The sequence below is a fragment of the Panthera leo genome, chromosome C1 (genome assembly GCF_018350215.1).
Source record: "Panthera leo isolate Ple1 chromosome C1, P.leo_Ple1_pat1.1, whole genome shotgun sequence".
In the NCBI taxonomy this organism is placed as follows: Eukaryota; Metazoa; Chordata; class Mammalia; order Carnivora; family Felidae; genus Panthera; species Panthera leo.
This window is the reverse complement of record NC_056686.1, coordinates 141,754,029-141,826,117: the sequence shown is the minus strand read 5'-3', so window position 1 is coordinate 141,826,117 and position 72,089 is coordinate 141,754,029. Positions and strand designations below refer to the sequence as shown.

General features: G+C 37.7%; 1 protein-coding gene and 1 pseudogene across 2 annotated transcripts; both read left to right on the top strand.

Moving 5' to 3' along the window:
* Nucleotides 1–6,064: 6,064 nt before the first annotated feature.
* Nucleotides 6,065–7,541, top strand: LOC122227773 (annotated as a pseudogene).
* A 14,822-nt stretch (nucleotides 7,542–22,363) lies between these two features.
* Nucleotides 22,364–70,278, top strand: STAM2 (signal transducing adaptor molecule 2). 2 transcript variants are annotated; one of them, XM_042948773.1, is made up of 14 exons: nucleotides 22,364–22,877; nucleotides 43,995–44,079; nucleotides 45,430–45,505; nucleotides 45,624–45,722; nucleotides 46,649–46,795; nucleotides 48,949–49,018; nucleotides 49,611–49,797; nucleotides 57,842–57,936; nucleotides 60,484–60,563; nucleotides 60,704–60,791; nucleotides 61,799–61,853; nucleotides 65,532–65,685; nucleotides 68,324–68,493; nucleotides 69,913–70,278. In XM_042948773.1, exons 1-14 carry the CDS (start codon nucleotides 22,838–22,840, stop codon nucleotides 70,139–70,141), a joined length of 1,575 nt encoding a protein of 524 aa, XP_042804707.1. In that variant the 5' UTR covers nucleotides 22,364–22,837; the 3' UTR covers nucleotides 70,142–70,278. The 2 variants fall into 2 exon arrangements, with proteins under 2 accessions (XP_042804707.1, XP_042804706.1); XM_042948772.1 differs by having other exon boundaries at nucleotides 60,481–60,563.
* Nucleotides 70,279–72,089: the final 1,811 nt, after the last annotated feature.

The following is a 72,089-nucleotide window of genomic DNA, read 5'->3' as shown; positions in this document are numbered from 1 at the left end:
GTCACGTTTTTGGTACATTAGAGAGGTATTATTTGATATTATATATACCTTTTTTTTGGTGCAAAGAAAACTTAAAGCTTTTTTAGGACATCTTGTCTCTACACTTAACTTGAGACCCATAAAATGTCTTATTAAAAATGTGAATATATGGGGCGCCTGGGTGGCTCAGTCGGTTGAGCGCCGACTTCGGCTCAGGTCACGATCTCGCGGTCTGTGAGTTCGAGCCCCGCATCGGGCCCCTGTGCTGACAGCTCAGAGCCCGGAGCCTGTTTCAGATTCTGTGTCTCCCTCTCTCTGACCCTCCCCCGTTCATGCTCTGTCTCTCTCTGTCTCAAAAATAAATAAACGTTAAAAAAAAAAATTAAAAAAAAATGTGAATATACTTGTAGAAAATACGGTGAATTCTTGCAACAAATGCAATTTCTTGTTCCTTATGTAAATCTTTGGAATGTTTCTTCAACTGACAATTGCCCTTGATGAAAAAGAATAGATAAACTTCAACTAAAGTGAGAACATGACAAGATATTGGGGAAAATCCACTTAAGATGCATGTATGCTGGGTTAGAAGGAGTGTATTAATTATGCCCCAAAAGAGGATCTTAGCATTTTGAAGTTGGTTTCCTAAAGCTATTAGTTCACATTTAGTGTTTTAGAAATTACTGGAAGCAAAAATAGGAATATAATTCTACCTGTTATAAAACCATGTTATGTCTCTACTTAGAATGTTTCACTTCAAATAAGGCTACAGTGATCATGGAAAGGATCAAAAAAAAGGAACCCAAACTGGACAGAGATAAAGACAGACTTAAAAAAAAATAATTCTTATGTATTTTAGAGAAAGACTTAAAAAATAGGATCTTAGGAAGATATAACTGAGTACAAATATTGAATAAATTCTGAATACTAAAATTAGGCTGTATCTTTTAAAGTAAAAAGTGGTAAATTTTAGGATAATTGTCTATTCCATAGACTCTGTAAATGTGGCTATCTATTGCCTTAAAGTGACATTTTAAATCTCAATTGTGTGTTGATATTTTACCTGTCTTTAGCGCCCTGCCCAGGTGTTTGTTCTTCTGACTGTACCTCTACAGAGATTCATGGAGTTCAATCATCATAGCCTAATAAACATCATTAAATGACGAATACAAAATGAAATCAAGTATAAATAAATAATTTCTTTACATTAAAACTAAAAAAAAGACAGTTCATTACATTCGCATGATGAAGATTAAGTGAATATTATTTTTAAAAATAGCAAACTAGTTTATTGACATTCACCGGCAAAATGAATTAGTCAGTAAATACTTATTAAACTCTATGTAAAATATATAAAAATTTGATGTGTTATAATGAGGTATTATCCATATGACCTTAAGGTAAATAGAAAGGGCTGTGTATGTATGTATGTATTTATTATTGCTATTTTTTAAAGTAATCTCTACGCCCATGGGGCTTAAACTCACAACCCTGAGATCAAGAGTCTCATGGTCCACTGACTGAGCTAGCCAGGCTCACCAAAAGGGCAATGTTTTTAATTTTGGCCAATTTAGGTCCCTGAAACTTGTTTCAAAGTTTGCATCTGTGTATTGTAGTTAAGGCCATCCTGGTTGATTCCAGGAGTGAGGCAATGTCGCCACCTACTGTGCAGACCATGGTAATGATGATGATAAAGGGAAAAATGAATAATTTTCCAGTTTTAAATAAATTATGAGGTAAATATTAAGCTAATTTTGGGTGTGATTACATTATACCACTCCTCAGTTGTATCATCAGTGTACTGGATTACTGAGAACCAAACAATTGATCCTAGTTTTGTCAAGCTAGGCCTTGGTAGCCGTGTGCTTTTAAGGTAAACCTCCTCTCTATTTTTTTTTTTTTTTTTTTTTTTTTAATTTGAGTGTAATTGACATACAACGTTACATTAGTTTCAGGTATTCAACTTAGCGATTTGACAGGTTTATACATTACGCTATGTTCATGTGTAGCTACCATCTGACCTGTTACATCACCGTTATAATACCATTGACTCCGTCCCTTTTATTCTCATGACTTCTCCTACCATTATTTTACTACTATCAATCTCTCTCTTTATGTCTGTTAATATTTGCTTTATGTATTTAGGCGTTCCAGTGTCAGGTGCATAGATATTTGCAATTGTTATATTCTCTTGTTGGATTGACCCCCTTATCATTATGTAAGGACTTTGTCTCTTGTTAGTTTTTGTTTTAAAGTCTGTTTTGTCTGATACACGTATTGCTATCCCAGCTTTTTTTTTCTTCCATTTGCCTGGTGAGTGTTTTCCATCCTTTTGCTTTCAGTCTGTCTGCACCCTTAGGTCTGAGGGGAGTCTCTGCAGGCAGCATATAGATAGGTCTTGCTTTTTTATCCATTCCCCACCCTATGTCTTTTGATTGGAGTATTTAGGCATACTGATAGGTATGTATTTATTGCCATTTTAAATTTATTTTCTAGTTACTTGTGTAGTTCCTTGTTCGATTCTTCTTGCTCTCTTTGTGACTGATGAGTTTCTATAGTGTTACATTTGGCTTTCTTTCTCTTTATTTTTTGTATATCTACCAAAGGTTTGGGTTTGTGGTTACTGTGAAGTTGATATATAACATCTGAAGTAAATAGCAGTCTATATAGATACAACGGTCATTTAAGTTCAAACACGTGCCAAACACAAACACACAGAAAAAGGGGGGGGGAGGCTTCTTTTTCTTTACCCTCTTCCCTTCCCTTTTAACTCCGTTCTCTACATTTTACATATATGTTGTCATATTTTACATCTTTTTATTCATAACTTTCTCATGTTTAATTAGAACTATTTCTTTTCCATTTAAAGAATTTCCTTTAACATTTCTTGGAAGGCTGGTGTAGTGGTGATAAACTCCTTTAACTTTTGCTTGTCTAGGAACCTCTTTACCTCACTTTCCAATCTGAATAAACTTTCCTGGTAAAGTATTCTTGGTTGCAGGTTTTTTTCCTTTCAGCACTTTGAATATACCATGCCATTACATTCTGGCCTGCCAAGTTTCTGCCAAAAACTCAGCTGACAGCCTTTTAAGTTTTTCCTTGTAGATAACTTTTGTTTCTCTCTTGCTGTCTTTAAGATTTTTCTCTTAATTTTTAAACTTTGACATTTTAATTATTATGTGCTGTGATGTGGAACTCCTTGGCTTCATCTTATTCTCTGTGCTTCTTGGACTTGGATGTCTATTTCCTTCCCTAGCTTAGGGAAGTTTTCAGTTATTATTTCTTCAAACATGCTTTCTACAGCTTTCTCTCTTTCTTCTTCTTCTGGGACCTCTATAAGTGTGAATCTGTGTTTCCTTGATGTTGTTTAAGAGATCTCTTAATCTAAGTTTATTTTTTAATTAATTTATTTATTTATTTTGAGAGAGAGAAAAAAATGAGAAGGGGAGGAACAGAGAGAGAGAGAGAGAGAGAGAGAGAGAGAGAGAGAGAATCCCAAGCATGCTCCCTGCTGTCAGCATGTAGCCTGATGCAGGGCTCGAATCCATGAACTGTGAGATCATGACCTGAGCCGAGATCAAGAGTCGAATGCTTTAACCAACTGAGACACCCAGGTGCCCCAATCTATCCTTATTAAAAAAAATTTTTTTTAGGGGCGCCTGGGTGGCGCAGTCGGTTAAGCGTCCGACTTCAGCCAGGTCACGATCTCGCGGTCCGTGAGTTCGAGCCCCGCGTCAGGCTCTGGGCTGATGGCTCGGAGCCTGGAGCCTGTTTCCGATTCTGTGTCTCCCTCTCTCTCTGACCCGCCCCCGTTCATGCTCTGTCTCTCTCTGTCCCAAAAATAAATAAAAAAAAAAAAAAAAAAATTTTAATTATTTTATATTTAAAATTATTTTAATTATTTAACACTATTCAACTTGTGTGCTTTCCACTGCCCTATCTTCTAGATCATTGATATGTTCTTGTGTATCCTGTAATCTACTGTTGATTCCCTCTAGTGTGCTTTTTATTTCAGTTATTGTATTATTCAGCTCTGATTAGTTCTTGTTATTTTTTTAAATTCAAAAAAAATTTTTAATGTTTATTTATTTTTGAGAGAGAGAGAGAGCATGAGGAGGAGAGGGGCAGAGAGGGAGGGAGATATAGAATCTGAAGCAAGCTGCAGCCTCGGAGCTGTCAGCACAAAGCCTGACTCGGGGCTGGAACTCTGAGATCATGACTGAGCGGAAGTCCTACGCTCAACCAACTGAGCCACCCAGACACCCCAACTGAGGTTTTTTTCTTGTTCTTTCTTTTGTAGCATATTCTTCTGTGTCCCCATTTTGCTTGACTTTCTCTATTTATTTCTATGGATTAGGCAGAATCGCTACTTGTCCAAAATTGAAGGAGCGATCTTGTGTATGGTGTCCCTATGTGTGCCTGGTGAGTTTTGCTAGCTGGCTGGAGCTGTGGCTGTGTATGCTAGTTACCTCTTTTGAACTGTGACTTTTTACAGAAAGAAGAAAATGAAGAAGAGAGAAAGAAGAAAGAAAAGTACGAAAATACGAAAAAAAGAGAAAGAAAACAAAATTAAAAAGAACAAAAATTAAAACAAGACAAATTAGAATTATAAAAGTAAAATATAGGGGCGCCTGGGTGGCTCAGTCGGTTGAGCGTATGACTTCAGCTCAGGTCATGACCTCACAGTCTGTGAGTTCAAGCCCTGCGTCAGGCTCTGTGCTGACAGCTCAGAGCCTGCAGCCTGCTTCAGATTCTGTGTCTCCCTCTCTCTCTGACCTTCCCCCGTTCATGCTCTGTCTCTCTCTGTCTCAAAAATATTTTTAAAAATTTTAAAAATAAATAAATAAATAATAAAAGTAAAACATATTTAAAACTTTTTTTAATTAAAAAAAACATTAAAAAACACAGTTTATTTTCTGTGCTCCAGCACCACAGAGGCTGGTGTGGGCTTATGGAGCCTGGGTGCTGAAGTTTCAAGGTCACTGTGAGCCAGACCCTGTCCCAGTCTGAGCTTTTAAGGTGAAGTGGGAGAGAGTATCCCTGCAGCTCCTCAGCCCTTTAAAACTGAGACTTCTATTTCTATATCCCAGTGCTTACCAGGGCTGGTGTGGGCTTGTGGACCCTGGGCTTGCTGAGGTTACAAGCTCCTTGTGATAACCAGACCTGGCAGTTATGGCATTCAGCCTGCCTGTCAGGGCATCAGACCCGCCCATTATGGTGTCCAGACCCTGCTCTGGTCTGGGCTTTTAAGGTGGGGTGGGAACATAAACTCTGTCATTCTCTAGTCCCTCTGACCTGGAGAGCTTTCCTGTAGTTCCTTCATTCTTGGTGAAGCTCTACTGTTGTCTTCTATATACTAGTTGCCCTTTTAAACCACCGCTTTTTTTTCTGTGCACAAGCAGAGGGATCTGTTCCCATCCCCCAGTACTATCCCTCCCCACTGCTGTTCACAGTTTAGAGGGTTGGAAGTTTCCTTTGTTACCTTGTTTGCATTTCTCTTGCTGTTCTCTTGTCATTCTATCATTGGTTGTTTAGTAACTATTCAGTTAGCCCTCAGTTCTTCCTCAGCAGGAATTGTTCTATTAATTGGTTCTATTAATTTGGTATGTTCCATGGAGAAGGTGAGTTCAACGTCTTCCTATGTTGCCATCTTGGACTGTAATTCCTCAGGATCTTTCTTTAAAACATATACACACATATGCACACACACAATTTTCTGAATTTGTGTCTTTTTCTCTTCTCCAACCCTTTCATCAGGACCTTTTAATGTTAGTATTGGTCCATTCATCCTTTACTTTTCCATAAGCTGATTTCCAAAGTGGTCTTTTTCTTTTCTTTCTAGACTTCCCATACAGTTTCTTTTTATTTTGCTAAAGATCCAATCTATCCAATTTGTGAGAGTTTGTGTGTGTGTGTGTGTGTGTGTGTGTGTGTGTGTTTAGTTTTTTTGAGAGAGAGAGAGAATGAGTAGGGTTGAAGCAGAGAGAGAGAGAGAGAGGGAGAGACAATTCCACGCAGTCTCAGGACGGTGGAGGCCGTGTAGCATTGCCGTTACTCTGAGGAGAACAGTCGGTAGAGGGGTGCAAAAATGCAGAGCAATAAAACCTTTAACTTGGAGAAACAAAACCGTACTCCAAGGAAGCATGATCAGCATCATCACCAGCAGCACCACCAACAGCAACAGCAACAGCCACCACCGCCACCAATACCTCCAAATGGACAGGAAGCCAGCAGCCAGAATGAAGGCTTGACTATTGACCTGAAGAATTTTGGGAAACCAGGAGAGAACACCTTCACCCAACGTCAACGTTTCTTTGTGAATATCTTCCTGCTGACATCACTGAGGAGGAGATGAGGAAACTACTTGAGAAATACGGGAAGGCAGGTGAAATCTTCATTTATAAGGATAAGGGCTTTGGCTTTATCCACTCGGAAATGTGAACCCTAGCGGAGACTGCCAAAGTAGAGCTGGACAACATGCCACTTCGTGGAAAGCAGCTGCGTGTGCGCTTTGCCCGCCATAGTGCATCATTCATGTCCGGAACCTTCCTCGGTATGTTTCCAACGAACTGCTGGAGGAAGCTTTTTCTGTGTTTGGCCAAATGGAAAGGGCTGTAGTCTTCGTGGATGATTGAGGAAGGCCCTCAGGAAAAGGCATTGTTGAATTCTCAGGGAAGCCAGCTGCTCGAAAGCTCTGGACAGGTGCAGTGAAGGCTCCTTCTTGTTAACCACATTTCCTCAGCCTGTGGCTGTGGAGCCCATGGACCAGTTGGATGATGAAGAGGGATTCCAGAGAAGCTGGTTATAAAGAACCAGCAATTTCATAAGGAGCGAGAAAAGGCACCCAGATTTGCACAGCCTGGCTCCTTTGAGTATGAGGATGCCATACGCTGGAAGGCACTCATTGAGAGGAGAAGCAGCAGCAGGACCAAGTGGATCGCAATATCAAGAAAGCTCGTGAGAAGCTGGAGATGGAGATGGAGGCTGCTCGCCATGAACACCAAGTCATGTTAATGAGACAGGATTTGATGAGGCGTCCAGAAGAACTCCGGAGGAGGGAAGAGCTGCACAACCAAGAAGTGCAAAAACGAAAGCAACTGGAACTCAGGCAGGAGGAGGAGCGCAGGCGCCATGAAGAAGAGATGCGGCGGCAACGGGAAGAAATGATGCAGCGACAGCAGGAAGGATTCAAGGGAACATTCCCTGACGCAGAGAACAGGAGATACGGATGGGCCAGATGGCTATGGGAGGTGCTTTGGGCATAAACAACAGAGGCGCCATGCCCCCTGCTCCGGTGCCAGCTGGTACCCCAGCTCCTCCAGGACCTGCCACTATGATGCCAGATGGAACCTTGGGATTGACCCCACCAACAACTGAACTCTTTGGCCAAGCTACTACCATGGAAGGAATTGGGGCCATTGATGGAACCCCTCCTGCGTTCAACCGTGCAGCTCCCGGAGCTGAATTTGCTCCAAACAAACGTCGCCGATACTAATAAAAATTTCAGTGTCTCGTTTCCCAAAAACTCTTAAAAGAAGGACCCTTTCTGGACTAGCCAGAATTCTGCCCTGCAAGAGTGTTAGGGATTTCTCCCAATAGTTAGGTCTTCCTTGCCTGTACTACTCTAAGGGAGTATGCTGGAGGCCGAGGGCGGGGGTGGGGGGGGGGCGATAAAATTTAACAAATCAGTTCTGTGTGGTATATCGTCTAGCTAATTGATTCTGTGTAGTGCATTCCTGAAGTCTCCTGTGATTGTTGAGGGCCTGGGGTGAGGGTGGGGGAACCATGACAAAATGGAGCCAGTTAGACCCCCTGTTAATCTTGCTCACTCCATTCTTTGTCCATCCTGTTCTATTTGCTTTCTCATTCTTACACCCTCCAAACCCAGAGACACCGCCACCTACACCACAAAAACAAACATCCCCCAATGACCTTAGCCCCATTGCTCCACTTGCAGGTGGGAATTCAGGCAAATGTCCCACAGACGTCACAGACAACATACGTACGGTTCTGTTATATCCCATATATTACCCCTTCGTGTCCTAAGGAAGACATTTTCTCTTAGAGACTTTCATTTTAGTGTATCTTTAAAAAAAATCTTGTGTTAAGTTGCCTCCATCTTTTTTCTTGGGTAAGGGTAACCCAGGAATGGCCCTTTTCTGACTATGATGTTGCTGTTCACAGCTTTTCTTGATAGGCCTAGTACAATCTTGGGAACAGGGTTGTTGTATGCTGAAGGTTGGACAGTAGCTCTTAGTCTTGCCTATCTTAGGTAGTTACGCTGTGCATTTTTTTATTGGTGTACCACACTTGATTTGTTCCTGATATCTTTGGAGCTTTTCTGAGAAATGGAGCAGTAATGCAGCATCAACTTATTAAAATATATTTTAAGCCTTTAAAAAAAAGAAAAAAAAAAAAGAATTCCAAGCAGGCTCTATGCTGTCAGTGCAGAGCCCCACATGGGGCTTGATCCCACGAACTCTGAGATCATGACTTGAGCCAAGTTTAAGAGTAGGATGCTCAACCGACTGAGCCACCCAGATGCCCCCAATTTGTGAGAGTTTAGTTTGAGATACATCTTTTCAATTACAATCAGAACTATTCCCAACACCATATTTGTTGGGCTAACTACCCTCAACTAGGCAACTAAAATATTTTAAATGTGTACATACCATTGTTCACTTGAACCAACACTTAGTATTTCTCTGTCTTTTGCCTATGTATTCTCTTCCATTAATCGGTCATTTGCATAAATCACTCCTCCTATCTGAATATAACTCATTTGAGGGCAGTTATTATATCATTTTCATGCTTCCTCAGCATCAACCCTTATCCCACCACTAGTATTTTGCAAATAGTAGGCACCCAATATTTACTATATGAAATGTGAGACATATAATACACTTGAAAAATGCTTTTATTCATTGTGATGGAGTGGGGAAAATAAAGTAATACAAAGATAGAAAAGAAAAAAGTAATAAGAATTTTATTGAATATTTGGGCACTTCTTTGTTCTTTTCAGCCAACTTCAGGAGAACAATAGTGAGGACTGGAAGGTGAGAGGAAGGAATTAGAGAAATAAAGGACAAGTAATCAATCAAACATAGGCCTATTCAGTGTGTCTTCGGTTGGCCTGCTATAACACAATAGCATAGACTGGGTGGTTTATAAACAACAGAAATTTATTTCTCACAGTTCTGGAGGCTGGAAGTCTGAGATTGGCGTGCCAGCATGGTCAGGTTCTGGTGAGGGTCCTCTCTGGGTTACAGAGTGCAAAGTTCTTGTTATATCCTCACATGGTGAAAAGAGAGGGAGCTAGCTCCCTGGCCTCTTCTTATAAGGGTATTCATCTCATTCACAAGGACTCCACTCTCATGACCTAATTATCTCCCAAAGGTCCCACCTCCAAGTATCATTCTACTAAGGGTTATATTTCAAAGTATGAATTGGGGGTGGGGCACAAACCTTCAATCTATAATTCAGTATTTACAGTATTCTAAGAAATGGGTTAATTTCTTGGGAGGGGCATAGAATTTAAAAACCACACCGATCCTGAGATGCCTGGGTGGCTCAGTCGGTTGAGCATCTGACTTGTTTTCAGCTTGGGTTGTGACCCTAGGGTCATGGGATCAAACCCTGCACTGGGCTCCATGCTGAGTATAGTGCCTGCTTGGGGTTCTCTCTTTCTCTCCCTCTGCTCCTCTCCCCTGCTCACTCTCTCTTTAAAATAAAATAAAATAAAATAAAATTTAATTTAAAAAGCCCACACATATCCTTATATTGTTCTCTTGGGGAGTTACAACTATCACATGCAATAGGTTAAAGGAACATTGATTGCCAAGTAGTGCAATGGTGTTCATGTGTTCAATAAAGTTTCAGAGACGTGGAAGACATGTGAATTGGGAGCAACTGAGCAATGCGGGTATTGAATCAGCTCTTACATTCCCAGGTGTGAAACAAAAAGAGGTAAATGATGAAGATACGGGAAAGAAGAAAGCATGCGTTTTTGGAAATGAAATATCACAAAGCACAAGTGATACAGACAAAAAAAAAAACACTTCTATTTCTCCTTCAAATGATGTTAATGATATTGTCTAGTGCTGTTCTAATATGCCAGCCTCTGGCAAATGTGGCTATTTAAGTTTAAATTAATTTAAATGAAATAAAATTAAAAATTCAGTTCTTTAACTGCACTAGCCACATTTCAAGAGATCAATAGCTACAGGCTGCTAATGGTTACTGTATAGAAAAGTGCAAATATAAGACACATCCACCATTGTCATCCACCATTGTTCTTTTTTAAGTGCTACAGTAAGTGCTTCTGAGCACTTACTATATGAAAAGCTCTCCTGATCCCATTTAATCTTTGTAGCAAACTGATGAAGTATACACTTATAGATAAGAAAACTGAGGTTCCTAGAACTTAAGTATTTTCCCAAAATCACATAGTAAGTGGGAGGGCTGTAACTTGAAGTTTCATCTGACTTTAAAAACAGATGCACTGGGCACCTGGGTGGCTCAGTTGGTTAAGCGTCCGACTTTGGCTCAGATCATGATCTTTCAGTTTGTGAGTTTAAGCCCCGCGTCAGGCTCTGTCCTGACAGCTCAGAGCCTGGAGCCTGCTTCGGCCTCTGTGTCTCCCTCTCTCCCCCTCCCCCACTCATGCGCGGTCTTTCTCTCTCAAAAATAAAATAAACATTTAAAAATTTTTAATAAAATAAAAAAATAAAAATATGGCACAAAAACAGACACATAGACCAATGGAATAGAATAGAAACCCCAGAATTAGACCCACAAAAGTATGGCCAACTAATCTTTGACAAAGCAGGAAAGAATATCCAATGGAAAAAAGATAGTCTCTTTAACAAATGGTGCTGGGACAACTGGACAGCAACATGCAGAAGGATGAAACTAGACCACTTTCTTACACCATTCACAAAAATAAACTCAAAATGGATAAAGGACCTGACTATGAGACAGGAAACCATCAAAACCCTAGAGGAGAAAGCAGGAAAAAAACCTCTCTGACCTCAGCCGCAGCAATTTCTTGCTAGACACATCTCCAAAGGCAAGGGAATTAAAAGCAAAAATGAACTATTGGGACCTCATGAAGATAAAAAGCTTCTGCATTGCAAAGGAAACAATCAACAAAACTAAAAGGCAACCAACGGAATGGGAAAAGATATTTGCAAATGTCATATCAGACAAAGGGTTAGTATCCAAAATCTATAAAGAGCTCACCAAACTCCACGCCCGAAAAACAAATAATCCAGTGAATAAATGGGCAGAAAACATGAATAGACATTTCTGTAAAGAAGACATCCAGATGGCCAACAGGCACATGAAAAGATGCTCAATGTCACTCCTCATCAGGGAAATACAAATCAAAACCACACTGAGATACCACCTCATGCCAGTCAGAGTGGCTAAAATGAACAAATCAGGAGATTTGTTATAGTTGCTGGTGAGGATGTGGACAAACGGGAACCCTCTTGCACTGTTGGTGGGAATGCAAACTGGTGCAGCCGCTCTGGAAAACAGTGTGGAGGTTCCTCAAAAAATAAAAATAGACCTACCCTATGACCCAGCAATAGCACTGCTAGGAATTTACCCAAGGGATACAGGAGTGCTGATGCATAGGGGCACTTGTACCCCAATGTTTATAGCAGCACTTTCAACAATAGCCAAATTATGGAAAGAGCCTAAATGTCCATCAACTGATGAATGGATAAAGAAATTGTGGTTTATATACACAATGGAGTACTACGTGGCAATGAGAAAGAATAAGATATGGCCTTTTGTAACAACGTGGATGGAACTGGAGAGTGTTATGCTAAGTGAAATAAGTCATACAGAGAAAGACAGATACCATATGTTTTCACTCTTATGTGGATCCTGAGAAACTTACCAGAAGACCATGGGGAGGGGAAGGAAAAAACAAAAAAAAAAGGTGAGAGAGGGAGGGAGCCAAAACATAAGTGACTCTTAAAAACTGAGAACAAACTGAGAATTGATGGGTGGGTGGGAGGGAGGGGAAGGTGGGTGATGGGTATTGAGGAGGGCACCTGTTGGGATGAGCACAGGGTGTTGTATGGAAACCAATTTGACAATAAATTTCATATTAAAAATAATAAATAAATAAATAAATAAATAATAAATAAATAAAAACAGATGCACTAAGCCATGGAAAATAAATTACTGGGTAAGGAAAAATGAGTTCTTTACCAGACAGTGGCATCCTAGATTGAACTTTCTGTGGCAGGAAAAATTCAGTAAGCTCTTGACTAAGGGAACAAAATGATAAAAATGGTGTTTCAGGATAATTAAGTTGGTTTTATGTAGAGGTCTTTAGAAGAGAAAAGACCTTTCTGAGAGACATGCAGCCTTATGGGCTTGTGACTTGGTTAACAAAGCATAAAGTTGATCTCAGCCTCTTTGTATTCCCTACGTTTGGCACCCTTTTTTAACAGGAAGAATTGTAAGACATGGAGGAAACAATGGCCTGGGATATAATGAAAGAAATGGCAAGGAGAAAGGGGGAATGGAACAGCAAAAAAGTTTTGAAAAAATAAGTGAAAAATTTAGAAAGAATAGTGGAGTTAGCGCTTACTCCAGGGTTTCCAGTACATTCGTCCAAAATACTGTGGTGCCTGTGCTAGGAGAGAGGGAGAAAAAGATTTCTAGTATAGCATCTATGGAGCTTAGAAGCTGTTAATCCACTGTGTGGATTAAAAAAACAAGACCCATCTATATGTTGCCTACAAGAGACTCATTTCAGACCTAAAGACACCTGCAGATTGAAATTAAGAGGATAAAGATTTATCATGTAAATGGATGTCAAAAGAAAGCTAGGTTAGCAAAACTCATGTTGGAAATATAGACTTTATTTATTTTTTGTTTCAAGTTTTTATTTAAATTCTAGTTAGTTAACATATAGTGTAATATTAGTTTCAGGAGTAAAATTTAGTGATTCGTCACTCACATCTAACACCCAGTGCTCATCACAACAAGTGCCCTCCTTAATATCCATCGCCCATCTAGCCCATCTCTTACCCGCCCCCCACCTCCAGCAACCCTCAGTTTGTTCTCTATCATTAAGAGTCTCCAGACAAAATATAAAACAAAGACCATAACATGACATAAAAAAGGACACCATATAATAATAAAGAGGACAATCCAAAAACAAGAAATAAAAACTGTAAATATTTATGCACTCAACCTGGAAGCACCCAAATACATAAAGCAGCTAATAACAAACATAAAGGAAGTAATCAATAGTAATGCAATAACAGCAGGGGACTTTAACACCCCATTTACATCAATAGGGACATCATCCAAACAGAAAATCAACAAGGAAACAGTGGCTTTAAATGACACACAGGACCAGATGGACTTAACAGATATATTTAGAACATTCTATCCTAAAACAGCGGAATACACATTCTTTTCAAGTGCACACGGAACATTCTCTAGAGTAGATGGCCTATTAGGCCACAAAACAAGTCTTAAACAAATTCAAAAGATCTAAGTCCTACCATTCATCATTTCTAACCACAACAATATAGAATTAGAAATCAACCACAAGAAAAAAAACTAGAAAGAGCACAAATACATGGAGGTCGAATAACATGCTACTAAACAATGAACGGGTCAACCAATAAATAAAAAATTACATTGAAACAAATGAAAATGAAAATACAACAGTCCAAAATCTTTGGGATGCAGCAAAAGTGGTTTTAAGAGGAAAGTTTATGGAAATACAGGCCTACATTAAGAAGCATGAAAAGTCTCTGGGGCACCTGGGTGGCTCAGTCGGTCAAATGCCCAGTTCAGCTCAGGTCATGATCTCACAGCTCATGAGTTTGAGCCCCGTGTCAGGCTCTGTGCTGAAAGCTCAGAGCCTGGAGCCTGCTTCGGATTCTGTGTCTCCCTCTCTCTCTGCCCCTAACCCACTCGCATTCTGTCTCTGTCTCTCTCAAAAATAAATAAACATTTAAAAAAAGCATGAAAAGTCTCAAATAAACAACCTAACCTTACATGTAAAGGAGCTAGAAAAAGAAAAATAAACAAAACCCAAAACCAGCGGAAGGAAGGAAATAATAAAGATTAGAGGAGATATAAAAGAAATAGAAACTAAGAAAGCAATAGAACAGATAAATAAAACCAGGAACTGGTTCTCTGAAAAGATCAACAAAACTGATAAACCTCTAGCCAGACTAATTGAGGGGGAGAGAGAAAGAAGAGAGGACTCAAATAAACAAAATCAGAAATGAAAGGGGAGAAATAACAACTGATACCACAGAAATACAAAGGATTACAGGAGAATATCATGAAAAATTCAATGCCAACATATTGGAGAACCTAGAAGAAATGGATACATTCCCAGAAACATATAACCTCCCAAAAGTGAATCAGGAAGGGGGCGCCTGGGTGGCTCAGTCGGTTAAGCACCCGACTTTGGCTGAGGTCATGATCTCGCGGTTCGTGGGTTGCAGCTAAAGACACCTGCAGCTCTGTCAGCTCTGCTGACAGCTCTGAGCTTTGAGCCTGGAGCCTGCTTTGGATGCTGTGACTCCCTCTCTCTCTTTGCCCCTCCCCCACTCATGCCCTGTCCCTTTCTGTCTCTCAAAAATGAATAAACGTTATAAAAAAAAGTGAATGAGGAAGAAATAGAAAATTTGAACAGACTGATTGCCAGCAATGAAATTGAATCAGCAATCAAACAACTTCCAACAAACAAAAGTCCAGGACCATATGGCTTAACAGGTGAATTATACCAAACATTTAAAAAAGAGTTAATACCTATGGTTTTCAAACTATTCCAAAAAATACAAGAGGAAGGAAATCTTCCAAATTCATTCCATAAGGCCAGCATTACCCTGATATCAAAACCAGATAAAGACACCACAAATAAGGAGAACTATAGGCCGATACTCTGATGAACATAGATGCAAAAATCCTCAAAAAAACACTAGCAAACCTAACCCAACAATACATTAAAAATCATTCATCATGATCAAATGGGATTTATTCAAGGATGTAAAGTTGGTTCAATAATCACAAATCAATGTGATACATCTAATCAATAAGAGAAAGGATAAAAAGCATATGATCATTTCAATAGATGCAGAAAAAGCACTTAACAAGGTGCAACATCTATTCATGATTAAAAAAATAAAACCCTCAACAAGGGGCACCTGGCTGGCTCAGATGGTAGAGCATATGACCCTTGATCTTAGTGTCATGATTTTAACCCCCACATGGGGCAGTAGGGCTTACTAAAAACAAAACAAAACAACAACAAAAAACCCCACCTCAACCAAGTAGGTGTAGAGGCCATAATAAAGGCCATATATGAAAAACTCACACTGAGCATCATATTCAATGAGGAAAAACTGAGAGCTTGCCCCTACGGTCAGGAACAAGACAGGATGTTCACTCTTACCATGTTTACTCACTCTTATTCACCACGGTACTGGAAGTCCTAGGCACAGCAAACAAACAAATTGTTAAGAAAGAAGTAAAACTTCCACTCTTCACAGATAACATGATACTATATATGGAAAACCCTAAAGACTCCATGAAAACACTACTAGAACTGATAAATCAATTCAGTAAAGTTGTAAGACACAGTATCTCTGTTGAGGAATATATTTCATTTCTATACACTGATAATGAAACCACAGAAAGTAAAATTAATTTAAAAAACCCATTTACAATTGTAACAAAAATAATAAAACACATGGGAAAAAACTTAACCAAAGAGGTGAAAAATCTGTACTCTGAAAACTATAAAACAACAATGAAAGAAATTGAAGGTGACACAAAGAAATGGTAAGACATTCCATGCTCATAGATTGGAAGAACAAATATTATTAAAATGTCTATACTAACCAAAACAATCTACACATTTAATACAATCCCCATCAAAATACCAATAGCATTTTTCACAGAACTAGATCAAGCTAGAATGTATTATGCTAAGCAAAATAAGTCAATCAGAGAAAGACAAATACCATATGATTTCACTCATATATGGAATTTAAGAAACAAAACAGATGAACATATGGGAAGGTGGGGAAAAAAGAGAAGAAAGGGAAACAAAACACAATCTTTATCTTAATGATAAAGAACAAACTATGAGTTAATGGAGGGAAGTGGGTGGGAGATGGGCTAGATGGGTGATGGGTACTAAGTAGGGCACTTGTGATGAGCACTAGGTAGTGTATGTAACTGATGAATCACTGAATTCTATTCCCAAAACCAATATTACACTGTATGTTAACTAAAATTTAAATTTAAAAAAAAGGGGAAAAAATAAAAATAAATAAATAAAAATTAAAATCAAAGATTACTCTAAAAAAAAAAGGAAAATTGATAGTTGCAGGGGGCAGGCAGAATAGGTGAAAGGGATCAAGAGGTATAAAATTTCAGTTATAAAATAAGTAAGTCATGGAGATATATATATATATATATGGCATGATGACTATAATCAATAATATTGTATTGTAAATTTAAAAACTGCAAAAAAAGTAAATCTCAAAATACTTCTCATCACAAGAAAAAATATGTAACTTTGTATGCTGACAGATGTTAACTAGATTTATTGTGGTGATTATTTTGCAATGTACACAAATTGGAATAATTATGTTGTATACCTGAAACCAATATAATGTATGTCAATTACACTTAAATAAATGCTTTAAAAAAGTCTCTCAGGAACCAACCCAAAGACAACAGGGGAGACAAAAACAAGCACATCAGAAGAAACTTAGTCTCTGACACCTACAGTTACAGCAAACAATAAACACAGCCTAACCCTTAACCAGATAAATAGGCATCAGAACTAAACTCAGGGGCACCTGCATGGCTCAGTGGGTTAAGTGTCTGACTCTTGATTTTGGTTCAGGTCATGATCTCACAGTTCCTGAGATTGAGCCCTGCATCGGGCTCCACATAATGGTGTGGAGACTGCTTGGTATTCTCTCTTTCTTCTCTCTCTCTACCCCTCCCAGCCCCCAAGGTAAATATTTTTTTTTAAAAGAACTAACCCCAGATATGGCCGAGATATTAGAATTATCATACCAGGATTTAAATTAACTATATTAATATGTAAAGGTGCTAATGGAGCAGGCTCCAGGCTCTGAGTTGTCATGCAAGAACAGATGGGTAAATCAGATGGTAACTACACTAAACAGTAGTGAGCATTTTGTAATGGATATATAGTTGACCCTTGAACAACATGAGTTGAACTGCATGGGTCCACTTACATGCAGATTTTTTTTACAGTACAGAAGTGTAAAGATATTTTCTTTTCTTTATGATTTTATTAATAGTATTTTCTTTTCTCTGGTTTTATTGTAAGAATACAACACATAATGTATATATAAAATACCAAATATGTGTTAATCAACTGTTTATGTTATTGGTAAGGCCTTGGTCAACAGAATGCAATTAGTAGTTAAGTTTTTAGGGAGTCAAAAGTTAAATGTGGACTTTTGACTCTGCAGGGTGTCAGCACCCCTAAGCCCCATGTTATTCAAAGGTCAAATGTAATTGTCAAATCACTGTGTTGTACACCTAAAACTAATATAATATTATATGTCAACTATAATTTAAAAAAAGAACAGATGGGTAATGTTAGCAAAGAAACAGAAACCCGAAGAAAGAATCAAAAGGAAATACTAAATATTGAAAATACTGTACAGAAAATAATGTTTTTAATGGGGTCATCCATAGCCTGGACATGGCTGAAGAATCTGTGAGTTTAAGAAATGTCTAACATCCCTGCCATGTCTGAGTCTGGTTCTAATGCTTGCTCTTTCTACTGTTTTGTGTTGGTTTTGTCTTTCAGTACACCTTGCAATTATTGGCGGAAAGCCAGACATGATATGCTAAGTAAAAGAAACTGAAGAAAATAGGTCTGTAGCGGGAAGGTTTTATATTTGTCTGCTTAGGGGTTAGGTTGTGCTCCACAAAAGACTTACTAAATCAGAAACTATGAGGTAGGGTCCAGTAATTTGTGTTTTTAACAACCCCCACCAGCTGGTTCTGATGGATGCCAAATTTGAGAACTACCTCTGTACCATCACAAGTACTAAGACCATGGTAAATTGGGGTTAAGCATAGGTGAAGGGCATGCACTGGTTTTATAATAGCTCTAACTAGCAGTTGAGGAAGATGAAGACAATTCTAAGTACTGTGGAGTTGGTTATTATTAATTGCTATTAATGTGCTGCAGGAAATGACAAGCTCAGGTTAGCCAGCTATCTACTCAAAGCATATCATAAAGGCTAGAAATCATCTATGGCAGCCTTTAAAGAGACTTTCAGAACCTGGGTTCCTTTGAGAAACGGTTGCATCTAAGACTGAGGCAGAGAAAATACAAGATGAGCCTGAAGCATTGTAGTACCAGAAAGTAAAGAAATTCTAAAAAAAAAAAAAATGGGGGGGACTTAGAAGTCATTTAGAAGAGCCCCCAGTGACCAAAGCTGGAACAATTTGAGCAAAACCAAACAAGACAGCAACAATAACAAAACATATTATTGGATTTCAACTCAAACTATAAAATACATGAGTTCATCCTGGACATAATTAAACAATTTAATAAATACATATATAGGAGAAAAGAGACAAATTTTCCTTACAGGAGAATTCTAATAATATATTTAGATATTCACCTTTACAGAAAGTAAAGCTTAATTCCCTCTCTTCCCTTTAAGGATGGGCTAGACTCAGTAACCTGATTCCCTTAAATTTAAATTTAAAAAATGTTTTTTAAGGTTTATTTTTGAGAGAGAGAGAGAGAGAGAAAGAGAGACAGGAAGGGAGACACAGAATCGGAAGCAGGCTCCAGGCTCTGAGCTGTCAGCACAGAGCCCTAGGCAGGGCTTGGATGCGGGGCTTCAACTCATGAACTGCAAGATTTTGACATGAGCCGAAGTCGAATGCTTAACTGACTGAGCCACCCAGTACCCCATCAGTAACCTGCTTCCTAAGAATAGAGTATGGAAAGAGAAAACTATTAACTATAAAGCGGAAGAACTTGGCAGCTGGTACATTTACCAAGTGCTGAACAGTTACCATTACCAGAAATCATGTGGACATCATGTACCCCCTACAATAATGTGATGAGGATACCTCACCTCAGAGGTATTCTTTCCAAAACCCTGTAATGCCTATTTAAGCACAAAAAAGACATGAGACAAACTTCAATTCGGGGACACTCTGCAGGATATCTGATCAGCACTCCTCAAGGCTATCAAGGTCATGAAAAACAAGACTAATAAATTGCCACAAACCAGAGACAACTAAGGAGGCATGGCCACTAAATGATATGTGGTACCTTGGTATGCAGAAATGAGATAATATTGCAGTCTTGAGATTGCTATCCTTATAAAAGGCCTGCTTGCAAGGCTGGTCCTTGACTAGTGTCTGGGAGCTTAGATTTTTGGGAGAACTCCCACAATTCCCTTATAAGAATGACTCATGGCACCTAAACTATAGAAACAACACGGTTTATGCAGAACACCTGCTTTCCTTCTGCGAGTCTAGAAATTTGGGTGCATGTTAGCTAGAGGGTGCCTGTGTGACTAGCCCTAATAAAAATCCTAGGCATTGAATCTACAATGAGCTTCACCCCATGTACCATTTCTCTTTGCTGATTTTGTTTTTTAATCCTTTCACTGTAATAAATCATCGTCATGAGGATGACTACATGTTGACTCTTGAGTCCTGGCAAGTCTTTGAAATTGGGATGGTCTTGGGGAACCCTGACATACCTGGGGAAAAAAAGAGGACATTAATGTAAACATTGGTAAAGTACAAATAAAGTTTGGAGTTTAGTTAATGGCAATGAGCCAATGTTGGTTTCTTAGTTTTGACAAACGTATCATGGAACCATAAGATCTTAACAGGAGAAACAGGATGAGGGGTAAATGAGAACTCTCTATACTATCTTTGTAACTTTTTTGTAAATTTAAAATTATTCCAAAAAAAAATATTTTAAAAAATAACACAAACAAAATGCTTTGGAAATTCATGGAAAAGAATATACCATTCATCAGAGAAAGAGGGAGAGATTATCCAACTGAAACACAAAGAAAAAAATGAGGAGGGGGATGAGAGTGCTTTATTTACTATAGCCAGAGGGACAGATGATAGTTAAAAAAAAAAAAAAAAAAAAATTAAACTCAGGACCTGACTCTGAGAGTTGCAGAATTTAGAAGAAGGTTGAATTCAGAAACTCACCGCATATCTCCTAAATTAAAGTCAGGGCTCCGAAGGGAGAAGACTGAGACCCTGACACCCTAAGACCTAGGATGGAAATACCTGGGTGGATACTCTTGAGAATTTTTAGTGGATAGATTTACCTCAGTCCTCTGGACTAGGGACACTCACCCTTGCTACAGAATAGTGACCTCGTTTTGAAGACCACACAGAAGTCTCACCTTATGAAGATGCCTTCCAAAAGATTCCCTTCTTGAGATTTGCCACAACCATCTCCAGTGTTTCTAGACCAGTAACTAGGGTCAGCTCTCATTATGGTTTTACTGGGGAAGCACTGTCCCTGTTTTGAAAGAAAAAGGATTCTTCACCAAACATTTACTGGCAGAACTGGAAGAACACACATGGCTGGGGATGGATCTTGGTATATGCTCAGGGAAAGTGGTCTGAGATCAGGATATTATATATTTGTTGAGCGTAAACCCAAAATAACCAAGAAAACTAAAGAACTGAATTGAACTGAAATTGATAAGATCATTTTCTGTTATCAGGGAGCCCCTGTTAGGGGCCTCAAAAGAGGTTGCATTATAGAAAAATGAAAAAGTTGCATTTCTTTACACACCAGAATTTGTGAGCAGTCACTAACATATCTTTTAATTCCTCAATAACTTCATTAGGTGAAGTAGCAACAGACAATCTTTGTATCCTCTCGTTTCTAACACAGAGTCTGGCTCTTAGTGACCATTAGGAAATTTGTTAATTGGAGGAACTCACGAAGAGACTGAGGACACCCAGAGAAAGATAAATACCTATAGATTCTTGGGTATGCTTGCTCTTAAAGATGCAGAGGACTGTCTTTAAAATGTTAATGGTTTCCACTGCTAATCCTCAACCCTGTGCTCCTTCCTGTCTCAACACGAGCTCCTCTACAGTACCTCTTCTAATGGCTTTCAAGTGCTGCCATAGCCTCCGAAACTGTTCTGCCAGGGTCTGCTTCTTCAAATACATCATGCATGCTGATGTCAGATTACTGTCCAGGAACTCTTTTTCGCATGTTACTCTGCTGCTCAAAATCTTTAAATGAGTATTTCGTGCCTTATATGCTAAAATTAAAATCTTAGCTTCTTTAAGGCTCTTACAAATCTATTTCCTCTTTACCTAGTTTTCCCTTCCAACACTAAGTCTTAATCCTAGACAAAACCATCTACAAAGTCTCCAAACAGATCTTTAATATCCTAAGTTCAGTTTTTGAAAACCAGCACAAATGTTTATTTGTGCACCTATCTTTATAGTATATGCAACCACTGTTCTGAAGTATTCCATGTGCAAGGGTTCACTCTTCTATACATCCTCTTTATACTAAAGGTTGTAAAATGGTTTTGTTTGACCCATTGTTAAAATGTGAAAGTAATCCTAAACATTTTTAAATCATTTAAGTTCTAGTGGGGCCCACACTGCAACAAATGGCTAAAGTTTACTAGCAGCTGCCATCTTTAGATATGTACTGTTCAGTTGGATAGTCACAAGTACATTCGAAAAGTACTTATTGAGCACCCATTACTTGCCAGACACTGTATTGGATGCTGGGGATAATGCAGTCAACAAAACTGGTAACGGAGTTTGTATTCTAAAGAGGAGAGACAGAAAACATAGTAATTACGTAAATTATTAGAAAGTGATAAATGCTACAGAGAAAGAAAGCAGGGGTACGAGGGATAGGGAGTGTGTGGTTGGGAAACATGCTTGCACTTTTACATTCATCTAAGTATCTGGCTGGCTCCTATGGATATGAGTTTGTGACCCCTCTATTAGGATCGTAATATACGGTCTTGTGTAAGCTATACACTGGCCCTACAAAACTGTCTGCCACTTGAAAACAGGGAGTTTATGTCTCATTCGTCTTTGGATTCCCAGAGTCAAGCAGTGTGATCACGTGTTCAGAGAACACGATGGAAAGCGAAAAGTTAGGGAGTCCCCCACAGAGCCATAGGTCCACCACCGATTTCCAGGAGGGTTATTCCAGCAGGGGTGGGGTGCGGAGGCTCCATCCATTTCCAAGGCAACGGGACTGTGACGCGAACGCAGCCACTGGTCCGCCCTCGAGGGACTAGGCTGCAGCTTAGGAACGAATTAAATTAGCGCGAACTAGAGACTCCAAAGGCGGAAAATCCGGCAACACCGCGGCCCTCCGGGTATCGCCGCACGCACAGCGGCTTCCGGGCCTCTAGGGTTGCCCAGTTCTAGGCGCGACAACTTCCGGCCCCGAAGGTCCCCTGCTCCGTGGCTTGCCGGGGTCCTAGCGATGGAAAGGTGGCCGCGGCGGCCGCCTGACCCCCCACGAAAGTCTGGGACAGGGCTGCTGCCTCTTCCTGAGAGGCGGAGGCGACAGGTGCGCTGAAAGAATCCCCGCGCCGGCGGGACCTCGTTCCGGGAGAGGAGTTAGGCCGAAGCGAGGGGGTGGAGTGCGAATCGGCAGCTGGCCTGTCAGGCGGGGGCTGGACAGTGGCGGTGGCGGAAGTGCGAGGACGCGGTCGGAGCGGAGCCGTCTAGGAAGCGGCAGCCGCGGGTCACCCAGCTCGGAGCAGCCGCCGAGCCTCGGCCAGACCACAGCGTTTAGGGCTCGGGCACCGGCAAGATGTCTCTGTTCACTGCAAACCCCTTCGAGCAAGACGTGGGTAAGTGCTGGGCCCGCGCACAGGACGCTGTTTGTCGTGCTAGAAAGTGGGCGGTGGCGACTCCGAGGACTGGAAAGCCAAGCAAAGGGAGAGAAGGGGGCGGCGCCGCTGCCTAGTCGCGGGGACGTTTCAGTGGGGCTACCTTGGCGCGTCGCTGGCAGTCTGGAGAGTACCTCTTACCTGAGATTGGACACCCTGAAAAAGAGGTTATTTCTCTTTGCCAATCGCAGGAATAGGGAAGAGCCTGTGGCTCGCAGGGGACTGGACTAATTAAGCAATTGCGGAGTTTATGATACAAACTTCCTGCTCCCTCTGTAGTTGGTTCATTCCCGTTCCCCCCACCCCTCACCCCCGGCTTTGAGATGGTGCAGCGGTGGACAGACCCAGCTGTCTGAGGCAGCGCAACACTAGGGACCTCGACTTGCCTCCGTTCAATAGGAGAAACCCATTTCACCTCACTTATATACAAACGCATCCAAGCTCTGATAGCATAGCTTTGGGATTTATTTACAATGCTTGGGAGTGTTACTCTCTATCCATGGACGGCGCAAGTGCTACGAGATGCTGTGTCTTAGGGTATGAAAAGGAAAACCCTAGAATGTCAAAACAGATCAGAACAACTACTATTTTATTTGTTGGAGTTGTAAGAGTTCTGCTGCTGTCTTTAGTGATTGTGGAATGAGAAAAACAGTAAAATAAACTGGCCACGTACACATTTCTGTAGCAGGAGTTAACAGAACCCTAGGTAGAGTTTTAGGACTTAGTGGAATGGAAAAACCCATGGCTGAAAATTGCCAGTCGCATAGAATACAGCACATCAAAGCGGTGAGCCACCTTTTCAGTTACATTTTTCTAATGATGAGTAGACTTAATAGAAAGTGCCCTATTTTGGTGTGTTATGTGATTCCAAAAACAGGTTCAAAAGTCAAATACAATGTATGTTAGAACCTTCTTCTATTCCTAGAGACCTAAAAAATTTATTATTATCTTTTGACCCTTATATAGTCTTCAAATATGTGTTTCCAGGGGCGCCTGGGTGGCTCAGTCGGTTAAGCGGCTGACTTCGGCTCAGGTCACGATCTCGCGGTCCGTGAGTTCGAGCCCCGCGTCGGGCTCTGTGCTGACCGCTCGGAGCCTGGAGCCTGTTTCAGATTCTGTGTCTCCCTCTCTCTGACCCTCACCCGTTCATGCTCTGTCTCTCTCTGTCTCAAAAATAAATAAACATTAAAAAAAAATTAAAAAAAATATGTATTTCCATAATTTCTTTAAGCTTTTTTCTTGGTGGATTAACACAGGTGACTGGCATAAATCTAGGAAGCATCAGGTCGAGGCTCACAGGCTCTGCTTTTACGAACACCTAAGGACGTCTTCTGTTGTTCCAGTGAGACCTCTCCTTTTTATTGCTGATTTGAAGACTTTCGTTTTGTCTTAGTGAAATAAAACAAGTCAAAATAGAATAAGACAAATTATTTTCTGACTTGAAAATCTGTAGAACTCTTTCTTCAAGGGAAATCTTTCCCAGAAGCCTATTGTTTTCTGTTTGAAAACTGGTAGAAGTGGGCGGAGTTGCTCTGCCTGTTTTGCCTTCCTAACCCTTCCCCTCAGTGACTCTTGATGTCCCTGAACGTCTTAGTGGATCACAGTTTAATGCCACTGTAGTAAAAGAGGCACTGCTGTTCAAACAAAAACCACTGCTGTGTAGAGATCATTTCATGGGCAGTGCCACCAACCAGAGCTTCAAGTCCTTGTTAGTTTAAGTATGATTGAAGTCACCATCCAAAAGTCAGTTTGATAGTAAAAGCAAGTTTGATCAAGGCCCGCCGGTAACTTCTGTTAGACAAATGAATGGAATTAGAAGAAAAAGTGGAATGAAATAGGAAAGAGTTTAAATTGCCCTTAACTCTGTATCACAGAAGAAAAGTTATATGTCACATTTTTCAGAACTTAAATCTCTTTTAAATTTGAAATAGTTAAGTAATATAAGAAAGTTATTATTTAATTTAAAATGTCTACAGGAATATGTTCCTTTGCAGTGTCGTTGCCTTTTCACTTACCCTTTGTGATTCAGTCAGATTTTTTTGTCATTCTTTTGTTCATATTTATTTTCTTTGTCATTCTTTTGTTCACTTTTCATTCAGCACACAGGCATTGAGTGATTACTGTGTTTCAGATTTGTGTTAAGTTCTGGGGACACAAAAATCCCTGCCCTCAAGGAACTCTCAGTCTAATGGAGGATACATACACATATAAAAAGATAATTGTCATATAGTGTGATAAATACAGTGCTAGAAATACACAAGATGCTTTACATTCCTTTTTTCTTTAAAAGTCAACTTCCCTGAAGAGACAGCAAGGACTTTTCAGGCACATGCTTTCTCTGTAAAGGTGTTGACATTATTCTCTCTCTCCCCCACTCCTTTCCTGACAGCAATTCTGCCTGCAGAATTGTATATGGTCATTTTATAATTAAGGGTTTTTAGAGATGAAACTACATTCCTTTTGTAGGTGCAGTTTCACTGGAGGTTGAGAATTCTTTCTGACCTTATTCATGTGGGGAAGAAATTCTTTCCTCAGACCTTGAGAAAAAGCTGTAGTGGGTCAGAATGTCTACGAAGGCATTCATAAGTTGTTGATGGTAAATGACTTGTCAGATGGAAGCAGGCCAAAGCCTAGGAAGTAAGGATCTTTGGCAGGTTCCTATTTTTTTCTTGGAGTCAGATCCTATAAACCCTGAAGGGTATGTTAGCTGTCGTAGCATTAGAGATCTTTAAATATTTTATTGGATTTCTTCAAATCTGCATTTATTTTTTGTTCCATAAAATTCCTTTGAAGCTGGGCTGAAGTAAAAAATACACCCACACACATGCCACCATCCTCAGTCACCCCCAAGGTGCGTAAGCGTTGTTGAGGTGGAGCCTGGTTGGGGCAGCCATTGTGAGGGAATTCCAAGGGGAGAGTGAAACATGAGGGACAGAGCCACAGTAGGAGGATTAAGTGGTTAGTGTTAAAAAGGAAGATGTCATTTCCTTATATTTTGTACCAATTTTCTCAGTTTCCCTACATTGCTTCCCAAGTCAGGACGTCTGTTCTACTCTCCACGTCTGGTTCTACTCTCCACGTCTGGTTCTTACTCGGACATCCTTTTTCTTGATACTCAAGCCAGACAACCTTTTTCTTTTTCTTTTTCTTTTCTTTCTTTTTTTTTTTTTTTTTTGCCATTCTTTGCCTTTGTACCATTTACTATTCAGTGATAGCCTTTTTCTTTTCTTTTTTTTATCTTTACTTTTGAGAGAGAGAGAAAGAGAGAGAGAGGGAGGGAGGGAGGGGCAGAGAGAGAGGGAGACACAGAATCCGAAGCAGGCTCCAGGCTCTGAGCTGTCAGCACAGAGCCTGACGCGGGGCTCAAACTCATGAACCATGAGATCATGACCTGAGCCGAAGTCGGAGACTTAACCGACTGAGCCACCCAGGCACCCCACCTTTTTCTTTTTTCAACAACCTTGGTATTGCCTCCCTTACAGATACACTAACTTGTGTCTCACAAAGCTGAGCTCAAATTCTACCTCTGTAAAATGCTTCTGACACAGTGCATTGAAGGGCGAACTTTCGTCTTAAAAGTAGACTTTTTTAAGTGACATTTGAATGCACATATTGCTGTTTCTTTCATTTGTGTTAGACGAGCTTGACCATGAGGTAACTTGGGCTTTTGGTCATGGAATCTTCTCCAGTGAAGTTTTATAAGAAATGCTTATAGGGGCATCTGGCTGGCTCATTGGGTGGAGCATGCAAGTCTTTATCTGGGGGTCCTGAGTTCAAGCCCCAGGTTGGGCATAGAGCTTACTTTAAAAAAAAAAAAAAAAAAAAAAAAAAAAAAGAGGGTCGCCTGGGTGGGTCAGTCTGTTAAGCTTCTGACTTCACCTCAGGTCATGATCTCACAGTGTGTGACTTCGAGCCCAGCGTTGGGCTCTGTGCTGATAGCTCAGAGCCTGTAGCCTGCTTCAGATTTTGTGTCTCCCTCTCTCTGACCCTCCCCTGCTCACGCTCTGTCTCTCTCTCTCTCTCAAAAATAAACAAACATTAAAAAATTTAAAAAAAAAGTTTACATAAAAAATGGATAGTATTCCTATAATACAATTTACTTAATATGTTCAAATTTATAACATTTACATACTTATTAACATACTTGCTTGAACACAATGAGGTTGCTGTGATCTTTGCAAAAACTTACAATTAAAAATTTTTTTGCTTATGGATGAGAATGGTAGCTTTAACAGCTAATTTCATTCTGTATTTTGCTTACAGCGTTAAGCTTTCAGATAGTTACAAATTTTAATTAATGTATTTTAACATAAAGTATAGGTTATGACCTAAAGTCCTTTTCCTATCAGCCAACTCTGTCCAGCCTAATATTTTATACACTTTTTTTTTTAAGAAAAATTCCTGATAGAGTTTAATTTCTCTGGTGTATTTAGTAGCTACCTGATCCAATTCTTTTTCCTTCCTTCTCAGAGTTAAACACTCCAAAAAGATACAACTCTGTTTTATGATATAATATACATACAAATATACTGTATGTATTGTATTTGTTTGTAAACTTTATAAAAAGTGTCATTCTTTGTTACTTGCATTTTGTGAATGCACCTCAGCATTTTTGTCGATTATTTCTGTTGATATTTATTGCTCTACTTCCATTAATTTTAATAGTTGTGTAATATTCCACTGTACAAATGTACCACATTATTTGTTCATTCTCCTATTAATGGACATGAAGTTTTTTCCATTTTTCCTATAGACAATAGTGCAGTAAAGGCTCTTACTCATGTTTTCTTGTTTACGTGAGTGAGAGATTGTCTAGGGATTGTGTCTTGAAGGGGAATGCCTTAATTAAAGTTTAGATAGTGAAAACTTGCAAAATATTAGTGTAGAACTGCCTTTCCAAGTGCTTGTGGGAGATTTTATTCCCACCTGCAGTGGTAGTGAAGTTCGTTCTTGTTCCACATCATTACGAACACTGGGTATTGCCATATTTTTTAAAATTTATTCCCATTTGATGGGTGTGAAATAGGGTAGGCAGTGTTTTCATTTCATTTCAACTTCATTGTTAGTAAAGTTGAGCATCTTTTCATCTATTTCGTGGTTATTCTGTTTTCTATACATTATCTGCTTGTTACTTATTTTTCTGTTGGGTTATTTTTTCTTACTGAGTTTAGAGTTCCTTGTACATTCTCTCCTAATCTTTTGTTGATTATGTCAGTTGCAGGTGTATATCTCAATTTGTTGTGTTTTATTTTCTGATGTCTTTTATTAAGAAAATCTAAGTTTAATTTTTAAAAAAAATTTTAATGTTTATTTATTATTGAGAGACAGAGAGAGACAGAGAGAGACAGAGCATGAGAGGGGCAGAGAGAGAGGGAGACACAGAATCTGAAGCAGGCTCCAGGCTCTGAGCTGTCAGCACAGAGCCTGACATGGGGCTTGAACTCACAAACTATGAGATGATGACCTGAGCTGAAGTCGGACGCTTAACCAACTGAGCCACCCAGGTGCCCTGAAAATCTAAGTTTTAATTCAGTGATACTGTCTGATTTCATTTTTCTTGTTTTTTAAATTTATTGTTAATTTATTTTAATGTTTATTTATTTTTGAGAGAGAGAGACAGAAAGAGTGCAAATGAGGGAGGGGCAGAGACAGAGGGAGACACAGAATCTGAAACAGGTTCTAGGCTCTGAGCTGTCAGCACAGAGCCCCAAGTGGGACTTGAACCCATGGAACCGTGAGATCATGACCTGAGCCGAAGTTTGACACTAAGCCACCCAGGTGCCCTCATTTTTCTTACTTGAAGAAAGCCTTCTCCGGGCACCTGGCTGGCTCTGTGAGTTAAGCGTGGAACGTCAGCTCAGGTCATGATCTCACGGTTCGTGGGTTCGAACCCTGCATTGGGCTCTGTGCTGACAGCGTGGAGCCTGCTTCAGATCCTCTGTCTCCCTTTCTCTGCTTCTCCCCTGCTTGCTTTCTCTCTCTTTCTCCTTCTCTCTCAAAAATAAATAATAAACTTTAAAAAAAAAAAAAAAAGAAAGCCTTCTGTACCCTGAGGTTATAAGGATCTTCTCATATTTTTTCTGAAAGTTTAGAGTTTTGATTTTCATAGTTAGGTCTTTAATCCACCTGGACTTGATCTTTGCATAGGATCTGAGGAGGAATTTGGATAATCAGTGTATAGTAGGCAACAATCAGTTGTCTAATCACTACTTATTGCATTGTTTGTCCTTTCCCCATGACTTTGGAAACACTCTTTCCTTACAGTACATTTCCTTTTATGAAGTCTGTGTCTCTGCTTCCTGTCCTTCTACACTATTCTCTATCTATTCTGCACCAATACCACATTGAAATGCCAGGGGCCTTGGGCAAGTTCCTCTGTCTTAGCTGTTTTTGGCCTTTGTTCTTTCATTTGGGTTTATGATCAGAGTGGCGAAATCCTAAAAGGAAATTTCTTTTATGCTCTTAGAATTTAAGAGAAAAGGCATTATAATTTTTGTTTCATGTGAACTGATGATGTTGGTAATTAAAAATAGATGTTTTTATTCCTTACAATAATATTTAGTTCTAAGCTTACTTAGATTATAGTTTGAAAGTAAGGCAAGAGGGCAAGAGGATAATTTTTCTACAAGTGAATGAATATACAACATAATACCATAGAAGTGTTCTTAGGTGGATGTGTCTCGACGCCACTTTTTTTGTTGTTTAAATGAAAGAAACGTAAAGGTGTTTTGAGTGTTAAAAGAGTAGACCTTATTTATAGTGTGTAGTATAGAATATCAAAGTCTGGTTACTTGACAACTGATAATTCTGAGCATCTGTCCCCTAAATATCAAAATAAAACTTAAGGATATGTATTTTTTTTCAAATTTATTTTTTTCCTTCCTTGGTTGCCTTTATCCCCAGATCTAGCCTTTTCCCTCCTGACTCCTTTTGGTTTTTCACTTTGTCTTTTACAAAGTTTTTAAAAATGTTTTTACCTATAGTCTTCTTTCCTATTTCAGATATCTGTCAATCAGCAATATTTGTCAATCCCCATTGGTGAGACTATTTCTAGAAACCTGAGACATTTTGATGTTGCTCCTCTTTTTCCCGTATCCTTTCCTTTTTAGGGCTGAGTTTCACATTGGCTTATTGGCACCTTCAGTTTTCTTTTGGAGTAATAAATTTTGCTCCCATCTTTTAGACCACCCTTAACGTTATTTTTTTTAATGGGCGTATATCTGCTGGTGTCTGAAGGATAAGCACCTCTCCTGCAACACCCTGTGAAAGACTTCTATTTCTTTACCATTGAGACTTGCTTGTATCAGCCATCACTGTTCCGTTCAAGGAGGATTTTCTTTAGTTTCCTCTGGTTAAGGAATGTTGAAAACTGAAGATCCCATGAAGTACTTACAGTTCTGACTGACTTTCAGTGCATCCTCAGAAGTTATATTTAATAGGTCTTTTATAAAAGTATGAAGAGAAATGAAAAATTGAAAATTTGTATTATGTGCAGTATCTCTATTTAATAGAATTTTTAAATGATAGTAATGATATAGGATGAAAAAAACTTGTTTGCTAGTGAAATTTTTATTGTATCTAAAAACTCTCAGACTCTGGTCAGTAAATATTCTTTTATGAAGCATTTATTAATTTTCACATGCAACATGATAATTGTAGTGGCTCAGAATTTAGTTCATTTGAACCAGAAGGGATTTTTTATTGTAATCTGACCAGCTTCTTTTGCTTTCATATGTCATGGGATGAATTATCTTAACATTCTTTTCTAAAAACTCTGCTTAAATCTAGCATAGACATGTTTTGGTTTTCCTAGTAGTGCTATGCCCTTGAGGGTGGAAGGGGAAGAACTTTTTTTTTTTTTTTTAACATTATTGCCTAATGAGGCTCTGTTGCTTTACTTGATAGTGAATAAATATTTATTTGTATTTAGTTTAGGGATTGAACTTAAGAAGGTCAGTGTGACACAGATCAGACATTGTCCTCTGAAAATCAGTGTTTTTTTTTTTTTTTTTTTTTAATGTTTGTTTGTTTAGTTTTGAGAGAACACAAGCTGGGGAAGGGTAGAGAGGGGAGAGAGAGGATCCAAAGCAGGCTCTGTGCTAACAGCAGTGAGCCCGATGTGGGGCTTGAACTCAGGAACCGCGAGAGCATGATCTGAGCCAAAGTCGGACACTCAACTGACTGAGCCACCCAGGTGCCCCACATAACATAGTCAGTATTCTGAAGTATGCCATTTATTTATTTTTAGCTCATATGACTTCAATTTCATGTCAGAAATTTGTAACTGGTGGTATACTTTAAGAATTTTAGCCATTCTAGTGTTATCTCACTATTGTATTAATATGCATTTATCTGATGACTATTGATGTTGGACACCTTTGAACATATGTATTTGAGGGGCACCTGGCTGGCTCAGTTGATGAAGCATACGATTGCTGATCTTGGAGTTGTGAGTTCAAGCCCCATGGTGAATGTAGAGCTTACTTAAAAAAATGAATGAATGAATAGCCTCTTTTTTGAAGTATCTGTTTAAGTGTTTCATCTACTTATCTTTTCACAACTCCTCTTTTAAGCATGGCAGCCATCTTAATTTCCATTTTACAAATAAGAACATGATTCAGATTTGTGTCTGAGCTGATGTGACCTACCTAGAGACCTTAGGCTAGTAAGGTAGTTTCAGAGCTGGGTGTATAGAAGACAGGTCTTAAGTGTTTAATGGGTGATATGTGTACTTCACAGGTGCATACAGAGTATGCATGATGATTTCCTTAGTTTGCAGAGGTCATGTGATCCCCTGTCCAGTCTAACTGCTTTTGATTCTCCTCTGCTTATGACGTTTTGGCTACTTTAGAGACTCATTTTTCCTTTTTTCCAGCTTGCACATGAGGTTTCCTGATAGGTCAATTACAATTATGCTTACTACCTTTCTGTTTTCTTCTTTTTTCCCTAATGTAAGTGTGTTTGTGGAAATGAGCATGCCCATTTTGTGGAGTTGGGAGGTGGCATGGGTCTCACCTGACAGGTTAGAGATGGGACCTTGGAAGTAATAGCCAGTCAGAAAGTGAACTTGCAGGAATATAAAGGTTGGTCTTAGACCTTTTGCCTTTAAAAAAAAAATTTTTTTTTTTTTAATGTTTCATTTGGTTTTGAGAGAGAGACAGAGTGTGAGTGGGGAAAGGGTAGAGAGAGAGAGGGAGACAAAGAATCCGAAGCAGGGTCCCGACTCAGCTGTCAGCCCAGAGCCTGATGCTGGGCTCGAACCCATGAGCTATGAAATCATGACCTGAGCCGAAGTCACATGCTTAACCAACTGAACCACACAGGCGCCCAGACCTTTTGCCTTTTTTAACAGATGGTTTGTAATATTAGAAGGCAGTAAAAGGTGATTTTGATGTGGTTTTCCCCCTCCCTAACTTCCTTACGTGCCTAACTCACCTAACTCTTCCTAGTCCCCCCCAAAAATGTTAGTGGTAACACGTGAAATCAAAAGAGTGGCAGTCACTCTTCTAAGTATTCTACCAGAGCAAGAAGCTATAAATATATTGTATTATTAGATGATGTGGCTGTAGATTAGATGATACTGATGATGTGGCTGTAGATTAGATGATACTGGATGATCCTTTCCTTATAAATAAGACTTGAATTTGTGTTTGTCCTATTCAATATGTTTAAAATACTCGTATATAGGGAAACTGAAAATTAACTTGTTGGGAAGAGTTACATTAGCAGTTTTGAACAAAAATTGCACTCAAGAGGCAGTTTGTTTAATATTTACACTAGAGAGGATACTCTGAGCTAGACTTCCCAAATTGAAATCCCTGTTTTACTACTTAGTAGTTGTGTGATCTTGTGTTACTTTTCTGTGTATGTTTCCTCATCTACAATATGGGGAATCCTTACTTTGTTGGATTGAAGTGTAACTGGTTTAGTATATGTAAAATGTTTTGAAGTTGTTACTTCTTAATTAAATTACCAGGGCGCTTAGGTGGCTCAGTGGGTTAAGTGGCCAACTTCAGCTCAGGTCATGATCTCACAGGCTGTGGGCTTGAGCCCTACGTCAGGTTCTATGCTGACAGCTTACAGCATGGAGCCTGCTTCTGATTCATTCTCTCTCTCTCTCTCTCTCTCTCTCTCTCTCTCTCTCCCCCTCCCCCCCTCCCCTGCTTGTTCTCTGTCTCTCTTTCTCTCTCAAAAATAATAAACATTAAAAAAAATTATTACCTATCATTCAGCACTCAGAGTGGTAAGTAGGTTTTCATTTTAGAAGATAATGAACAGTGTATGTTTTTCAATGTTTATGTATTTTGAGAGAGAGCGAGTGAGCATGTTCACTCACATGCAAGTGGGGGAAGGGTAGAGAGAGGGATGATGAGGGAGAGAGAATCCCCAGCAGGCTTCATGCTGTCAGAACAGAGCCTAATGTGGAGCCTGATGTCAGGCTCTATCTCAGGAACCATGAGATCATGACCTGAGCTGATACCACGAGTGGGATGCTTAACTGACGGAGTCACTCCCTATGAACAGTGTATTTTAAGGTAAAATTTATATTACTGCTTTCCCCAGAGAAAACTGAAGATTTACAACCATGAAATATACCCAAACAAATCAAGACATTAAATGAGGAGTAAATGAGAAAATGTATGTTAAACCCAAGTATTGTAGAATGCTAAGTATGGGTGTTACTGAAGTCAGAGAAAGAGGTGAAATATTTATAAACGTCAGGTTGAGGCTTTGGACATTTAAATATTTTTAGTCTAAATTTACACAAAAATTGTATGGTCTGGAAACTTAATAACAAGTATATATTGTTATTTTAATCATTAAACATGTATGATTTATTTTATTTTTTAAAGTTTATTTACTTATTTTGAGAGAGAGAGAGTGCGAGCAGAGGAGAAGGGGCAGGGGGTGGGGGGGGAGAGAGAATCCCAAGTAGCCTCTCAGCACAGAGCCTGACTCAGGGCTCAACCTCACAAACCATTAGATCATGACCTGAGCTGAGATGGAGTCGGATGCTTAACTGAGCCACCCAGGTGCCCCATGATTTATTTACAAACTAGAAAGAATTGGCTCTACTATATTTTCAGTAATTATTTAGTTCATAATGAATTGGTCCAAAGAAAGAACATGTTTATATCTTTAGTAAAAGCTGTCAGCTGTGGTTTCCTGTTACAAACCAAAAATGAATTCTATTCATTTACTTTCCATTTTCCAGTTTATTTTTGCTATTGAAAAAAAGTTTTTTCCAGTTTTCTCCTATTCTCCTACTACAATTTTAAGGTATAAAAATAATTAGTCTTTTTCTTACTAATACATAAAAAACAAATTTTGTCTACCTTCTAAGCATTGCTTTAGTTATGTCCCAAGATACTGATATGTCATATCCTATTTATAACAAGTTTTTGTATTGCTTTGTTACAGTCTTAATTATTTATATGTCTCATTGTTAATTTCCATCTGGTTGGGTATTACATTTGGTCTAATAAAAAAGCATTGCATTTAGAGAATATATTATGTATATTGTCCTAGATTGTTTCTAGGTTTTGATAGTTCATGCACATTTGAGGAAAGATTTAAACTTGGCTTTCTTTAATGTACAGGTAGGCCTCACTTTACATAGTTCCAATATGCATGAATCTAGTTATCATGTTTTAGTTAAGTAACATCAAACACCAACAATAAGCCTTGTAATACTCTGAGCGTAGAACCTAGCCAAGGCTACATAGATTTTAACTGTACGACTATGAACTAATAATGGGTGTTTTAAACTACTAATTTGCAGTAATTGGTTACATAGCAAGTTTTAAAAAATCAATATATGGAGACTGTTCAGTTAAAAAAATTTTTTTTATTCTTCAAATTTGATAACTGCTATTGATTTTTCTTCACATTCACTGTTTCTGTGGTCTCCATTCTGCTTTTAAGCCCATCTGGTGAATTTTTTGGTTGATATTGTACCTTTTAGTTCTACAAATTCAATTTTATAGTTTCCTTTTCCCTGCTGAGCACTCACCAGCCTTTGGTTTAAGTTCTTGGTAACACCTGCTTTAAAGTACTTTTTTCTTTTGCTATTTCTGATATTTCAGTTATGTTATTATCTCTTTTTATTGATTACTTTTATCTTGATTATGGGATACTTTCTCGTATACTGGTAATTTTTTATATTATGCTGTTCACTATGATTATTCTTTGCAAGGAGGCTAGGTTATGTTGTCTTCCTTTAAAGAGTCTTGAGTTTTTTCTGTCAGGTAATTATGTTATTAGAGGATCGTTTTGGTTTTCTTTGTGTGACAGGTCTGTTTTGATATTGAATTAAATTATAGGGGGCCTTTATTCTCTTTTGGTGTTTCAGTTGAATGCCTGAAATGTTCTCTGTACTCTAGTTGGGTGGAGTATTAGTCTGCTTGGGCTGCCATAACAAATTACCTTGGACTAGGTGAATTGAACAACAAATTTATTTTCTCACAGTTCTGGAAATTGGGAAGTCCAAGAGCAAGGTCCCAGCAGGGTTGGTGTCTGGTGAGGTGTCTCTGCCCTTGGGTTGCAGATGGCTACCTTTTCATTGTGTGCTTGCATGACCTCTTCTTGGCGCATGTATGGAGAGAGAGAGAGAGAGATAGTGAGCTCTGTGTTCTCTTCTTATTAGGATACTAATCCTATTGGATCAAGATCCCATCCTTATGACCTCATTTAACCTTTAGAGGTTTATTCTCCAAATACAGCAACACTGTGGGTTAGGGCTTCAATATCTGAATTTTGTGGGAACACAAACAAGAACTGCAAAGACTCCCTGCACTGCACAGCCTTTCAGCCCCATAGTTGGTGATCTCTGCTAGACTTCTTAGAGACTCAAGTAGCCTAGCCCTTGACCGAGGACCCATGGTAAGTCCCTGTGCTCAGAAATTTGGTCTGTTGCTCTACTTGGGCTAGTTCTCCTTGTGTTGGGACAGGAAAGTGTTCCCAGGCAAAAACTAGGGACATTATGGGGCTTACTTCACATTTCCCTTCCCTCAAAAGATCTCAGACCTGCACTGCCTGTTATTCATTTCCTGAACACAATTGCATTATATATTGTGGCCTGTTTTGTTCTTGTTTTTGGTAGAATAGCAAATCTGATAGCGGACACTCTGCCATGGTTGGAGGCAGACCAGTCATGAGTTTTTATTTGCAAACATAGTAGGAGGAACCTTATAAATCTCTTTTGAGCATTTTTCTTTTATATAGTTAAATTTTATTTTATTTTTTCAACGTTTTTTTATTTATTTTTGGGACAGAGAGAGACAGAGCATGAACGGGGGAGGGGCAGAGAGAGAGGGAGACACAGAATCGGAAACAGGCTCCAGGCTCCGAGCCATCAGCCCAGAGCCTGACGCGGGGCTTGAACTCACAGACCGCGAGATCGTGACCTGGCTGAAGTCGGACGCTTAACCGACTGCGCCACCCAGGCGCCCCTATATAGTTAAATTTTAAAAATTACTGGTAGAGCCTATTTCATTAAAAGTTTTCTGGGTAGACTTGAATTCTTTTTAAAGTTTTATGCTAAACACAATGAACTGTGTAGAGGGGGCGCCTTTTTGTTCTTTATAGGTATTGATGGACGGAATATGATATTGCTAGAATCTTTCTGAAATATTTCAGGATATTTGAGGCTTTCTATATACAATAATCAAAACCTGGTGATGAAACATTATGACTTACACCCACCAAACCCTGGAAATTTAGAATTTAGGCCGCAGGAGGGCTTTTTAAACTCTCTCCCACTCTATGCATTTGACACAGGATAATGTGAAGTATGCCCCCAACACTGGGCAAAGTGACAGTGCTATAAAAGAATGGTTCCTTAATTATAATATTTAAAATTTTTTCCAGGAGTTTAAAATGCTCCTAAGTACATAATTTGACTGTTACTTAGTTCACTTGAAAAATGAAATCCTTTTTGGCAGACCATTATAAAGTCTTCAGATTTTATACTTTTTTAAAAGAGTGAGCCCTGTATTTGTAGACCATAAACTATGCTGGATAGAGTATTCAAATCAGGATTTTTCCATTTTCTATAAAAATTAAATAAAATAAAAAACACTGTTTAGATATACTTAAAATTGTTGGAATGGTTTTTGGTAGGTATTAAATAGATTTCACATTTAATTGTGTATCACAGGACTGAAATTGAAAAAATAATCATTAAAAGTCGAGTAATCAATAATGGGTAGGTTATTAGATGGTCTCAAATCAGATTCAACTCTTTGTATGCATATGTGTACTGACAAAATTTGGTAAATGATGATGCTTGGCTTCTCATATCAAAGAGGAAATGATAGGGGCGCCTGGGTGGCGCAGTCGGTTAAGCGTCCGACTTCAGCCAGGTCACGATCTCACGGTCCGTGAGTTCGAGCCCCGCGTCAGGCTCTGGGCTGATGGCTCAGAGCCTGGAGCCTGTTTCCGATTCTGTGTCTCCCTCTCTCTCTGTCCCTCCCCCGTTCATGCTCTGTCTCTCTCTGTCCCAAAAATAAATAAACGTTGAAAAAAAAAAAAAAAAAAAAAAGAGGAAATGATAGATTCTTAGATGTTAGAACTACTGACAAATAATTAGTAAAAATATTTTTCTATCCCTGCTTCTTTCCATGTACCAAATGAAATTCCAGAGAGACTAAAGATTTACCTATTAACGAGAAATAATACATATATGAAAGAGAATATAGCTGAATGTCGAATCATCAGGTAGTTCTAAACACTGTATCAAATGACAGTATGAAAAGGAGTGTTAGATCTGTACAGCAAAAACAAAACCCTGTCATAAGCAAAGAGAAGGATGAGCATGAGACTGGCAAGTCATGTATAATAAATGTGATTTGCTTTCCAGACTCCATTGAAGTCACCTGTATATCATAGCACAGGAAGCCCTTTGCCTCCTTCTTGAGACAGTCCCTTCCCTACTTACCTTGGGTTTTGGTTAAGACTCCCAAAAAGGTATTGTCATTCCTCTTTAGTAAACAAGCAGAGAACTGGAACCTCATAAGCCCACTAGTGCTATTGCCTTTTATTGCCACATGGTGTTGCTAGTGAAGTTTGATCCTGTATAGCCCCTTTGGAGGTTTGCTCAGCAAACTAGCTGGCCAGAAGCTCTTGCTAGTCCAAAACTTTGTGCACACTTTAGAAAGACCACATTGGGCATCATTGTACCCACAGTAATAGGATATGGAGGAGCAACCAGCATCATTCAATTTATTTATCAAACCAGAATTTACTGAGTAGCTACTGTGTGCTTCAGACTGTTCCATCCACTAGAAATAATAGTGAACAAAACAAAAATTCCTGCCATCATGGAGCTTACCTTCATTATTGGGGTTGAGGAGGGGAAGAGAGGTCGGGTGGAGACATATGAAAGACAAAGTATGCTGAAGGGCCTCTGTGTGAAATCCTGACCACTGTTAATTATCTTATATTTCTTCTATGTGGGGCATCAGTATGAGTGATACAAGTGAGTATAAGAGAGGCTGAGTACGTGGTGGATTTAAAATCACGGTGTATTGGGACGCCTGGGGGGGTTCAGTCCGATGAGCATCCAACTCTTGATTTTGGCTCAGGTCATGATCTCATGTTTTGTGAGATCAAGCCCCACATTGGGCTCCACACTTGGGTTTCTTTCTCTTCCTCTCTCTCTTCCCCTCTCATGAGCCCATGTGCACATGCTCTCTCTTTCAAAATAAATACATAAACTTAAAAAAATAGTAAAAAACAATGCACTTAAGGCAGAGAAAGCATTTTAAAAAAATCAATGTGTTGATTGTATAGGTATTTTGTGGCCACTCTGTATATATGGTACATCACACTGTTACTTAAAAATATTGTTATAGGTGTATAATTATGAACATAGGTGTTTATATAAGTAGAAATGCAAGTTAGCAAATAATACATTTAATATGATCACAAGTATTAGTGAGGAATACTTTTTCTCTACCTCTGAGGTTTCCTTCCTGAGAAGGGAATTCCGTTAGTGTTCACCCTGAGTCTGCTCTGGCTCCCTTAGTCATTTCAACCTTGATGTAATGACTTATATGATTGGTAAATTTGAGACTAGTTGGCCCAGTGGATGCACTTCATTGATGTGTCAGAGCTAGCGAGTCTTTCCACAGCCATCGAGTGATTTCTCATCTCCTCCATGGAATAAGTTGTGCAGAGGCTTATCCTGCAGGGAGCAGTCTGTGCCTGTTTAGTGCTAAGACATGCTCTCCTCTGAGGTTCACAATTAGCAAGCCCATTTATCTAATAAACCTACAGCTTCTTTTAGTAATAGCAATGATATTTTATTCTTTGTTTCTCAACTTGTTCATAACTTTGGCAGGGAAGGATGTATCAGCTTTTGGGTGCTCTTTTTGGAGGCACCTCATACATACGATTCTATTTTATTTAGTTTACATATATTTTTATTTTTCCGTATTCATGTAGAAAAATGTCTGGAAAGATAAGCATCATGGTTTCAAAAGAGGTTGGTAGAAGTTTTTTTTCTTGTCTGTACTTTTGAATTCACCGAATTCATTAGATGTGGGAAAGAAAAAAAAAGGAAGAAAACATTTAAAAATTTTAAAAATGTATGCAATAAAATAGAATGAAATGAAGAAAGTAAACTACAAAAAATGTTTTAAAAAGTTAAAATAGTAAAAAAAAAAATAAAAATTTAAAAAACCCCAGAAAATAAAAATAAATTTTTCTCTTTCTGTATCCAAGAATAAGAAAAGAACAAAGACAAGAAATGAATAGATGGACCCGTGAACAGAATGAAATCCGAATGAAATTACATCTAGTTTCCCCTGGAAGTCAACTGTGAAGCACTAAGCAGGTGGAGAGACTTGTGGTGGTCCTCTAGGGCCTGAGCTTGGTTGGCGCAGTTGGATGGGGCTTGGCGTAACAGCTGTTCTCCACTAGATGGTGCTGCTTAGCTTACTGAGGTGGATTGGTGTGGTGCACGTGCAGGTGTGTGTGCATGCTTGGGAGAGGTGAAAATGGTATCACCCAGCTTCCCAGTCTCTGGTACCAGAATAATTACGCTCAGCAATTGTGACCAGCAGTCAAGCACCCCTCCTTTGTCTTCAGCTTCCATTCACTCCCCACATCTATGCTGTCTGCTTCCAAGCTGTCAGCCTGGCAGCAGCACCTCCCTCCTGAATTATATCTCATATGGGGCTGTTTCCAAACCCCTTACTTCTGAGAGCCCTGTGGTTTGGACCGACTCCAGCACTCTGGGGAGGGTCTTGCCAAGCAGTGGTTGGGTCCTGGCTCGCCCCTGGGAATGTTTGTGCGGTCACTGTTGCAGAGGTTCCGAGATTGCGGCTGGGTGCCTGCTTGCCCCAGAAAAAGTTTGTGCGATTGCCCGGCAGCAGAGGTTCGGAGATTATGGCAAAACAACACACAGCTGGCACCAGGTTTCACCACACCCTTGCGTCTTTGTTCCAATATGAGCACATGTGGCTGTTCTCCAGGTAGGGTCCACTGGGACCTTTTCCTGTGAGGAGGCCATATGGCCTCTACCAAATGTCCTCCTAGCAGAGGAACCACTTCTCCTTGTGTGGCCCACGGACCCCTCAGATCTCACTGCCTGCTCCTGGGAATTTGCCCTTCCCACCAGGGCACTGCTAGATACTGAGCTACAGAATTTCTGACTCTGCTGTCACCTGTTTATAGAGTCCTAATGGAATTGAAGCCTCTTTCTCCCTTTCTTGTTCAGTCCCGTGTGGGTGTTTCCACTCTTTCTCTTTCTCTCCACCTACTTCTGGGGAGAGTGCTTCTCCTGCACTCTCCCCTGCTTTCTCTGTCCCCTCTCTGCAAAAACAGCTCCCTACCCCCTGTGGCTTTTCTCTCCTCCATTTCACCTCTCTGAGCTCTGTATCTGCCGAGTTCTATGGCTCAAGTTATGCAGATCGTTGTGTTCATCCTCAGATCAATTTTCTAGGTGTGCAAAATGGTTTGGTGCTGATCTAGCTGCATTTCAGGGATGAGAGAAGCCGGGAACTTCCATGCTGCTCTGCCATCTTGGCCCCCTGAATTTATTAGATATGAAATAAAAAAATTGTTAAGGGGCGTCTGGGTGGCTGAGTCAGTTGAGTGTCCAAGTCTTGATTTCAACTCAGATCACGAGCCGCAGGGTGGGGGATTGAGCACTGCGTTGGGCTCCATGCTGAGTGGAGCCTCCTTAAGATTCTATTTCTCTCTCTCTCTCTCTCTCTGTCTCTCTCTGTCTCTCTCTCTCTCTCTCTCTTCTTCCCCTTCCCTGACTTGTGCTTGTACTCTCTCTCTAAAAAAGAAAAGAAAAGAAAAGAAGTGGTTAAATATTTTAAACCTCTAAAATATACAGCCTGGTCTGACTTCCCATGTAGAAGAATTAGTCATCTTTGTATAAGGACAAAAGCTGGACGCGAATAGTTTCCATGTCATAGCCTAGTGTTTGAGTCTAGAACTTATACTAGGCAAAAATCTATTACGTTTCTTAAATCTCTGGCTTGTCATTACACTTGTCACAACAATTGCTTTCCATTCATTATAATAGTGTGAAGCAGTTTGCATGGTTTTTAAAAGTGAGTTCTGGCATTTAACTGAGGTTAACTAGATTCTGTATTTTTCTCTCTTACTTGTAAAGTATAGCTGTTTGCTAAGCCTGTTTATTTTTTGGCTTTTATTATTCCTTTTAAAAAAGGAACAGCTCTAGAATTCTACCATCCTTCCTGCTTATCACCGTGATAAGTCCATATGAATACTCATATGAATAAGTCCATATAATACTCAGGTTTGACCATATTCGAAATTATGTGTTTATTAAAAAGAGATTAGATTTAAAATATTGCTAAAGTCATAATTTTTATATCCTTATCCCTCTATATTAGCAGAAAAGAAGTATCTCCTGATTTTGAAATTTTGTAAAAGTCAATCAAGTAAAAATGCAACATAATTCAGTGATTATATTCTTATCATGCTTTTTAACAATTCACTTTTTGTTATTTTGATTATGAAATACTTCAGACCACAAAAACATGCTGAGAATAAAATAATCTCTAGATATTTCATGTACAACTTAATAAATAAAATTTTATAAATACAAGTAAGCCTCTGTGTACCCAGTTTTGATCCCTCATCCTAGTCTGCTAGGATGAGGGATAGTTTGGTATTTATCATTCTTATGTGTATGCTATAAATATTTTCACTACCTATGTATGTATCACTAAAGACGATAGTGTATTTTTTAATGTTTTACAACCTTATATGAAACACTCATATATTGCTAGTGAGAATGTAAAATGGAACAACTGCTTTGGAAAACTTTTGCCAGTTCCTAAAAAAGTTAAATACAGAATTTTTTTTTACCATACAACGCAGCACTTTTCTTAGGTACATACCAAAGAGAGACGTATAAACCACACAAAACTTGCACAGAGATGTTCATAGTAGCATTGCACTACTCATAGCCAAAAAGTTAAAAAAAAAAATAAAACCAAACAATGACCAAATATTCAACTGGTGAATGGATAAATACAATGAGGTAGATCTACAAATGGAATATTATTCAGTCATAAAAATAACTGAAGTACTGATGCATACTTCAGCATAGATGAACTTGAAAACGTTCTACTAAATGAAAGAAGCTAGTCACAAAAGACCATGTATGATTTTATTTATATGAGAAATACAGATTAGGCAAATTTATAGAGATATGAAGTAGACTAGTGGTTATCTAGGGTGGGGATTATGGGGGGAGATTGGGCTGTGACTGCCAGTGGGTATGGATTTCTTTTTAGGGTGGTGAAATGTTCTAGAATTAGATAATAGTGATAGTTGCACAACTCTGAATACACTAAAAAAATCAAATGGTACACGTTAAATTGGGTGAGTTGTATTGTGATGTGAACTGTATCTCAGTAAAACTGTTTAGAAAGTTTATGTGGATGTCATATATTCTGCCATTAGCTTTTTAAACTCAGTATAAACCAAATCATTATATTTTGGGATTTATACATTTTTTGAACATTTAGTTATATATAACTCAATTTTCATATTCTGTTGTATGAATTTACTGTTATTTTATTAATCATTTTCCTTTTTTGCCCTTTAAAAACAATGCTTTTGTTGGGTACCCAGGTAGCTCAGTTGGTTAAGTTTCTAACTTTGGCTCTGGTCATGATCTCATGAACCATGAGATGAGCCCCATGTTGGGGGCTCCATGCTGTGAGCGCTGAACCTGCTTGGAATTCTCTCCCTCTCTCTCTGCCCTTCCTCTGTGCCCTCTGTCTTTCTTTCTCTCTCAAAAATAAGCTTTAAAAAAATCCTATCAAATTCTAATTTGAAAGAAAGCCTTAAAAATATATGTCATCATATAAGAAAATGCGGATTACTGTTCACTATTTGCAAAAGCAATGGTTTTTAAAAAATTTTTTTTCAATGTTTATTTTTGAGAGAAAGAGAGGGTGAGTGGGTAAGGGGCAGAGAGGGAGGAAGACACAGAATCCGAAGCAGGCTCCAGGCTCTAGGCTCTGAGCTGTCAGCACAGAGCCTGACGCAGGGCTCCAACTCACAAACCATGAGATGATGACCTGAGCTGAAGTTGGATGCTTAACTGGACACTTAACCGACTGAGCCACCCAGGAGCCCCAAAGCGTTGTTGTTGTTGTTGTTGTTTTTAATGTTTGTTTATTTTTGAGAGAGCGTGAGAGAGAGGGGGACAGAGAATCCAAAGCGGGCTCTGTGCTGACAGCACATCTTGTGAACCGTGAGATCATGACCTGAGCCAAAATCAAGAATCAGACGTTTAACTGACTGAGCCATCCAGGCGCCCCTAGAATTTTGTAGAATTACTGCTGATTTGTAACTTATTTAGTATTATTTCACTGTTTAGAAGAAATTTAATTGGTGTACCTTAGAACATTTAATTCATATAGCTATACAATTTAAAGTTGAAAATACTTTATCTTCTGAAATTTTTCTGTAGTTCTTTTATATTTGACAAAAGAAAAGGTTTTAACTACTGTGCCTTTTTTGGTATTTTATTGTTAATTGAGACATGTCCTAATTTTCGTGTGTGCTGATATTTTATAGAAAAAGCCACAAATGAGTACAACACTACAGAAGATTGGAGTCTTATTATGGACATATGTGACAAAGTTGGGAGCACTCCTAACGGGTAAGATGCCCAGTCATGCATGGTGAATGTCTAGGAGCTTAATTACCTGTCTCTTTGCCTGATACAACTTTGAGAGGAAAATGGGATTTTACTGTTTACTTTTGGGGGACAAAAGTAAAGAGATCCTGGTGGCCAGATTTATGGGACTAACCTTATCATGAAAGAACAAATGGAAAAGAGTTCAACTGAAAACCTGAGACATATTAAAATATGTAATTAGGGCTTTTACACAATAGGAACACGTGTTAACAATGAAAGTTGTTTAGGGAATTCCCCTGTGACTTAGACATGTATGGGAGCCTTTTAATAAAGTAGATAAATATAATAATATAATAGGTAATATACTGAAAAAGCTCTTTGATAATGAATAGTTGAAAATAATAATATGAAAAAGTGAATATAAAAAAGAGTGCTTTTGGGAGAGAATGCAATAAGTAAGCTGAACTGATCTAAACTTTAGAAGTTTAGCAGACTGATGAAAGTATTTGTTTTAACATTACAACTTTTCAAAGTACCTTCATACATGTTTATACTGAAAACTTTGAAGACTATGTCTCGGTAATTTTTTTTATAAGAATTTGTTGTCTGAACACTAAATCTGTCTTGAAGAAATAAGGTAATTTATGTGACATAGTTTTTTTGTGTTGATCTTTTGGAAATGATTTGGCTCTTGATTGGGGAATGTACAACATTTACAGCAAGCTCCTTTTTTTTTTTTTTTTTTGAGTTCTGCAGTTCTATGAACGAAAGATTGTGTAGAATCATTTACAGATTTAATCCTTTATGAAATGAAGTTTGCAGGATGTTATTTATTTACTCATTTACTTAATGTTATTTTGAGAGAGAGAAAGAGAGAGAGCCTGTGCACACGTGTATGCAAGCAAGCAGGGGAGGACAGTGCTAAATCACTGGAAGGCATTGGTAAATATTAAGGTACAGGAAAGTGGCCAGTGGAAAATATTTTTTGGGGGGGACAAAGTTTTTATTTAAATTCCAGTTATTTAATACACAGTGTAATACTAGTTTATGGTGTACAATTTAGGAAATATTTTTTTAATGTTTGAGAGAGAGAGCACATGCACACATGGGGGAGGGGCAGAGAAAAAGGAGTGAGAATCCCAAACATGCTCCAGGGAGCTGTTAGCATGGAGTCTGACATGGGGCTTGATCTCACAAACCGTGAGATTATGACCTGGGCTGAAATCCAAAGAGTCAGAAGTTTGACTGAGCCACCCAGGTGCCCTTGCAGGATTTTATTTTTAAATTTAAAGTTATTTGGTATGCCTTATATTTTTAATGTTTAAGTTGAAATTCTGAATAAATCCTTAACCTTCTTCATTTTTTTCTTAGAGCAAAAGATTGCCTAAAAGCCATAATGAAAAGGGTAAATCATAAGGTTCCTCATGTTGCTCTGCAGGCGTTAACTGTAAGTAAAAGTCATGTTATTTATTATTTGACCCAAATTTTAAATGTGTATTTATTTCAGTAAGTTAAATAAGATAATATCTCAACATTTGTATATTGATTTTTATTTTAATTAATAGCTTCTTGGGGCTTGTGTGGCAAACTGTGGAAAGATATTTCATTTAGAAGTATGTTCCCGTGATTTTGCAACAGAAGTACGTGCTGTGATAAAAAATAAGGTAAATTTTAAAAAGAGAAGAATTTAAATCATTAAAAAGTGCATATACTGTGTGTCATTTTAACTATATAGCGTTAATAAAATTGTTATAAATGAAATAATTTTTAGATAAGTTTGAGATGAAATAAACTTCCTTTTCTAAAACTTGATGTTTTCATTTGAAGCACCAAAACCTGTTTTTCTTCCCAAAACATATATACTAGTGATAATAGCTCTTCTTTATTGAGAGTTAGTAAGCAGTCACTGCTCTAAGAATTTTACATATACTATCTTGTTTAATGTTCTTAATAACTTTTAGAAGTTAGATTCTCTTGTCATTCCTTTTTTATCAATACAGAAACTGAGCCTTAGGGAGAAGATGAGTAACTTGTCCTAGGTCATGTGACTAGTAAGTAGCACAGCTGAGGTTCAGATCTAGGTTTCTGTACCTTCAAAGTCCAAACTACCACTATTCTGTCCAGATTCACATTAGAGATAACAAGCAAAGGGGGCCTTTACTTTAGAGCAGGGCCGGGACGGGGGGCGGGGGTGTCTTCACAATAGGGTTGTTATTGATTTCCTTGGGATAGAAACTCTGAAGCACCATTCTCTTGCTATTAGTAAAATTCCAGAATTTTAGTTTGGTTGATATAAAAAGCTTAGTCTAATGTTGAGCATATTAAGAAAACAAGAAATAACCTCTGAATATAAAAAATCTGTTGTCATTATAGTAAGAGTTAGAAATTGATGTTTAAAAGGGTAATTTTACAAGAAATAACTCTATCTTAAAGCAAAAATAGGCATTTACCAAGTACTTATGTAGGCTGAGGATTGCTGGACTTTCGTTGATGTTTAATTTTGGTGGTAATTCTCTTTGTTAAATGTTTCAAGTTCTTTAACCATTACTTAACCATAGTTTTATTTCTTTCTTTGCATTGCCTTTAAAAGGCTCATCCTAAAGTGTGTGAAAAACTGAAATCTTTAATGGTGGAGTGGTCAGAAGAATTTCAGAAGGATCCTCAGTTTAGTCTAATATCTGCAACTATTAAATCTATGAAAGAAGAAGGAATTACTTTTCCTCCAGCAGGTTCTCAGGTAAGAGATTCACTTACACCCATGGTTGATCTTACACTATTTTGAAGGTACGTATCATATAAAGGCTGGACAAAGTCTGTCTTAATCATCATTTCCCACCTCCACTCTCCGGGTGCCTATCTGAAATAGTGCCTTATATTAGTAGATGTTCTAATTGTTGAGTGAATTTCTTTTTTTGTTTTAAGTTTATTATTTTGAGAGAGAGGGAAAGAGAGAATCCCAAGCAGGCTTATCACTGTCAGTACAGAGCTCAGTGTGGGGTCAAACTCATAAACCGTGAGATCATGACCTGATCCGAAACCATGACCCGACTGCTTAACAGACTGAGCCATCTAGGCGCCCCTCTTGAGTGAATGTCTTATACTTATCAGAACTTTGAAAAGTGAATCAGCCATAAATAATCTGTTTAATGCTACTCTAAGTCTAGAGTCATGCAAAAGGCATATATGTATGAGGGAGCCCTTATGTTTAAGAAATTTATAGTAAAGTTGGATTGTTATAGGCAGGTGAAAAATAACTAAATTATAAGTGACACATATGGATGAGGGATGGGTAGGATGGGTCACAAAGACAGGATGCCAGGAGAGAAAGGCAACTACAGACTGGGATGGTAAAGAGGTAGAATTTTTAGACTGGAATGCATTTCAGTATGTACACAGGAGAGGAGATCCTACTGGGGGAAGAATGATACAAACAAGTTTATGGAATTGAGAAAGCTCAACACCAATTTTTTGAAGAGTGAATATGCCTGCAGGGAATGGTTTACAAATAGATAAGGGGAACTATAAGACTAGAAATTTATTTGAGGAGATGGGAAGATAGCTTTAGTAGGACAGGGGTGAAGGTCAGGATAATAAGCCACAGAGTGGGCTGTCTAAGTGTGGGAGAAAAACACTATCTTAAGTTTTGCTTCAGTGCCTCTTTCCTTCCAGTTAATATTGGGATATGGACTAGGGAAAGAAACTAAGAGAAGTACTGTATATTTTATTTTACTTTAGACTGTAGACTACACAGTCAAAAAGAATCTTTATAGCTGAGCAGAACTAAGGGTTCAAGGGAGAATTTGGGGACAAAAACCTTATAAGTAATAAAAGCAAGCATTTTTCTGCTTTGTCCTTTCTGCATGTCATTAAAAACCTGTGTGTGTGTTTTTTTTTTTAAATATGAAACTTATTGTCAAATTGGTTTCCATACAACACCCAGTGCTCATCCCAACAGGTGCCCTCCTCAATGCCCATCACCCACTTTCCCCTCCCTCCTACCCCCATCAACCCTCAGTTTGTTCTCAGTCTTTAGGAGAGTCTCTTATGGTAAAAACCTGTGTTTAACGAACTGGTTGATGGTTCAGGATCCTGGACATCTCTGTCTTCCATGGCTTTAACGTTGTTTTTAATTTTATTTTTTATTTTTGAAAATTGTTTTTGTGAGACAGAGGCAGCCTAAGCAGGGAAAAGGCAGAGAGAGAGAGAGAGAGAGAGAGAGAGAGAGAGAGACAGAATCCAAAGCAGGCTCCAGGCTCTGAGCTGTCAGCACAGAGCCCAGCGTGGGGCTCGAACTCATGAACCGTGAGATGATGACCTGAGCTGAAGTCAGAAGCTCAACTGAGTGAGCCACACAGGCACCCCTGTCTTCCATGCCTTTAAATTTAAGCACGAACCTCCTAATTCTGATGTGCCTGAGGTGCCACCATGATTCAAGTACAATGGTACTAAAAGAGCTTAATAAGTATTCCTAGAACCGCACCTATTGTCTCCATCCACCCTCTTCTTTTCAGTAATTATTATGGCTTCTTGCTGCCTCTCCTAGACTTCAGTGTCCCTCACTGAATAAAATACCTTGGACAGTTGAGGTTAGGAAAGTCCAATTGGGAAAGATTTGTGTTTAAGTATTTTCTGTATGCCATGATCTGTGTCATATACTAAGATTTATGCAAAATGTAAGCCAGTTTGTGCCTTGTGAGTTTATTATGTTTTCTTGAAAACCATGGTATTTTATTTTAGTATTTGAAAACTGCTACTTTAAATTTTTACAAAGAACTTCACTTTTAGAAGAAACTCTTGTCAGCTTTTTAAAAATTAACATGTGCGAGTAATTATAGAGCTTGTGTTTTCTTTGAAACAGTAGTTGTGTTCATTTTACTCATACATTTACAGACTGTCTCAGCTGCTGCCAAGAATGGTTCATCATCGAACAAAAACAAAGAAGATGAAGACATAGCTAAAGGTAAATGCTCAAGCGTGTATAATTTAATATTGCTTAAAACATCCTTGCCAGAACAATTTATTTAAATAAAAATTATAATCAAACTGGGTATGCTTTTACAATTTTGCCTCATATCTAGTAGGGTCTGAAAAGTAAGGAAAACAATTAACATGATACAAGAATGATTTAATTCATAATCATTGTCAATAATACGTATTTAATGTCTTACCTTTGGAGAGATTTCATTTCACCTTTTCTTTAATGCCAAAGTTATGAGTCAAGCACAGAAATATGTTCACGGCTTGTCCTATATGGAAAGCTACCCATATTATAATGTCACAATCTGTTTGCTATAAAAATAATAGCTGCTGTATATGACAGACTGTGATAATAAGGAATGAGCAAAAACTTTATTTTAAAAAATGTCATGATTCTCTGCCCTGTCCTCCCACACTCCAAAAAAGTTAACTGTTTAGCATTTAATTGGACAAATAAAATACTCAACTTGATTTATTCTTATTAAGTATTACATTAAAAGTATTTCTTTTTGCTTTAAAAAAATCAGAATTAATTTTGGCTATCTTGTTTTTTGCATTTTAATTTTTCAAATTAGCTATTGAATTATCATTACAAGAGCAGAAGCAGCAGCACACAGAAACAAAATCCTTATATCCATCTGCAGAAATTCAGTTAAATAATAAAGTTGCAAGGAAAGTGAGAGCTTTATACGATTTTGAAGCTGTTGAGGACAATGAACTTACTTTTAAACACGGTGAAATTATTATTGTTTTGGATGACAGGTAAGTTTTCTATCTTTATTTCTGGAATATTTTGAAGTTATTAAGTATAATATTCTTAATTTAGAATATGGATATTAAGGTCTTTGACTTAGTATATTTAAATCATAATAGAGCCTTTTCATACCTTAATTTTTTTCTAAAATAAAATTTAATCAGGGATGCATGGATGGCTCAGTTGGTTAAGTGTCTGACTCTTGAGCTCAGCTCAGGTCATGATATCATGCTTCGTGACATCAAGCCCTGTATCGGGCTCTGTGCTGACAGCGTAGAGCCTGCTTGGGATTCTCTCTCCCTCTCTGTCTGCTCCTGCCCTGCTTATGCTCCTTCTCTCTCTCTCAAAATAAATAAATTAAAAAATAAAAATAAAAGTTAGTTAGACTAGGTAATGTGAGTTTGTTATTGTTTTGTTAAATTTGGTAGTATTCTCTGTATCTTGGATAAAAGATGTATTAAATAATGTTACTTATCACAATTGTGAAGCATAAATATTTGGTCCTCTGAATCCATTTGCACTGGGAGTTGTGTATATCAAAAAAACTGGTAAAAAAATTTAGGAAGAAATACAGCTATATTATCTTTGGTAAAAGCAACCAAAAGCTATGCTCAGGTCTTCTCTAATTCTAAATCTGCTACTGTACCCTCCCTCACAATTACTCTATCACTTAAAGTTGCAGTAAAGAATATATCTGTTGTACACCTAAGCTAATATAGTATTGTATGTCAACTACACTTCAACTTCTAAAAAAGGGTAGATCATGGGGCACCTGGGTGGCTCAGTTGGTTAAGCATCTGACTTCGGCTCAGGTCATGATCTCACGATTTGTAGGTTCAAGCCCCGCGTCAGGCTCTGTGCTGATAGTTCAGAGCCTGGAGCCTGCTTCATATTCTGTATCTCCTTCTTTCTCTGTTCCTCCTCCTCTTACTCTCTCTCTCTCTCAAAAATAAATAAACTTAAAATAAATAAATGTATGTATGTAGGTAGGTAGGTAGGTAGGTAGGTAGGTAGGTCTGTCTCTATTGGGCCTAATTCTGTTTTTTACTTTGCCTTTAAAAGAAGTTGATGAGGGGCGCCTGGGTGGCTCAGTTGGTTGAGCGTCGGACTTTGGCTCGGGTCATGATCTCACGGTTCAGGAATTTGAGCCCCATGTTGGGCTCTGTGCTGTCAGCTCGGAGCCTGGAGCCTGCTTCGGGTTCTTTGTCTCCTTCTCTCTCTGCCCCTCCACCGCTTGTGCTCTGTCTCTCTCTGTCTTAAAAATAAATAAACGTAAAAAAAAATGTTGATGAAATTTAGTAAAAGGGTGGACATAATAGCTTATTACTGTGAACAGAGATTGCAGATGCATTTGGTATCCATTACAAATAACTTAGGATATTTAGTCTGGTGCATTTTTAAATGAGTATATACACAAAATAGTGTTACTTTGCTGCAGTAAATAGTTATTGAAAAAGTATTATGTACTAGGCTTTGTTTATATAAAAAATGAATGAGGATGCAGTTCTGTCTTATAAAATCTAAAGTAAGGGAGTTGAAATTTCTATACAGGTATTAGTATGGAATGCAGACTGTGAATGCCATAAAAGAGGCAATGTTGGGGTCCAGAAGAGACCAGATTTGTACTGGATGCAAGCATCTGGGAAAGAAGGCTTAAGCTGAGAGTTCATTTCAGGTGAACTTTGGTTTTGATGGGATAGGAAAAATTTTGCAAGAAATTGAGAGTAGGAAAAGGAAGGTCTCTTAGGTGATCAAGAAAATAATCTTTTTTTTTTTAAGAATTTTTTTTTTTTTTTTTTAAGTCATTGAGAATGGAACACATGACTCCTGAATGAGAGTAAATAAATATTGGTGCTCCTGGGTGGCTCAGTCGGTTGAGCATCAGACTTTGGCTCAGGTCATGATTTCGCGGTTCGTGGGTTCGAGCCCTGCATCAGGCTCTGTGCTGACAGCTCAGAACTTGGAGCCTGCTTCAGGTTCTGTGTCTCCCTGTCTCTCCGCCCCTCCCCTGCTCATGCTCTGTCTCTTTTTCTCTCAAAAATAAATAAACGGGCATGTGGGTGGCTCAGTTGGTTAAGCATCCAACTTTGTCTCAAGTCATGACCTCACAGTTTGTGAGTTTGAGCCCTGCGTCGGGATCTGTGCTGACAGCTCGGAGCCTGGAGCCTGTTTTGGATTCTGTGTCTCCCTCTCTCTCTGCTCCTTCTCTGCTCATTCTCTGTCTCCCTCTCTAAAGAAATATGTAAATAAACATTTAAAAAAAAGACGACGACTAAGTAGTGTGGGCTCTGAACACTGACAGTCTGAAATGTCAGGCTTCTTAGTGTAGTTTTAGTTAGAATATTTACAAAGGAACTTAAGTTTATACTTTAAATACTGTTATGCAACTAGAAAATTAAAGACATTTATAAAATAAATGGAAAGAAAACTATAAAATGAGTAGTTTTTGCTCTAAGATTCAAATTTTGAGTATTTGATCTAGTGAGAAAATATTCAAAAATAAATTGCTACTTACAGGGTACTGATTAATGGCACAGATACTTTATCACTTATCTTCAGTAGGCTTCTACTACCCTGTGCTATAATAACTCAATTCTCTGACTTTTTCTTTTGTAATTGTCATGAATCCTTCATGCATACTGTATCCCTTGACATCATTTGGTGTTCACGTGGCATTATACTCCTATTATAGTCTACAGGCTTGCCATGAGTAAAGGGTTATGTTGCTGTGCTGCATGTGTCTTTTCACACATGTTTAATTAGGCACAAATACATTTAACAACTTAGACTCATAAAACTATTTTCAGTGGAGACTTAACACTATAAAAAAGAACTTTTTAATAACTTCTAAGAGACTCAACATGAATATGGTGGAATATGTAGGTTGATTACAGTCATTTGATTGGCTACCCCAATCTTAAAATTGCCATAGACCTCCTCATTAACACCTATAGGTTACATGTTATCATTCTGGATGATGGATTATCTTTGCAAAGGTTTTTAAGCTCAAATGCAAACTTGGGTATTAAAGTTAAATGGCAAAAAATATAAAAAATAAAAAAAAAGTTAAATGGCAGTCTTCAGTTGAAAGAAGTTCACCTAAATGATTCAGAATATGACCATTTTCATTGTTTTCATATTGCTGTGGAAATGAAAGCACAAAATTAAAATTTTCACCTACAGAACTTGAAGTTGCTTGAGGCTACATCATTCTTGGATTTCAGCTTAAGAAACACTGAACTAATAGAAAAGGCACACATTTCTTATTAACAGAGTATACGAAAAAAGCTTTTCACTTTCTACATTTTTAGCTTTATCTCACCACTCCTTGCTGACTCTTTATGTATTATTTCAAATAATCAAGTAGAATTCTTGCATTTCCAAAAATGCCATATTGTGATTAGATCCTCTGCGGCATTGCACATTTGATTCTTTATTCCTGGAAACTCCTGTCGAAAGAGGCAGACACATTTAGAAAAGAAAAGGAACTTCACTTGCAAGGAAGATTTGCAAGGGAGTCCAGGCTTTAGAAGGATTGGTCCCCTAAATTAAAAAATACGTACATTAAGGAAACGATCCCCACAAGATCACTAAGATTTCCAGATTCACTACTTGTATGTTTCTGTTTTTTTCACATGATTATCATATCCATAAATAGAGCATCAGTTATTTTCAGCCATTGTCATTACAAAAGACAGTAAATAAGTTGTCTTAGTTGGGAAGTCAGTAGCTTAAAGGAGAGGCTCAGGCTTTCATTTTTTGAGACCTAAAATGAGCCAGGATAACTTTGTTTTTTGTTAGTGTGCAGTTTTCTGTTTCTTTGTATTTTTATTTTCTTGCTTAGTCATAATGGTAATAGAGAATGTCATTTTTATTTCCATAACCCTAATTTCCTTTTCTTCCTGGCACTGCCTGCTTAATCTTCAAAACCCATGTAGATTTTATATCTTCTTAGAAGCCTTTAAATCTTCTCTGCTGTTAGTTTCCGGTAGTTAGAAATAGTTTCTCTTTGCTGCTATACATCCCTGAACATAGTGGCATTTTTCATACTATACTGCAGTCACTGCTCTACATGTCTGTCCTGCTACATGAGTTGATTTTGAGAGGAAGGGAGAAGGAGAAAACAAATCCTACAAGGTAAAGCAAGGTAACATGTTCTTAACTGGTATGAGAGGGTTGAAAAATACTGCACTAGATTTTCGTTCCTGAGGGCAGAAACCCTATCTCCATTAGCTTTGTAACTTCATTGCTTAGTCTAATGTCACTTGTCCTCTCTTTGGTAGTCTTTTCTAAGTGTTAGCTGAATGATCAGTTCATTGACAGTGGAGTTTCTGTGTTTATCATTTTTCACTCAGCTGTGATTTATTTTTACTTAATATAAAAAGCTAAATATAAATGCTGTGTTTAATGATCAGTTTGTGTAAAATTACCGTGCTGAATTACCTTAATTTAGAAATTTAAAAATTGAACAGTATTTTGTATCATTAACATTCCAAAGAATCAACTCATTGTCAGTGGAGAGAATGTAGAGCTGGGTTAGGGCTAGGAAGGAGTCATCATGCTTTGACATGGCATTTGGTTGTTTTGTCTACTTTTATGTTTCATCAAGCCTGGGGAAGGCTACACATAAAATTGTTGATAAGTTCAAATCTGTGTGTCCATTTCATAGGTTTGAAGTTTCTGGTTTTATATAAAAATTGCTCTGAGTTCAGCTGTCCTTTTTAACATGGAAGGTTTAATTTAAAAAAGCATGTGTGTAAGAGAGAATTTCTCATTCTAAATAGACAGCAGACATGATATATTACAATTGTCAATATATCAATTATTTTCTGGTTTTAAAAATTTGGATGATACATAGCTTGCATCTTCATGGTACTTTTTTTTTTTTTTTTTAAGTTTATTTATTTATTTTGAGAGAGAGAGCACAAGCAGGGGAGGGGCAGAAAGGGGGAAACAGAGAATCTCAAGCAGGTTCCTGTCAGTGCGGAGCCCGACGTAGGGCTCGAACCCATGAACCGCGAGATCATAACCTGAGCCAAGATCAAGAGTTGGATGCCCAACTGTTTGAGCCACCCAGGAGTCCACTTTGTGGTACTTTTTAAGTCAAATTATGTTTCAGAATCGTACAAGTTAATTCATCCTGAAGTTTCATTTTTAAGAATGTCTGCTCAATAAGTCAAATTTTTGGAAAGGAGTGGACAAAATTATCCTTTCTGGATTCTATGATTGTCCATATAGAAAATCCAAGAGAATCAATGGACAAACCATTAAAATTGGTAAGAGTTCATGGTTGTCGGATACAAGCTCAACATACAGAAATCAGGGGGTGCTTTAATCACAGCTTTTAGAAAATAGAAAAAAATTGCCATTCTCAGTAGTAATAAAAAATATAGATGATCTAGGGATAAATAAACCTAATAAAGATATATAAGGACTTTATGTAGAAAGTTATAAAATTCTTTGAAAGATATAAAGAAATATATACATATAATATGTTTATATAAATGTAATGTTTTTATTTTATTTTTTATTTTTGAGAGAGACTGCATGAGTGGAGGAAGGGCGGAGAGAGTGAAGGAAACAGAATCTGAAGCAGGCTCCAGGCTCTGAGACTGACACGGGGCTCAAACTCAACAGCCTGTGAGATTATGACCTGAGCCAAAGTCGGACGCTTAACCGACTGAGCCACTCTGGCACCCGTTTAGATAAATATAAATGGAGAGGGATACCATGTTCATGGTGAAGAAAACTTTAATGTTCTAAAGATGTCATTTTTCCCATATTAATGCATAAACTCAGTGCATTTCTAATTACTATTTTTTTAACTTAAAAAAATTTTTTTTAATATTTATTTATTTTTGAGAGACAGAGCATGAACAGAGAAGGGGCAGAGAGAGAGGGAGACACAGAATCCAAAGCAGGCTCCAACCTCTGAGCTGTCAGCACAGAGCCCGATGTGGGGCTCAAACCCATGAACTGAGCTGAAGTCGGATGCTCAACCAACTGGGCCACTCAGTTGCCCCTTAAGTTTTTTAATGTTTAGTTTATTTTTGAGACAGGGACAGACAGAATGTTAATGGGGGAGGGGCAGAGAGAGGGAGACACAGAATCTGAAGCAGGCTCCAGGCTCAGCTGTCAGCACAGAGCCCAACATGGGGCTCAAACTCACAAACCATGAGATATGACCTGAGCTGAAGTTGGTGCTTAACTGGCTAAGCCACCCAGGCACCCCAGTGCATTTTTAATTAAAATCCCAACAGGACTTTTTTTTTTCCCCCAGAGAACTTGAAAACATTTTAATTTTAACATTAATATGGAAATATGAAAGTATGCAAGACAGAGTACTTTCCCTGCCAAGTATCAAGGCATATTAACAAGCTGTAGTAAATAAATATATAGACTGTTCAACAGAATGAAATCCAGATCCATCTGCTCATGAACAGATAGCAGCCTGCTTAAGATAGAATATTATAAATCAGTAGAAAAAATGATGTACTATTCAATAAATTTTTGCTGAGATTAATAGCTCTTTATACAGTACAAATAAAACTTTGATTCAGCTTCACATAGTACATACAGTTTCATTCCAAATGATTAAAGACTTACACACAGGGGAGAGATAAAAAAGAAAACCTAAAACTATTAAACATATAGGAAAACAGATTTAGAAGCTCAAGGATAGTGAAAGATTTAAGAAAACTATAAACCATAAGAGATTGCTAAATTTGATTACATGAAACGAAATACACCATGCGATAAAAGAAACCATAAATGTATGTTAAAAGACAAGTAACAGTTTGAGAGAAGGCATTTACATAATTCAGACAAACAGTTGCTATCCAGAATATATAAAGAACCCCTATAGATCCATAAAAACAAATAAATGGCCCAGTGGGAAAAGGAAAATGGACAGAAAACATGAATGAGCAGTTTACAGAAGAGGCAGTCTGAATGGCCAGCAACACATGCACATGCTCAGGAAGTGCAAATGAGCACAGCCATGAGATAGGATTTCTCTCCTGTCTGATAGCAAGTGTTGCTTGGACAGTTAACGCGGGTGAGGGAAAAAGACATTCTTACATGTTGCTCAGGGAAGGAGGATGGTGCATGGCTACAACCACTTTTGAGAATATTTGGCAATATTTGGTAAAATGGAAAATGTTTATATCCTTTGGCCCAGCAAGTCCATGTGTGTGAATAAGCCTAAAGAATTGTTGCTTGTGTGCACTAGAATCTAGAATGATCATCACTCCAGTCTTTATAATGGTAAAAGGCTGGAAACATTTAAGTGTCCATCATTATGGAGATCAGTAAATCAAATATACTGTGTTTGTATAATGAGTCTTTAAAAGGGATAAATAAGATATGAAAATAATAAAGTGAATTGTAGAAATCTATAATGGTTAATATACCTATAGACTTTGCTATAAGTATCTGTAAACAAATAAAAAATACACTTACAGGAAGGCCACATACCAGCTTTATGGTAGTGGTTTGGCAGGTTAGATGTGGGATTGGGACTTGGGGTTGTTGATAAAGAGGATTCAGTGTTACCTATAATTTTTATTACTATTTTATTTAAAAAAAATTTTTTTTTTAACGTTTATTTATTTTTGAGACAGAGAGAGACAGAGCATGAACGGGGGAGGGGCAGAGAGAGAGGGAGACACAGAATCGGAAGCAGGCTCCAGGCTCTGAGCCATCAGCCCAGAGCCCGACGCGGGGCTTGAACTCAGGGACCGCGAGATCGTGACCCTGGCCGAAGTCGGACGCTTAACCGACTGAGCCACCCAGGCGCCCCTATTACTATTTTAAAGCCCAGAATCCGATATGATCACTTGCTAATGGTTCTAAATTTTAATATAGGAATATGGATGTTTGCTTTATTTGTGCTTTTTTGTATCTTTTGTTAAGTATAAGAACTGTTTAAATATAGTTGGTTATGAGGTATTATTTTCAAAATAAGCTAAATTTAATTTTTATTTTAATTCTTCTTGCCATTAAGTACTAAAATGTAGAGGAACAAATGACATTTTTGTACTGTATTTTCAGTGATGCCAATTGGTGGAAAGGAGAAAATCACAGAGGAACAGGACTCTTCCCATCTAATTTTGTAACAACTAATTTAAACATAGAGTCTGAGGCAGGTAAGTTAAATTTTAAGGGTGAAGAGTAAATCTATTAAAATTTTTTACATTTGAAGTTTATGGTTTAGTTTGTTTGTTTTAAGTAATTTCTACACCAAACGTGGGGCTTGAACTGACAACCCTGAGATCAAGAGTCAGATGGTCTACCGACTAAGCCAGGCAGGTGCCCTGGTTCAATTTTGAATACAAAGTAGATTGGCGTTTAACTCTTGTTTTAAATTATTTATAGACACTACAGTTTAGCTTACTTCTTAACAAGTTAAGGGGTTAATTTATCCCAGGTCATTTCCAAGAATTATTTTATTTTATTTTAAACCCTTTGAGAATTAATGTACATAGTTACATAGAAGGCATAAAACAATCTGTGATGACCATGTAAATATTTAAATCAGCATAATTATGGTTTAAGAGACAGTGTGTGTCAGTTCAGTGTAGAATATGGATTTTATTCATCACTGAACCATAGTACTGAAGGGAGTAGGTGGCATGGTGGGGGGCTGGTTGACAAGTGCCAAGTGTGATTACAAGGGTTAGGAGTACTCCTAAATTTTAGACTTTTCCTCACCTTGATTTGATCAGGGAACTTGGGACCTTGAAGCAATAATACAGCAGAATAATTAAGACTGTAGGTTCCTGCTTCAGATCTTCTGTCAACCATGCAGAGAAAGCTTCCATTTGTTACACAGGCAGGAAGGTGGGGGGGGATCTGAATGTAAAGAACAGCTGACAGAGACAAAGACAGTGCACGAGCTGGGTAGGGGCAGAGAGAGAGACACACACACACACAATCCAAAGCAGGCTCCAGGCTCTGAGCTGTGAGTACAGAGCCTGACGCGGGGCTCGAACTCACAAACCATGAGATTATGACCTGAGCTGAAGTTGGACTCTCAACCAGCTGAGCCACCCAGGCTCCTCTTGAGTACTCATTTATTAGGTATTGTGCAAAGTCCTTGGCTTGCACTATTTCATTTAATCCTCACAAGTCTGTGAGATAGGTACTTTTGTTACCCCATTTTACAGATAAAGAAACCGAGGCTGAGGGTTTATGAGGTTAGTAGGTGCTAGAGCCATGATTCTAAAGTCTGGTCTGCTCTTAGATGTACTTAAACTGACTTGTGGGACATGTCAGTGCTAGTCTGTATTATCAGTTTTAGGGAAAAAACTTAAATTGTGAAAGCTCTGTGCATTGTGTGTAATATCATCTTTGTATGGAGTGATGGCATTCAGTTAAAGTTGAAAGATGTAAAGACTCATTTAAAGACTGAGCACTTTGCCTGTATTTGTACTTTTTATTCCTGTAAACTAAGTAGTTATGAAAATTGGAGGCACTGTTTTTAATAACTTGGTGAGACCATGCTCAGGGGATCCTACATAGAAATTTCCTGTTGGCATAGGCTGGAGAGATTGAGCTGTGGTTTTAAAAGTAAAAAATACTCTGGCTTTTCAGTACATCCTCATGTTATATTGAGCTCTGCTCCTTAGGACCTGTTTGAAAGTTAGCCACACATTTGAAGTAAGCAGCTGTCAGGACTCAAAAATCCTTTGGTTATAGAGATTTTTCTTTTTTCTGGGGGGGGGGGGGGGTGGTATTTATACATTTTCTTGGAAACCTTATATACTCTTCAGAGAGAACACAGTGTCTTCAATGTGGCCTACAGAGCACAGAGAGTTTTGGATTAGGGGCAAGGTAGGTTTTATTGTAATTTTATTATCAAAATTTATTAAAATACAGTACATTATAGCAGCACTCTAGTGAACATTTAAATAGTTTTCTGGATATGTATGTTTATGAATTATCTTTTAACCTTCTCTTTATGAAAGGCGTTTTTTTTTTTTTTTCCATTGCTTTAAAACTATTATCAAAGTGGGGCGCCTGGGTGGCTCAGTCAGTTGGGCGTCCGACTTCGGCTCAGGTCATGATCTTGCAGTTCACAAGTTGGAGCCCGGTGTTGGGCTCTGTGCTCAGAGCCTGGAGCCTGCTTTTGATTCTGTGTCTCTGTCCCTCTGTCTCTCTCAAAAATAAATAAATATTAAAAAAAATTTTTTTAACCTATTATCAAAGTTAGGTTTAAATTGGGTATTTTTTTCTTATTGTGAAGATGAAATCAAGTGTTTTTTTGTTCATATGGGAAATACATTTTTATAGCAAGGAAAGTGTACTGAAGGAGCTCATATATTTGACTCTAACCCTAGTGTTAAAAACACTCAGTTTTTCAGAAAATGCCTATAATGACAGTTCCCGTTAATATTGCTCACTTGTTCCACTAGAAGGTAAGTTCCATTGGGGCAGAGATTCTGGTCTGTTTTATTCACTCTGTATATCCAATGCCTAGAACAATACCTGACACATATTAGTAAGGGCTAATAAATGTCTGTGGCATGAGTGGATGAACACATGAAATAATGTGTGTTACTTATGAAATGTGATGACTGAAGAGTTCCTTTTTTTTTTTTTCTTACGGATAATCACAGGCTACTTATATATTAGTAACTAAAATACCAAAGTAAATGCTGAGGAACTTAAAGTTTACTTTGTTTCCATAGCAGCTGTGGACAAATTGAATGTAATTGATGAGGAGGAGGAGGAAGTTAAGAAATCAGAGCCTGAGCCTGTTTATATAGATGAGGTAGAGTTCTTCTTTTGTTTAATAGTTAAACTATCAATACTTTAAAATCTATTATCCTTGAGAATACTTGGAAAGAGTAATTTTTATGTTCATTGAAATGAAAGCTTTTGCGTTTTTAAAGTGCCCATTTACTTTTTTAGGATAAGATGGATAGAGCCCTGCAGGTACTCCAGAGTATAGATCCAACAGATTCAAAACCAGACTCCCAAGACCTCTTGGATTTAGAAGGTACTTAATGAGTGTTAGGGATTACTTCATTGTCATTTAATATTTTAGTTATTTATAATGTCTTAAATATCTTCTGCTTTGTGTTTGCTTCTATAAATTAGAACTCTCTCTCTGGTGGAAAACAGGCAAGTATAGTAAAATAGTAAATATATGATTTGGAAGATGTTGTTACAAACCTGCCTATCCTGTTCAAGAAGGAAGTCTTTGTTTTTCTGTAAACCCACCAGGGATACTGGATGAAGAGATTTGCAATCCGAAAAAGGACAGAATTAAGAATAAGAACATATTAAATTAATTAAATTAAAATTTTAGCAATTCTTATTTCTCTTTTAATTCTCTTGTATCATGATTTTAAAGGGCGAAATTATATATGGTCTGTGTTAATTTTGTAATGTAGTCATTTGATGCATGCTGTGTCCTTTTAATCCCAAGAAATTTGAAACAAAACAAATGTTTTTATGCCTTTTTTTAATCCTTTAATCAGAAAAATCTCTGATAAATGGATAAATCTTCTTAAATCTTTTTGTAGAATAAAGTCTAATTATAAATACAGGATACTACTCTATTCATTGTATCAGTGTTTACATTTGGAAATGCACAAAATGTTTGATTTTGAAATGGCTTAAATACATGAAAAAGTTCACATCTAATCTGTACATAATTATATATTTTATACATTGTGACTCAAGTTAATATACGTAGCTAATAATAGTTTTCCAGATTTTAAGATAACTCCAGATTTCATAGTCTGTAATGTTAGCACTTACTTGGTGGGACATGGTGGGATTTCTCTTTTGATTATGACTTTGCCTTTGGTTGTATGATATTAATATTGGTGATGAACAGTATTAAAATTAGGTCTTTCATAGTCGTTTCTCTAGCATAAATTTCATTTTCTTTGTATTATGCATGGTGTTGTATATTGGTGTGGTCCATTGTCAAAAGCTTTTGAAATTGACTTAAACTGGTTTAAGCTTCAAGATTCAAAAGTATTTTTGTATTTACAGATATCTGCCAACAGATGGGTCCAATGATAGATGAAAAACTTGAAGAGATTGATCGGTGAGATTCTTTGTTAAGGGAATAACAAGTATAATTTTCTTTTGATTACTTGTTTTTTGGCAAAATTTTAGACTGAGTTTTGTGGAACTGTTCAATCTGTTGAAATTGTTTCTCAGTTTCCAAAACTCTTACAAGTGAATAGTAAGGTGGTACTTTTTATTTTGGTAGCAGTTTTCTTCCATGGCCATATAGTATACGTAGAATTGTGGGCTCTTGCTCTTATGGTGCCAACTTTCATTTTCTTACTTGAACTGGAATTGAGGGATAATGAGGAATGAGGAATAAAAACTGAATAGAGCACAGATTGAGAACTGGGATCTTGGGCAAGCATTGTCTTACTCCGTGATGAGAAGTAGTATTTGTAAATCTTTCAAATGAAATTTCCCTTGGGTTTGTGAAGCTAACTCCAGTCCACATACCTCTTCTCATTTTTCTCCCTTGTATTTCTGTTACCTTTTAATCTCCTTATTCCATGTAGTCTTACTCTTCCTTAGAAACAGCAACAGCACTGAAGGATAGACTATCAGCATTTGGAACTTTTCATTGATTTTTGCCTCCTGTGGTTTCTCAGAGCTTTCTATCTGAAGTCTCAGGGAGAACCTATGGTGAATGGAAGACAAGGACAAGGCTTTAGTGTTCCATTGTCATCCCTTTCTGGAATCTGTTTATTGAACTACAGTATAAAACTGCACAAAAAGAACAGGAACTACTTCTTATCTGCGTTTACCAGAGAAGGGTAATAGCAGCAAGATTTTTTCTAGTCACTGAAGACTATAATCTGTTTCCATGAGACATTTTTTATAAATTCCTTATATCTTCTACAGAAATGAAAAATAAATACCCATCAAAAATTAATGAAATGATGGTGGTAGTTTCATCATATTTTTATTTTGGAAAAAGCATTAAATGTCTACTTAACACATCTCCTATTTTTATTTCAGTGCAAGGGTGTTAATGGTCAGTGAATAATAAAACTGGAGAGGATTAAAAAGAAAAATGTCAGGGGCGCCCAGGTGGCTCAGGGTTAAGTGTCTGCATCTTGATTTTGGCTCTGATTATGATCTCATGGTTCATGGATTTGAGTCACATGGGGCTCCGTGCTGGCGGAGCTGAGTGTGCTTGGAATTCTCTTTCCCTGCCCCTCTCCCACTTGCATGTGCTGTCTCTCAAAAATAAATAAACTTACAAAAGAAGAAAAAAAGAAGAAAAATGCCAGTATTACCTTAGGTGTGGCTAGGAGTACAATTATCATAAACCTTTCTGGACCTTAAAAATAGTCCATAATCTTTAACCCAGTAAATTCAGGCCCATACTAAGTATACAGGGACATACGCAAAGATTTAACTCTTATTCTTCACAGTATTATTGAAATTAGGTTTGTAGCAACCAAGTTGGCAGTAACTAAAATGTCTAAGTGTGAGATTGATTTAAAAATAATTACATCCATACATTCTACAATAAAAAGCATTATCATTGATAAATATCTATTGATTATAGAAAGATATCATACTATGTAATGAAAAAGCAGAGGATATGACAGTATATATAATCTTTTTTTTTATCAATAAAAGGAATATTTTCAAAGGAAAAGGTCTAGCACAGTTAAAAATCAGAGTGACCATTTCTGATAGTTAATTTTTTGAGTCATAGCTCACCTGTTAACCAGTTCTCTCTTCAGTTTCAGTTTCTGAGTAGTCCAGCTGGCATTTTCCTTTCCCATGGTCACTGACTACAGATGCAGCTCTTGTTCTGGAAAACGCTTGCTGTTCTTCAACAAATTTTGACTCTTTATCTTTGTCAGGCATTCAGAGATGAATAAAATACCGTTTTTTCCCTTGACTGGATCACCATCAATTTGTTTTCCCTAATAAAAACAACTTTACTGCCAGAAAAAGAAATTTTACATTTCTTTTCTATCTGTAATTGTTTGGAATGAGATTTTATAGACTTTATCACACTAAGAAATTATGTCAGGCAAACATGTAAATTGACTCCAAAAAAGTTTAGATAGATTTATTGAAGAGATCCATAGTCTGAACTTAACGATATCCCAGACTATTTTAACCTTATTTCCTACTGCCCTCTGAAAATCATTTTCTACCACCGTGATCAAATTGCCCTTTTCATTCTTCCATTGTGTAACCTCACTCCTTTTGCCTGACTTGATTTGCACTGTCCCACTGATCTTAGTCTTCCTTTTTACTTGGGCCTATCCATCCTTCCTCAGGTGCCTGTTTAAGTCCCAGCTTCTCATAAAGCCTTTTCAGTTTACCACAACCCAAGTTAGTCTCCTCCTCCTCCTCCTCTAAACTCTTCTGTTTCCTATAATTTTATATAATTTTGCAGTTATATGCCATCTTATATTGTTTGCTATTTTCCATGTACTTAGCCACTTAGCCTTGTCTAATAGATTGCAGTCTCTTTGAAGGAGAGATCCACACCTTCTGCTCCATTTTCTTTGTGATAGTATAGTGTTTGGACACAGTTCAGTAAAAATTTAATTGCTTTGGGGTTATGTCTTGAATCTTTAAAGGTGATTTCTGTGTTCTCCTTGGTGTTTCATCAGTATACTGGGTTATGTGGACCAAATACCCATGGTTAATTCTTAGTCACATATTTGTTAGCATGGACACTAATTTCTCATCCTTTCTGTATGGTTTACAAATGATATCTCTGAAAACAGTTTGACTTGCTGTATATAGTTACACATGGAAGACAGGAAACTGCATCTTTTTGTTTATTTCAGACATAACAGATTATAAGAGAGGAAAGATGATAAGTCTTAACATGACTCAATCCAGGTCATTTATTTGGTAGCCCTGTGTCTGGTCATCTGCCTCTGCTTCTTGTCTTTTTAGCCTCCTTGTATATATATAAAAAGAGCTATATTTAATAAATAGGCTTGTGGGTGCCACATGATGTGGCCATTTAATTCGTATGAACTTGTCAGTTGCAATGGGAGTTCTTTATTACTCTCCAGGGTAACAGACAAAGTTGTACCAAGTCAGAAGGATTTGAACTAGAGTTCCTTGGGCAAATTTGAGAATGCTCTTACTTGGATTTGTTATTTACACAGTAAGGTATCTGGTTTCACTCCCCTTCTCAAAAGAAACCAACAAACAAGAGTAGTAGAGACTAGTTTATATATACATTGTTTTCATTTGCATTTTCAAGGATAATTATTAGGATTTTTTCATTGGATCCATTAGTGAATATAAGCAAATGAAAATGTGTAATTTTGTTTGTGGTGTGTTTTGATTTCAGTCATATCGTGCTTCAGAGCAGGCTCTGGACCTTGCCTGAGTACTTTCTTTTACTTAGATTTTTAATTAAAGCTTGGGCTTTTCCAAAATTGAGAAATTATTATTCTTTGTACTTGAGATTTCAAGAGAAACCTATAACATGTGAAACAGAATTGTCCTGGCACCAAAATTATGAATTGATTGTATTTTTATGAAGTGTGGAAGGGACTTTCCCTAATATTATGATGTCATATTAGCCTAGTTATTATGAGAATTCAGTAATTCCTCCTCCCATTTTTCATGATGAATATTTCATTGTATGTAAAGAACCTTTTAAAATATGAATAGAAAACGTGCTAAATTTAAAAAGTAGTTTATGTTCCTAAATACATGCTGAAAAGCATTGAAGAAAATTAAAGTGCTTTTTCTATATCAGGAAGCATTCAGAATTGTCTGAATTGAATGTAAAAGTCTTGGAAGCCCTGGAACTATATAACAGGTTGGTGAATGAAGCACCAGTATATCCAGTCTATTCAAAGCTCCATCCTCCAGCACATTACCCACCTTCATCAGCTGGGGTTCCAATGCAGGTGAGAGTATTTTTGAGCACATTTTTCAAAATGAGGAAAACAGTTTTAAGTTCAAAAAAATGTCTTAAAGCATAATATCAAAATGTCTGTGGTCCATGAATAAAATCATAAAACTCATCTTTTATAGTAAAAAAAAAATATATATATATGGGCTAAACAATTAGCGTTTGCCAGGAGAAATTAGATATTGATATTTTACAAATAATTTTAGTTCATTTTTAATGTGAACAACGAGATCGTTAAATATATGATGGGAGTTCTGGTTCTTCATTTGCTTTTGTAAATATAAAGCACAAATCCTTTATTTAAAAGTTTAAGTCCTTTGATTTAAGACAATGCTTGACCCATCACAAGTCCTCTCTATGAGATACTGATGCAGTTCCTGTTGCTCAACAAGCAAGATTTACCATTTCTTTTAAAATTTCTCTCAAGATTGGGGCACCTGGGTGGCTCAGTCGGTTAAGCGGCCGACTTCAGCTCAGGTCATGATCTCACGGTCTGTGAGTTCGAGCCCCGCATCAGTCTCTGTGCTGACCGCTCAGAGCCTGGAGTCTGTTTTGGATTCTGTGTCTCCCTCTTTCTCTGACCCTCCCCCATTCATGCTCTCTCTCTCTCTCTCTCTCTCTGTCTCAAAGATAAATAAACGTTAAAAAAAAAAAATTTCTCTCAAGGTTTATTTGACTTACATGATTAGTGGAAGGCTTATTAGTTAATGAACTTCTTTTATCCTGAGATCATGTTCTCTGTTTTTCCTTTGATGAATGACTTATACTGTCAAAAATTCATGTGTGGCAAGGATATGATGCAGGCCTATAGTGCAGGGTCCGTAAGCCATTCATGAACAGCTTCTTTTTCCAGGACTTTACACCTTGTCTGTGCTTCCTGCTGAAGTGAATACTTATATTTATAATCATTATCAAGCATTGTGAAGCCTTTTTCAAATTTTACTCAGTTAGCAATTGAATTCAGAATGAATTTGGATGAACAAAATTCATGTTAATTTATGGGAACTGATATGTAAAGGAGTGTGTGAAGGAGACACCAAGGAGAAAAGATAGAATGTGGGTGCATAATCTAGATGACTTGACATGACATAATTAAGTAAAAAAGAATGGTTACTATGGTAACTGTCACATCAGACAAGATGCATTTATCAAATATGCCATGTCCCAAACTTTGGAAAATGGTGAAAGGATCATTATATGTGAGGGTAGAAAGGATTTCTGGGTGCAAAAGACAGCTGGAGTTTATTCAGTAGTGCTTCTGTTTTCAACGAGTTAATTTGCTGCTCCTGTGAAAGTGGAACAAAAAAGAAGTGTCTCCACCATTGTATGATGGAACTGTGTTTTATTTGCTTCTTTGTGTGTCTATAAAGGGTTATTTGTCATTCTTGTATCAGGTTTCTGTGTTTAGTTGCATACTACTTACAATCTGTGTTTTGCTAATAAGCACAACTCAGGGTTTTAAAAAGTTAAGCTTTCTGTCTCTCTGATTTTTCACATAACTTCTTTATATACTATTTATGTATAATAGCATTTAAACTATTCAAAGTTCCTATTCTAATTAGAAGAAAATTCCATAGTAAAAAAGTTGGAGTAACACACCATTAGTTGAATCTGTAAAGGCTACTCAGGAACCCTACACTGCAGCAGAGGTCAGTTCCCAGTCCCAGCTTATTGTCAGTGGATTGTTACATGTTGACAAAGGAAGCAGTATGATTGCAACTACATTAAAGTTGATTTGGCACTTCTAGCATGCTGTTTTCATGTCAGTGGGCTTTCCAAATAGCTTTGTTTATTACGTGGAGTTCAAACTGCCTCCAGAAATCCCCATAACTGTGTAAGTGAACTAAAAACTTGTATGTAGATAAAAAAGAAAACAAAAAACAAATAGCTTTGTTTAAAATTGGAGTGATGATAATCACTGTCTAATATTTATTTATTAAGTATGTGCATTGTTTTGAATGCTGTATTTGGTAGACAGGTCCTTAAAGGAGATACTAACCTGAAAGTTAGGTAGGGCACATGAAATATCCAAAGAGACTTAGACCATTTTGCTATTTCCTGAGGGAGGATACATCTTCTCCTTTACCTAAAAATCATCTTTGCTTTTGTCCTATTTGTTGTAAAAGCAGAAAATAAAGGAGATGTTACTAGAGAGCATCTGCGCCCTGCCCTGATATCATTTATTCTTATCCTCTCAAGTTTCATTCTTAGGAAGGAGTTGAATAAGTCATCCTGGGATGAGGGTGAAGTTCACCATTTGGATGGTGACTTGAAGTGATGATGGGCTGCCCTTCGAGGAGTGTATAGTTTCCTGTGGCTCTGCAGCAAGGCAGGTCACTGAGCAATAGGCAACCTGGATGGACTCCAGCCTGCTGCTGAAAAATATGCCACCTCCTTTCCTTTCAACCTCCCGCAGAATAAAAGAACAACCAAATAAATCACAAATTTCCATAGATTTGGCACTGTAATTTCAAAGCTGTCTACTTTTTGTACTAGGGTAGATAGATTGGTAGACCCAGATTGCTCCCTGAAGAACGGTAACATTTTATTTCATTTAAGTTTTTTAAAGTTTTAAATATGTTAGGCAGATGTTTGGGAAATCAGTGAGTCAACTTTTTCTCTTTGGTTAATAGACATACCCAGTTCAATCGCATGGTGGAAACTATATGGGTCAAAGCCTTCACCAAGTCACTGTGGCCCAAAGCTACAGCCTAGGACCAGATCAGATTGGTCCACTGAGATCTCTGCCTCCAAATGTAAATTCCTCAGTGACAACACAGCCTGCACAGACTCCATATTTAAGGTAAGTTTTGGGGAGCTGTGTTATTTTGTAATTACATACATTAAGGTTTCACACACTTTCATAATGAGAATAAATTGACCTCTTTATAATAATAATAATTGAGATGAAGTTACAGAACTTCCCATTCGTAAACCCATGAAGTCAGAATGGTGCTGCTCTTAGCTTTGATACCTCTACTAAAATGGTACTCCAAACATGGCCTAAAGTCTGGTTCCCTGGGATGAAATAAAGATAACTGTCCCTTACAGGGACCAAGCCCATGATACACTCAGCACTATGCTGTAATCAGCCTCGTAAAGTAGTCCCAGGCATATTGATTTGCATGCATTCCTGAATATCAGAAAACTTTGACTCCCAAGTGTGTGTAAGCTGTGGAATTTGTGGTCTGATTTTTTTATACTAACACTTCTGTTTTGAAAATCATATTTAAATTATTGCCTTCTATTAACTTTGCTTAGCAATACAAAATGTTCATTCAATACAGTCATGGGTAGATGATCTCTAAGGTCTCTTCCCACCCAAATTCCATAAGTATAAACTTTAGATATTAACTGAAAATTAAGTAAACCTGTTCACATTGGTATTTAGTTCAATTAAAATGTAAAATTTTGTTATTCTGTGTGAGACTAGAAATTATGGAGAAAAAAACTGGAGCGGTATAGACATTAATCTTCCTATACTGTAAGCAGTGTATTTGAGTAATTTGAAATTACATATTACAAAGCTTTTTTAAAAAAAAAATGTATGCCATGGTAATTACAAGAACAAGCAGAGTCCTGCAGTTTGGTGTGATTTCTCAACTTGTTCTTTTGTTTGTTTTGGTGTCGTGTTAATAAGTAAACTATAGGTCAAGACTACCTTAAGGGTAGATTCAGGGTCCTGTGTGGATTACACTGTTCGCCTTGCCCTTATTATTTTTATGTAGAGGTTCAGATTAAGTTAGGGCAGCTCTGAAAGTGTCCTATCAAAGGAAAGTGTAAAGAGTCTGTGAGGAAAAGAGGTGGTCTCCTCCATGCTGGATTGAGAGACAGCGTAAGGGAGAATATGGCTGAAGGTATACTTGAGCGGAGTTCAGTTCTCGTTATAGCTGACCAAGGATACCACTGTGAGAAACACAGTCTGCATCTCCTCAAAAGATTTTTTATATGTTTGCAGTGATAGATTTTGGAGAAAACAAAATTAAATAGGCCATATAATCTTATATTTTGTTTCATTTTTGAGTACTTTCTCCTTACCAAATTTAAAAATTACATTCACAGTGTTGGCTAGTTCGAATAATGAAGTCATAATCGGAACAGCAGAGTTACATAAACTTACAAAGATGGAAAAAGGAATTTTTATTGTCTCATGATTGATCTCTGACCATGACCTTGATAATGCAAAGTAAATCTGGTTTTCTTTTCAAAATTTTGTTTGTAGCACTGGACAAGACACTGTTTCCAACCCTACTTACATGAACCAGAACTCTAACCTTCAATCAGCTGCTGGTACAGCTGCTTACACACAGCAGATGGGGATGTCTGTGGATATGTCATCGTACCGGAACGCTACTTCCAATTTGCCGCAACTGGCAGGCTTTCCGGTGGCGGCTCCCGCTCATTCAGTTGCACAGCAGCAAACAAATTACCATCAGCAGCCTCTTCTTTAGAACAAAGCAAGCATTTTCTCCAAAGCCTTCATATGTGTATTACTTGACCCCAGTGATTCAAATCTGAAAATATTTAAAAAATAGTTTTTCTCAACTCAAAAGAACCATGAATAAGTAAAGCACAAAAACTTACCTTACTCTGCTAGGCCATGAAAGGATTTTTTCAGTCCAATTTGTTTGAAGTCAACTTTTGATGAGAGGCAGCTTCAGGTAGCTTCCAGTTAATCCTGTCTTACTTTCAGATCTCTCTACACAAATCTGGACACCCAATCAGTAGCCTTATGACACTGAACAGCAGGAGATAAAATTTTACTTTAAAGAAACCATTAATCCTTAAAATGTCATGATAATTGGGAGCGAACTCAAACCTTTGAATATTTTTTTTGTCTGCATGTTTTTTCAGTATTCCCCACAAACCATTATTTTAAAAGGCGAACTTCCTTTTGGGTGAGCATTTAGCTTGCCAACATATTTCCCTTGGCTCCTTAAATTGCGGTTGTGTTTGCAGTCCTGTCAATTTTGCTCTCCGGTTATGTTGAGTAATAATTAGCATATAATTGTCGACAGAAGCAAGAGCAGTTTGGAAGGAACAAAGATGTTTTCTGTAGTTAACAGTGAAGACCATATAAATGCAGATATATGATAAAGCATTTAGCTAGTCCCCAGTCCTGCCAGCAGTGAGCTAAGGAATGCCCCATTCCCTGCAGATAAACATTTCTTTTCTAACAAGGCTCCCTTGTACTTAGAATTGCCACTAATGACCTTTTAAAGTGACGTTGGCCATCCTCTAATAAGTGTGGTGTGTGCAGAGATGCTGCATTTTCCTTTTACGGATTACATGTGAATTTGAGCCATGAGACATTCCTAGTAATTTGATGTGATATATCCCAAGCATGAATAATAAGTGTTCTTATTGCTGTGTTGTTTCTTTAAAGAGGCAATTCAAGTACCATTGCTATGCCAGGCTGTTGAAAAATTTGGCCATTGCTTTCAGAGATAATTCTGAGCCTGTGGGATAATAGCAGGCAATAGATTGATAGGGAAGCTATCAAGACAGTTTTTCTGAAGCCTACATTTTATAAATTAGTTTATAGTGCTAATAGATTCCACATACTGTAGGAGTTAGGTAGTAAACCAGTAGGGAATGTTTTCTCCTAAAAATTCATACACTACTGCATCATCTACCACTTTTTAGACAATGGAATAGAAGATGGTGAATACATATGCTTACAGGTACTTGGTACTTAGACTGGAAAAACAAAGGACAGAAGTAGTTACTTGCCTGGAAGCAAGATTTCTAAATTGTTTTTTTAAAGAAAGCCCTTAATCTTTCTGCCAAGGATCCATTTGAAGACAGTGTGCTGGAAATTTTTATCATTTATCTATTTACAGAAATTTAATGATAAGTATGTTCTTTTTTCAAAGAAACTGTCCGAAAATAAAAGTCTACATACTACTTGGTCTACATTTAAAGGAAAAAACAAGCAGTATTTGAAAGCCTAATTTCTGTCATTGTCTCATTTCAGATAGAAGTAGCTGAAAAAGTTTTAACCTTGAGTATGTCACGTTCTTTTTTTCATCCAGTATTTTTCTTCCATGTGAATTCGTTTATACACTTATAAAAAAACTTCTAAAATGGCACCTTATTTTTTTGGAAATGAAACTTCTATTCTTTAAAGAAAAAACATAAAAAGCATTTACGAAGCTGCTCTTGATAATAGTTCATGTTTGCATATATATCGAAAATCTTAACGTTTTTTCCTCCCAAACAGTATTTAATAAAGTTATTTTAATGTTTCTGTAAATATTTCATGTATAATTGTGTTCTGAATTGTAAAAGCTTAACTCCGCTTAAGTCTTTGAACTAGGAGAAATATGGCATACCCACTAAATTGGGATCAGCCAATTAAGTTCACCAAATGTAGTTTTGGAATAACATAACAGGTGA

Excerpts from the sequence above, each read along its gene's own strand:
- STAM2 (XM_042948772.1), top strand. The coding sequence starts at position 22,838 with ATGTCTCTGTTCACTGCAAACCCCTTCGAGCAAGACGTGG. Across the intron at positions 45,506-45,623 it reads TTGCTCTGCAGGCGTTAACT|CTTCTTGGGGCTTGTGTGGC; the intron begins GTAAGTAAAAGT and ends TTTAATTAATAG. Across the intron at positions 60,792-61,798 it reads AGACCTCTTGGATTTAGAAG|ATATCTGCCAACAGATGGGT; the intron begins GTACTTAATGAG and ends TTGTATTTACAG.